Below are 72,089 nucleotides of genomic sequence, written 5' to 3'. Positions count from 1 at the left end.
GGGTGGGGGCCTGGTGGAGGGTGCCCCTGGATGCTGGGGGGTCGGGGTGCAGGGGGACATGAGTTGGACATGAGTGGGGGCTGGTGGAGGGTGTCCCTGGATGCTGGAGGGTGGGAGTGCAGGGGGACATGAGTTGGACATGAGTGGGGGCCTGCTGGCAGGTGCCCCACTGTGCTGTGGGGTGGGGGTTCTGGGAGACATGTGTGGGTGCATGGTGGAGGGTGCCATGCACTGCTGGGGGTTGGGGTGATGGGAGACATGTGTGGGGGCCTGGTGGAGGGTGCCCCTGGATGCTGGGGGGAGGGGGTGCTGGGAGACATGTGTGGGGGCATGGTGGAGGGTGCCCTGCACTGCTGGGGGGTGGGGGTGCTGGGAGACATGCGTGGGGGCCTGGTGGACGTACCCAGCACATTCGCGTGTGGAACTTCCCGCGCACCCCTGAAAGACACGTACCCTGCTGAATTTGCGTGTGAAACTTCGCGCGCACCCCAGTAATACACGTACCCCGCTCGCACAGGGCCAATCGCGTGTGAAACTTCCCGCGCACCTCAGTAATACACGTACCCCACTCGCACAAGGGCCAATCGCGTGTGAAACTTCCCGCGCACCCCAGTAATACACGTACCCCGCTCGCACAGGGCCAATCGCGTGTAAAACTTCCCGCGCACCACAGTAATACACGTACCCTGCTGAAATTGCGTGTGAAACTTCCCGCGCACCCCAGTAATACACGTACCCTGCTGAAATCGCGTGTGAAACTTCCCGCGCACCCCAGTAATACACATACCCTGCTGAAATCGCGTGTGAAACTTCCCGCGCTCCCCAGTTATACACGTACCCCGCTCGCACAGGGCCAATCGCGTGTGAAACTTCCCGCGCAGCCCAGTAATACACGGACCCCGCTTGGCGTTTGCTGTTTGGCAGCCCTGTAAACTGGCCCAGGGTTAGCACAGACATTTGCGATGAATTGGGGATTTTGATGGATTTTCCTTGCCCGAGGGCATTCTTGGGGGCGTAACTGGCGCTGCTGCAGGGTCGCTGCGCCACTCTGCGCCACGGCTGGTTTTGGGGGCTAAAATCCATGAATGCGCTGTGCGATGAAATGGATTTTATCGCACGCGGATGGCGCAGTGTATCGCACGGGGACACTGTGCGCCAGCCGCGTGCGCCACTTTTGTGCGAAATTCTATGAATTACCCTGACAGTGCCACCCTTTAGTTAAGAAAACACCAGTTGCAGCAGTGAGGATTTTCGGAAATGGGAAGCCAGCATGTTTATCTATTTATTTATTTTCCTCGATGCAGGATGCTAAAAAAATAAAGGCTCTAAAAATGGGATTGCGTTGGGGGGTGACTTCATATTAGGGTGGAGATTGGGAATGGGAAAGAATACATATTTGGTGGGAAATTTTGTGGTAGGGCGTAGAGGCCGTTTTGTGACAGAACGTTTGTGGATTGCGGCAGCAATCGCACAGAATTCCTGCAGGATTGTTGGGGAAAGCTAGCAAGATGTGCTTGAAAAAGAAATTCCTAAAAGGAACCGGTGAGTGAAAGGTGATAGTACAATAGGTTTACGGAGGATTTACACATTGTAGGGCAGATGGGAGGCCCAAGAAAGGAGTGATGGCACCTGGATAGTGGCATTGGGGATGGGGAAGACTTTTAAATTGTTGAGCATGTTCCCATTGTCGCGGCTATTGGGAAACAAACATTCCATTGCTGCAGGAATGATTAGCACATTATCAGAAGGAGACATCAATGCAATAGTGGGTTATTAATGCAAGAATGTTCTAGGTAAACTACTGTGGAAATTAAGGACGGGGAAATAGATGGGTATGGTTAGTTACTAGAACAGGGGGTTGTGGCCCAAGACACTGGTCACAGCCACTGGGTTTCAGTCTTCCATAAAATGATGTGCTAGCTGGGCAGTGTCAATGGATCCACTGGTCACAGCTGAAGGTTATGGCCGATGGGGCCTTGCAACGATAAAGAATAAAAAAATCCTGTGAAAAAAACTTGAACTATAACAGGCTTTCTCACTTATATGTTCAATGGAAAACTTTAGTTAAGACAGAGTTAAGGTGATCCAATTCATCACAAAAACATGAAATTCATCGGAGGAAGGCAGTGACAATAATCCTAACTCAGAGTCGTCGTCCCCCATTGCTCACCCCGTGAGCACATAGACGGGATCCCAGCAGTGGTCAACAATGAGATCCAATTACACTAGGGGAAACTTCTAAAATTGCGTCAAGCAAATGCAAGATGTTCACAAAAACAATCAGAAGTGCTACCAATGCGCAGTAGGTGTTGAGGAATAAATTAAAGTAAAGTTGTACCCCTTTACTGTAACACAACAGACAAGACATTCTGTATGGACTTGCCGTGGTGTTGCCATGGTGAGTAAAATCAACTCTGTCTCCAAGGAAAGCTGCAACAGCTGACATTGCTAATATGCAACATTCCACAATCAGTCTTAAAGGCCCAGATGCGTTGGTTCATACTCAGAGAGCTGGATCCACCTTGCAATGTACCACTGTGCCAATGACCCATGATTTACGGGGAGCAATACACGAAAAATCGATGTGGCCCAATGGAAACTGCGCAAATACTCCAGGGCGGCCCTCATTTACTACAGAAGGTCCATAACCATTAGTGTAAGCAAAGTCACTACCACGTGCGTGGATGGAAGAGGAGCACACCAGGAACATTATCACACTTGGGAGACCGAGATGTCAAATCGGCCTTTATACCAGCTGATTCCTTCCCCAATGTGGATGTCAGTGGATGATGCAGCCGAGCTTCCCTGCTAATCTGACTCCTAAATTCAGCAAAAAGCAATGGAGACACTAGAACCAAGCGTCCCCAACCATCCACAAGTTAGGGGACATGTCAACAACCTAACAATCTCACCTAACAATGCGCCACTTTCATTAATACGGGGGCATCCTGGAAAACCACAAATGAGGGCAAACACCTGCAAAAGGAACTGATTACATTCTGCATGTCAAAATAAATGACCTCACACACAACTGAATGCACATTCAGGGGTCTCCTTAGTTGAATGTAAATTAATATACACGCCATTGCGATAGCAACCTAAAACACAATACACATCATGTGGCACATGAACACACAATGTCAACAACCAAACCTGCATTCAGACACACACCACTACTTATGTATGAACATTTGATACCCCAAATACATAAACGACGATCTAATTTTAACATATATGGAACACATGCAGCCGCCATGTAACACACGATAATGTAACACATGCAGCTGACTGCCAGGAACCCTGAGCTCTGAAGTGACTTCACTATCCAACAGTATATTATCAAATGATTACCCCCTTTTTCTGAGTGCCGGGCTTTTAACATGCCCTAAGATGTGTCCACTGGTCCATAGCAGGCTGTCCTACCTTTTGTTCTCCAACTGCATCCAGCGTTCGCACCTTGCACACAGTCTGCCCTAGATTCAGCCATATCTGAACTTACTGTTCAGAAATGTGTCCCGTGGAAGAATTTAGAAGGTAACCCGGAGTCAAAAAGTCTTCAAAATTGAACTGGGGGCTGGAGAACAATTAAAGCCCATCACACCACCAAACACTGCTATTGGTTTCCCCTCTAAACTGCTGCAGACAGAAAATCCTTTGGATGACGTATTTGGTTAGAACACACTTTTAGTTCTGTAATCTAGATCTATGGTCCACCTGAATGGATCATGACGCAATCAAGTCAGCATGAAACATTCCTTTTTCCCTTCTACATCACTATGTGCCTACGGTTGTTGCATTTTACCGCTGTCCCATTGTCTTATCTTCTCCCTACTCCTTTACCTCCACAGAGTATCACCAACTTCCAGACAGGCAGTGGGTCTGAAACCACAGCGGTGGTGATTTGGTGCAGTACAAAAGACTTGTAAAGGAACATAACATCACATAAAATATGATCGTTACATAAATTGTTGCAATATTCAGAGGAGCAACTAACAAACACTTAGGGGCTCATTTTCTAAGTGCCCGTAGCGTAAAAGGAGGTACTAAAGACAGGTGTAATTGTGTTATGCCTGTCTATACTCCTCCATTCACACTTCGGGATATTTTCATTGTTTGTGAAAGCAAAGGGTAGCTTTCATTCCCTGCAAGGAGGGCAGACTTGACCTTTAATTAGCCGCCAGCCAGAACTAAGGCAGTCCTGAGTGAAGCGAGGGCCTCAGCTCGGCCTAGTGGACGTTAAAGGTCATGCCCGCCCGCCTGGCAGGGCATGAAACCTATTCTCACCACAGGGTTCATCCGGGGTGCGAATGGCTTTCACAATTTTTCATAGGGAGATCCTCACTGCTTGCTCAGCTGATCTTCCAATGAAAAATGAAGAAAAAAAATAAACGATGGCCGCTGCCATATGCAAAAGGGAATAAGTCCCTTCCCCATGTCTATGGCGGCAAAAGGGAGGAACGCCGGGACCGGAGCGCACTGCCCTATTTCACACAACTGGGAAAACTCCTGGGGGAACTCAGATTAATACAACGCCAATATACAGTCCATGCCCTGGGAGTCTTTAATAGAATCAAGACTCCCTGCACTACTAGCAATCTTCATTCTATGTCAAGACCGGAGGCAAGCATTATGCTTTTTCAAAGCTCTGCACTACTGCCTCTCCTAGTGTTGGAATTGATTTAAAATAAAAAAGACTTGAACACACTGTCACTCGACTAGTCTGCTGCATGAGAATGTCTGCAAGGGGAATGCCTGCGGCAAATGCCCTGGATGCCATGGCCCCCCTCACAGAGTGAGCACCGAGCTGGTCCAAGTTGTTTCCTGCTAGCAGCATGCGGTGGCCAGTGTTACTGCTGTAAACGGCCTTCTGCATGCAATAAGCAACTGGGAAGTCCCTGCCGGATGGTGCTCTGCTGTCCTGCTCTCATATTCCCTGATGCAAGCTGGGACGCATAACTTTGGGTGCCCTAGCAGGTATGGGTATGAGAAAGAAGTGGAATAAGTCTCATTTCTTTTTGCTAACATGAAGTTAACCCCCTCCGGGCCAAACAATTTCTGATACACTTTCAGCGCTCTGACATCAGATACTCTTCTACACGATAACAGACACAGCAGCATTGCTAACTTCCCTGACAATTGTGAGAGGCACCTGTTCGCCGACAAGTTGCTTAAATACTTCAGCACCACTGTCACATCGCAAAGGCGTGTGTATATTCGCACCAGTGGAGTGCGGAACCAAGCCCCATTCATGAGTCTCACTACCACTGGGTATTCTCCCACCGGAGAGCCGTCCACAGGCCTGTGTCCGGCTGATGTAGCTGACTTGTAAACTTCTACTGTCCAGAATGCCTTGCCCTCATCCAGGAGGGCAGCCAGAAAATTGAGGACCAATACTACAGGGGCAGAAACTGGAGGAATACCTCTCCTTGTGCACCAGCTCTCCCACTTGCGCCACGTGGTGTCGTAGCTTCTGCGAGTGGATGGGGCCCAGGAGTCCGAGATGAGCTGGAGGCCATCAACGGCAGCTCGTCCCAGGCTCTCAGAGGATGAAATTGCCCAGCTGGGTCCATGATCAGCTGCAAGTTCAACAGGAGAATCAGCAGGAAATCCGAGGAAAGTTCCATCAGAGCTGAAAAACAGACATGCGACTTCCGAACAGGTGCTAAGATCACTATCAACGCCTTCTCCATGCGCACTTTCGCTAATACTCTGCTCAATAGCATGAAGGGCTGAAATGCACAATGCACACCCCCACTCCAGTCCTATAGGAACACATCTGTCCCCTGGACGCTAAAGCGAAAGTAGGGCTTTCAGGAAACTCTGTGGGGTTCAGATGAAGCCTCCCACTATGTGATACATACCCAGGGTGGAAAACTGGGTATCCCCTAGAGCCTTTCTCGCCTCTCTGGGCAGATATCATGCCCAGGCCCTGACAACTCGGGACTGTGTGAGGGTGAATAGGATACTCCATCTCCCCCTGGCAGTCCGCAAGTCACAACTACAGAGAAAGATAATGGCTTTTCATGAGCGGTCTGCAAACCTGCCTGCAGGACCATTCACCCACGCACCAGAGTGGACACTCTGTATGTAACACACAGAGTTGGTGAGCTGTCTGGTAAGCTGCAAATCAAATACCTGGGGTGCTTAGACAAATAGTGTAAACGTTCTTATAGCCCACAAGATGGCGGCCCGAGCCTTTTGAAAGCACCAAATGTGGACCCTCAGTGAAAATGAAAAAAAGAAACACTTTACATGTGTAGGGGAATGCCAGGCACATATGGCGACTGCCTCAAGTTTAAAGTGGAGAGGCGCAAGAATAATGCTGGGTCCACGACTTCTCACCAGCTACCATGATCAGGGTGCGCCTATGGGTACAAGTAGTTAACTGCTCCCTTGAGAGACAGCACCTAAACATGGTACAGAGTTTCACACATACCAGGAAAGCCCATCTGAAATGGCCCAAAGACTGGGTACTAAACCATTTTGAACTGTCAGCAGGAGTGTAAACACCCGCTCTTTATTTATGGAGACCTGTGTCTAATGCACTGTAGCAATGTGATTGGCAGTAATTAGCAAACATGAAGTATTGGTGAGATACAGAGCAGCCTTACATCTTTAACAGATTCCGCTTCATTCCCTACAAATCATGGAACTGCATATACAAAATACCAATGCCCAAACATATCGGTAGTGTAATTAAACAAGAAAGAGAGCATGGCCAGTGCTGTGAAAATACTCATTTTAAAGTTATAAAAGTCAAGTGAATTATTATTTAATGCAGAGGATGAAAATGTGCCATCACTGTATATAAAGTTCTCTTGGGATGTAATAATGTATTTTATGTAAAGCAGATGAAACAGGCCAAATAAAAACGTTTATTTTTGCAACAGTTGTCAGACTATTGTACAAAGGTTATAGCAATGTGTTACACTTTAATTCAGAGATACCTCACAGTTACGATAAATCAATGTTTATCAATGTAGCAGTGGCAAAGTTATATTGTAGAGGAGCAGCTGCATGCCTCTGCAGAAAACTCCGCCCCCTTCCTCCCATATGTTGGAGACCTCAGATCGTGCTGTGTTTGACACCAGCAGTTGTGCCAATACTGCAGAATGTGTTCGAGAGAAGATAGCAGTTGAGACAACCCTACCAAATGTATCCCCAAGGGGGTGACAACCTAAGGGAGGAATATGAGAGAAAGCAAAGAAAAGGAGGCAATAGGATCTTAAATAGTATGTACGACGTCCCAAGATACTGACTGAAGAGGATGCATAGATCCTAAGGAAACTAATGATGAAGTAAAGAATCAAGTGAACTTTTAAATATGTAAAAGAAGATCACACGTGCAACAAGTGCTGCAGAAAATCAACCATTCAATAAATATACAGATGCTGAAACGCACGGTAGACTAAGTCATCATAGAAGCTGGCTATACATAGTGAATAGAACGCAGGCAAATCCACCATTGTATAGAAGCTGGACATCAGTACCATGAATTTAGTAAGCCAGGACCCATGTAGCGCGAAGGGAAAGCTGTGTCGCAGCAAGAATCAGTAGAATCATGTAGCTGCAAGACGTGGTTGTCTGGCCTTGAGTCAAGACTGAAATAGTCACAGTCATCTATCTATTCTGGAAATAGGCCAACGTGTGAAGGATGAATAATCCCTTGTTATCGTGCAAAGAAGAAACACTAAGAATGGCAAGTTTCATTCATTTAAAGCATTAAAACCTGCAAAATGGACCGAATTGTGGTCTCCTGTCACATAAGCCAAGGATGAAAATAGAGTTGGACCTTGGAGTCCCAGAACACGATAGTGAGCGTCCCTCAGTCCCATACATTCTGAAAGACAAGGATACTTTGCAAGACCAAGTTCAAAGACAATCTTCATGGCAGGAGGCATGGGTGATGAGAGATGCTGGGCTAATTGTGTGGGGGGTAGTGTCATGCCCCATCTCCTTGCACCTGGGTCTGGGCTTACATGCTGCTAAGTGAACCGAATGTTCCAGACCTGGCACAAGCGTGCCAACCAATTGTAGTAGTCCATATAACAAAGGACCTTATAGTTTGAAAACCAATGCGAAACTGTGTATCTAATGCTTCTAAAGATGACATGTTTTAGAGGTAGGCATATGTTGTCCACCTGATAGTGGGCAGCCAATCACAATCCTAGTTCCTATAGAAAGTATACTTAGATGTTTTCCTTAAGTCAATCCCAACCCTTAGTAGTTTCTTTTTCATTATTGCCATGTAGAATGATGTCACCTCTGACGTATTTCTGGTATAAAAGCTATTGTTTGTGTAAGGAACACTGAGAGAACATGAGTGTATGTCTGCTGATGTTCGTTGTAAACTCCCTGTTTTAGATGCTTGTTAATAAAACAGTACTTTGCCATCTTCCTGACTTGGAGTTATTCTGTGTGATCCCATCCATTTCATATGCGCGTTCCTAAAGGGCCCTAAACTCAATATCGTCTTATGTGACATTCTTGCCATGTGGGGGAAAGTGCATTTATCATATCAGAAAAAAACATATCATCATCACAACAAAAGGCTCTGTGTACAAGCCCTCTGAGTTAGACTTATAAATACGAGCTAAAATACCAAAAGAAAATAAGGTATGCTGCCTGAGAACAATTAGGTCTGTTTCTTGGTATCGGGCTTCAGACATATATTCTTGCACTTAGCAGATCACCTGTGACATCAGTTAAGGCATAAAACACAACCAGATGGCCAGCCTTATGCAAACTAGAGGCCTGTGCCAGCAGTCACAGGTTAATTATAGACTGAAAGACTGGCTGGCCTCAAAGATTTCATTATCCACAGAAACATACTAAGGTTGGAACTCTCCTTAGGAAACCATGTTTAATTGGGCAAATAAGCCTATGTAAAATATATATATGACATATTGTTGTGGCTTCCACTGTATAAGGGGACCACCCTCAATTTATTTTATTTAAATACATTTTGGGTTTTAATCAAACAGCGTGTATTTAGTACCAGAATTGTGGGGTGGCACTGTATCCCCGGGAGTGTTAAATTAGCGATGGTAGCTTAATGAAAGATCAACATATATCAAAGCTATATTTACACAAACACACATGGAAACAAGGAGGAAGCAAAGGCAGGAAACTGATCACTTGAGCCCAAACCATCATGGTGAGACCCTTATCCCAACCCACAGTTGAAACATCAGTGAGTGGTGCAAAAAGAGAGAAAAGGGTGAAAGGATGGAGAGGAGAAGTAAGGCAATAGAAAGGTTGAAGTTGGGGAAGGGAAATAACTAGAAGAAGGAGAACAAAGGTGCAGTAAAGAGGCTGGTTTTTGGCGAGGGACAGATCAAGAAGGAGAACAAGAAGACACTAGCAAGGGTTGGGTTAGAGTTGGAGGAAGAGTTTAAAGGGAGAGGAACAGCAAAAGAAGGAGGGAAAGGAAGAGAAGCAATAAAAGGCTGAAACAATTTATGAGGACGAGGGAAAAGGAAGAATTAGCCAATATCAGAGATGCTGGAGGAGGATAGGAGAGTGGGATGAAAAAGGGGGCTGAAGAGGAGTGGTATAACCAGTTATCCAGATACGATTTTTAAATGGGAGTATTTTACTCCCTATTTTTTTATAGTTGGAAGTAAAATTATTTTTTAGGGTGTAAAAGAGTAAGACCCACTCTCAAAGGGAGAATTTTATAAACAATTAAAATATGTCTTACCTGCAAAACAGAAATGTTTTGCAATAAATATTACTTTATACCTAGTTATTCTTAAAATGTACCTTTACCTCCTCGGATCAGGCAGTAATTATGATAGAGTTTCTTCCGTTGGCCCTACATATACCACTGGTCCAATCATATCCATGGAGCTGTGTGGATGAAATCAGGGTGACATACGGCTATGTGCCTGTTTCCTATTTTGTGTTGGGAGAATTGGTATGCCCCATTTTTATGTTTTGGGAGTATTCATTCATTTTTATGGAGTAAAAGTGGCTGATTCATGCCTTATCTGAAGGGCTAGTTTAGACCCCTCTAGAGAGTGAAATAGGGGGCAGAGAAAAAAAAGGAGGGGGTAGGAAGAAAACATAAAAGAGAAAGAGTGACACAGTGGAGACAAAGTAAACAAATACATTTGGACCATTTCAATTGAAATTACACCTGCAACTTAACCCGAGGTAGACATACTTTCCTGAATAAGGGAGAAAGGGACCAGAGGAGACCTTCTCGCTGGGAATTCCCTTGGAACACTTTAGGGTCTTTGCTGGTTCCACACCTTAAATAATTATTCAGAGTGAGTATTAAAAAATCCCCCAAAAATGTAATTAGATAAGTCCCCTAGAATGTTTGCCCTGATCAGTCCCTGTTGAAAGAGGGAATTGGATGGTGGCCCCTGGAGGGCCTTCATTCAAAACCAAATATCTTGCGACTTTGTGTGAAATGCATAGTGCCATCTCACTGTATTTATAGCTAAGTGAGATTTGACTGCTTGTAGAAAACAAAGCACTTTCTGTGCACAGTGCGCAGGGACTTATAAAATATGATAAATCTAATTAGGATAGGGTGTTAAAGTTTGCTGGTGTTCCTAGGTGCTGTATTGCTTGCCAAGAGTGCACGGACAATTATTTATCACCAGTACATTTGCAGAGCAAAGAAAATATTTTGAACGCAGGTAGACGGAGCAATAACTCACAACCAGATACTCAGTTAGAAATAATGAGCACTTATACCGCTATTTATTCATAGCTAAGAAGCAACAAGTGATAAAACAGAAATAAATCACAGAGAAGATAGAGAATTCAAAAGAAGATACATCACTGTGGGTGTAACTGAATCCCTCATCTCACCAGAAGTGGCCGGAAGACCCCGGTAACAGCCAGGCAGAGAGCACAAAAGCCCACAGGAAGGTCGGAACAAGGCGTCCCCCCTCCGACTGAGGTGTTTGTGTTTTTTCCCACCAGACCTCTCCAGTGCCTCCCAATATATGCCATCCTCAAAAGGGGTGGCAATTTCTCGAACCTTCTGGCATTAGCACTTGCATATTGTTGAGTGACCGTTGGTTGCCGGTCGGATCAACCGACAGTAACCCCCAAGGAGCAAAGCTTCCCTCTCCTAAACACAACGGAAAAACAATTCCATAACTCATAGCAAGACATAACAAAACCAGCTTTCCCAGCACAATGTCCTTGACTAAAGTCTGCATACCAGGCTCAGCAATGGATAACATTGAAAGCAGGTCTTTTAGCAAAGCAAGTGCAGTTTTCACTGAGTCATGGAATAAATATCCATTATAGCTCTGAGTGCCCCAAGAATGCACTGCGCATCAGCACCATGTTTTAGCTCAAGCATAACAATTCCACCCTTGGATATTTATCTTCCATAGCCCAGTGGCAGAGGAGCCGGTCTCTGAAACCGACGAAACATTAGAACCAAGTTAGGAATCCATTGAATACAACAACAACCAATTATTATTATAATTATTATTAATTATTATAATAGCTAAAATAATGCAAATGCAGGCAAAGGCGTAACACAGTGTACCCCAAATGTCAGGAATCCATGAAAATAACCAATCCCACCAATTCCGAGTATGATCTTGAGACACTTGGGAAATGAGCTCCCTCAAACCTCTTATATGACTTTCAATGGATCGTGAATGCTCACTTAGAACACATACCTTCAACTGCGTTACAGCCCAAATTATGTTTCAGCAAGAGATAATCAATGGCAGCCCTGTTTTGCAAAGTTGCTTTTCTAATAATTTTGCTATCAAGGAGCAACTCTTCTAACGCTTGAGAAGTATGATTCAGTCCTTTTACCACTAAACATGCTAGTTTAATCAGAGATTTGTAACCCCCAGCAGCTAAACACCAGACTCCCACTAATGAAAAGGATAATGCTAGAACCTCAGCCTCTGATAACAAATGCACATGTGAATCACAATCTGGGGATAAACCCACAAATTCAAAAGTTGGCCTTTTGCTTCGAGACATTGCTGGGTGTAAAGGGAACATCATTAGCCCTAATCGAGTTAAGGCACATGGACCTCTAGAAATGTTAGCTGGAATGTAAGTGTATGCGATGTTGCCACATGAGAAGAGCCACCCTGTTGGAAGTTTAATGTGACTCAAATGGCTGGCAGCTATCACTGTATGATTACAAGACATAGTATTATTCACACTGGTAAATGTGCTTGGAACTCGTGAACACAACCTTCTCTCAAACACAGTTTGATTTTTCTGTTTGGTAAAATTCAGCTATTGGCATTTGCCAATTTCTTCTACATTGCAGGTCATAAAGTAACACACATCGCCTTGAGTTATATTGTGTGTTATATTACGTGTCAAGTTTCTCCATTTGCGATCTGTTTCCTGGCAAAGCCTGCAGTACTCATAGACTGAAAAGGATTGTCTAATATCGGAATCCTGAGCCAAAGAATCATTGTGCGTGACACCAAAAATGTGCTTTAGAACCCGAACTGATGTCGGTACCGCTACTAAACATGTAGTCAGCAAAGCTTCTGCATGTTGCACGTCAGTAAGGCAAAAGTGCATAACGTTAAGTACTTGCTGTGCCAAATATGTCCACATATTCTCTGCTTGTGTAATAATCGGGGAATATTTTCGTTGTCCAAAAGACATCTGTTGTATAGCTGGCATCAACGTTGTTTACGTCTGCACCTGACGTGATTTTCGCATTCCACAAATCCATTTCTTTGGTCTGGCTGGCTTTTCGGCATCGGCATAGAGCTGCTTTTGGACATCATTGCTCATCGTCCTCGGTCTCTGTAATGTAGTAAGCTAGAGACACGGTGTAAGTATACCAACACAGACTTTATTCAACAGCTCACCGGTAGGTACATTGTACCTGCAGATACAATCGGACAGGCAAAACAAATAAGGATTGTCCTCTTTCAGCAGTTGCAGCTAGTACTTAAATCAAAAATAAACCCCAAGAGTTCCGGGTTTGCTGAAAATAAAAATAATAAAATAATAGGTTCGTAACAGTTTAACACAGGACTCCGGTTCTTGCCTCAAATAAATGAAATTCAGAAAAGTCTGAGCGATTCCTTCCCCAACCGCTTGTTCCAATAATCAAGGTCATGAGTCTCTGTTGCGGGCCCCTCCGGAATGCAGCCCACTAGCCTGGCTGAGCCCGGTCTGTAGCACATAGATAAATCAACTCTTTCGTTGTCAGTTTCCACACATGCGGTAGGCACTTTTTCCTTCAGGTGCTTTCCTCCACTCTGAAACCTCTGTTGTTTGCTGGACAGATACGGTGTGCTCCGTCGTTCCCTCCTCTTCTCCTTAATAGGCCCACCGGTAGGAGCTACTGGCTTTGTTCCACTCGGGAGCCTTCCCGGCAGCCTCCTTCCATTCCTGAAAAATGAGAGACAGCTGGATGGGTTTGGTCGTAGTTTTAACCCTTGAGCCCCTCCTGCCTGATCATTAACGCTGTGTGTTCCCAACCACTTTTCATTCACACCTGTGGCCAATTCCACTCCTCCCTGCTCCCTCCTCGCTAGGCTGGCTTGAGATTTAACCCCTGATGGTGAGGGTCGGTTCAAATAGGGAAACGTAGTCTTTCGCCTCCCTTCTTTACTTTCATTTCCCATTCTCTGGCTTTTAAATGAATTCGGTAAGTGTAGGAGCCTTCTGGTATATGTAGTCAGTTTCTTTTGTGGATTTCTCCCTCTCTGGTTTTCAAATGTATTCGGTAAGTGGAGGAGCATTCTGGGATATGCAGTCCGTGTATTTTGTGGTTCGTTTGGTTCACTCATATTGATCATTATATTGTCCTGCTGTATGGTTGCATTATATCCTTCCCTGTGGCTCTGTCCTATATTGTCCTTACTTATATCGGCAGCTACTAGTTCTTCATCACATACTCCCCCACCAGACCTATGCCGCTCGGGCAGGTCTATAGCTCGGGGGATAAATAGTCAGCCACCAACTGATACTTTCCCGGCTTGTGAACTGTTATGAAGTGGTATGGTTGTAGAGTCAAAAACCACCGTAGGACTCTATGGTTGGAGTCCTTCTGGGTCGCTTACCATTTTAGTGGGGCATGATCAGTAAAGAGGGTAAATCGTCTTCCCAGCAGGTCATATCTTAGAGACTCAATTGCCCACTTGATTGCTAGGCATTCCTTTTCTAGGGTTGAGTATGGGGTCTCGTGTGGGAGAAGCTTCCTACTGATGAAAGCAATAGGACACAAGTTTTGTTAGGTACCCTGTGACAATACGGCTCCCAACCCACATCCCGAGGCATCTGTTTGTAAATAGAACTCTTTGTCAAAGTTAGGACAATGGAGAACGGCTGAGAAGAAATCAATTGTATCAATGTATGAAAGGCTTGCTTAGCTTCAGGGGTTATTAATAGGGGACGGTTTGTCTTCAGTGTGTCCGTAAGAGGGGCTGCAATGGTCGAGAAATGGGGCAGGAATCTCCTGTAGTACCCCACGAACCCCAGAAATGCCCGAATTTCTTTTCTCGTTTCAGGCATTCGTAACTTTTGTAGGGCTTGAATCCTGTCAAGTAATGGGGTTATGATACCACCCCCAACCTCATATCCCAGATATTTAGTGGTTTGGGTCGCTAGTTTGGATTTATTTGGATTTATGTGCAAACCGGCCTCTTTTAATGCCTGTATCACTTGGGTTAAATGTGACATATGTTCTTTCCAGGATTTGCTGAATATTACAATGTCGTCCAGGTATGCAGCTGCATATTGTTCATGGGGTCTCAATATTTTATCCATTAGTGCTTGGAAGGTGGCTGGGGCCCCATGCAGCCCAAAGGGCAAAACTGTGAATTGAAACAAGCCCTGGGGAGTGGAAAATGCTGTTTTCTCTTGGTCAGCCGGTTCCAAGGGGATCTGCCAATAGCCTTTGGTTAAATCCAGGGTGCTCAAAAACACAGCAGAACCCAATCTTTCTATGAGCTCATCTATTCTTGGCATTGGGTACGCTTCGTACCGAGAAATAGCATTCAATTGCCTAAAGTCCATACAGAACCTGGTGGTAATGTCCGGCTTTGGCACTAACACCACTGGAGAACACCAGGTGCTTTTTGAAGGAACAATGGTTCCCAGTGCCAGCATGTTTTCTATTTCCTTGGCGATCTCCCCACGTTTTGACTCCGGAATTCGGTATGGCCTGAGGCGTACAATCTTTCCCTCTTCTGTGGGAATGGAATGAGTAGCCATATTAGTTCGTCCTGGAATGCCTGAAAACACTCCGGCTACCGGATTCAACGTAGAAAATAACTCAGTTTTTTGGGTCTCAGATAATTGATTCCCTAGTTGCACATCCTGTTGGCTACTAGGGTGGTTTGGAACTGATTGTTCTGGAACTGACATATTCGATAGGGCTGAACATAGCACACTCGGAGTTCCTTCATTCCACAGCTTGAGTAGGATGACATGATAATTCTGGTACTTGTTTTTTCGCTCTGGTTGTTCCACTTCATAGTTCACTGGTCCTAAGATTTTGGTTATCTGGTACGGCCCATGCCATTGAGCCAGCATTTTGTTAGAGTGGGTAGGAAGCAGCACCAGTACTTTATCCCCTGTTTTAAAGGTTCTTAGTCTGCTCCCCTGATCATAGTATGTTCCCTGTTTTTCCTGGGCCCTACCCAGGTTTTCTTGAGCATAGTTTTTCAGTTTTCCCAGTTGCTCCCTCAGATCGTGAACATAGTCTGTGAGGGATGTTTCTTCTTGCTGTTCCCAATTGTCTTTTAGTAATCCCAATACCGACTTAGGTTGTCTACCAAACAACAATTCAAAAGGGGAGAATCCTGTTGAGGATTGGGGTGTATCCCTTAAAACCATTAACACCCATGGCAGCACCGGTCCCACCCTAATCCTGTAGGGCTGGTGGCTCTCTTTATCATCTGTTTAATCGTCTTATTGTATCTTTCCACCAACCCATCTGTTTGTGGGTGGTACACTGAGGTTTTTAAGTGATGTATTCCTAAGGTTTTACACACCTCCTTCATCACCAGTGACATGAAGTTACTCCCTTGGTCTGTTACTATTTCCATGGTTATCCCTACTCGAGCAAAGAAGGGTAATAGGACATCGCATACCTGCCTAGCCGAGGTTCCTTTTAAAGGGAAGGCCTCGGGATATCTGGTGGCGTAGTCCACTATTACTAGTAGGAACCGGAATCCACGACTGGAGGGTTCTAATGGTCCCGCTATATCCATCCCTATCCTCTGAAAGGGCTCTTTAATCAAGGGCATTCATTGTAGGGGCGCTCGAGGCGGTATGTGGTGGCTCGTTTTCTGACAGGTGGCACACTCCTGGCAGTATCGGGCTAAGTCCGCATATATGCCAGGCCAATAAAAGTTCTGCAACACCCTTTTCCCAGTCATGTTTTCGGCTAGGTGTCCCCCTGTGGAATGATCATGTGCCAGTTGAATCAGGGTCTTCCGATATGACTGGGGTACTAACAATTGCTCTTTCTCTTGGTTATCTGGACCACGGGTTACCCTATAGTACAAGCCCTGTTTTTCCTTGAAATAAGGAGTGGAAACTGGACTTTCTTTTATGGGTAAGGCTTGCTCGCGTGCCCTTTTTAATGTTTCATCTAGCCCCGATTCGGTCTGGAAAGATGGCAGATGATCTCCCACCCGCCAGTCTATGAGGGCAATTTCCACTTCTCTTTTCCCATTCCGTTTTTTCTCCCTTCTTTGTCAACTTGCGGGTTTTTCTTTTATGTCATTTCCCGTGATCTCAGTCTGTGCAAATGGAGCTTCCTTTAACCACTTATCAAACTCTGGAATGTCCGTCCCTATTAACACAGGAGCGGGTATGATGGGGATAATGGCCACTTTAACTGGTATCTCCTTTCCATGCATCCCTAACACAACTTCTCTCCTAGGGTACCCTTTAATGTCCCCATGCACACACTTAATGTCAATAGTTCTAACCTGCCCTGGGCCTGGCTCGCTTATATGGGGTTTTATGGCCGTCTGCCGGCTTCCGCTATCCATTATTGCTTGCTGAGGATGCCCATTCACTGTTACCTCTATCACATAGGGCAGTCTTTTGCGATTCCCTTGCGGTTGTAAAGTACCAATCTCCATGGGTTCTGTCTTGTTCTTCTTTGTACAGAACCGGGCGATGTGGCCCCATTCTCCACACTCAAAACATTGGGATGACTGCCTTTTCATTATGCTGGTTTCATTATTGGCCTTAGGTTCTGGTCTGGACTGCTGTTCCTGCATACCACCCCGCTTGTTAACACACACAGCGTGCAGGTCATTGTTATGCCTCGCTGGTAGGGTCATAGGACTGTGCATGGTTCCAGCTTTTGGTAGGCTGTGGCCACATCTATGGCTTCCGTCAGTGTCAGGTGGTGATATTGCCTAACCCACCTTTGTATGGGCCCCGGTAAGGCTATGTATTGCTCCAGCATTATCTTCTCTTTGATTTGTCCAATCGTGGCAGTATTGGTTTGTAACCATTTATCAGCTAAGTCTTGTACCCGATAAAACAGTTTCCTTGGGCTTTCGCCAGGCTTTAGTCGGGGTTTCACGGAACTGTATTCTATATGATTCTTCGTCCATCCCTAGCTGTTCTAGGACTGACTTCTTGATCTCGGCATATGAGGTGTCTCCATTTGGATTGGCTGCCTGAAATGCTCCTTGCATCACTCCCGTGAGCAGTGGCGCCAAAAAGAAAGACCATCGGTCCTGTGGCCATTGTGCCGCTCGTGCTATATGTTAAAAGTTCACAAAGAAAAAACTGGGATCATCCCCCGCCTGGTATTTTTGGAGCACTGTGGGGGGAATGGCCGGTTGCGCCCTGTGTGCCGCTACTGATTCCCCCAGAATTCGCAGGGCTTCCCTACCCTGCTCCTGGGCTGCGGTTTGCACTTGTAAAGCCTGTTGCAATGCTTGTCGGTCAGCTTGGGCCTGATGGCCTTGCACCTGCACCAGTTGTTGGAGTTGTTGTTGTCCTTCTGCCAGTGCCTTTATGACTGCCTCCATTCTTTAGGTCAGACGTGTCTCTATACGATCCCACCGCTGCCACCACTGTAATGTAGTGAGCTAGAGAAACTGTGTAAGTATACCAACACAGACTTTATTGAACAGCTCACCGGTAGGTACGTTGTACCTGCAGATACAATCGGACAGGCAAAACAAATAAGGATTGTCCTCTTTCAGCAGTTGCAGCTAGTACTTAAATCGAAAATAAACCCCAAGAGTTCCGGGTTTGCTGAAAATAAAAATAATAAAATAAAAGGTTCGTAACAGTTTAACACAGGACTCCGGTTCTTTCCTCAAATAAATGAAATTCAGAAAAGTCTGAGCGATTCCTTCCCCAACTGCTTGTTCCAATAATCAAGGTCCTGAGTCTCTGTTGCGGGCCCCTCCGGAATGCAGCCCACTAGCCTGGCGGAGCCCGGTCTGTAGCACATAGATAAATCAACTCTTTCGGTGTCAGTTTCCACATATGCGGTAGGCACCTTTTCCTTCAGGCACTTTCCTCCACTCTGAAACCTCTGTTGTTTGCTGGACAGATACGGTGTGCTCCGTTGTTCCCTCCTCTTCTCCCTAATAGGCCCACCGGTAGGAGCTACTGGCTTTGTTCCACTCCGGAGCCTCTCCGGCAGCCTCCTTCCATTCCTGAAAAATGAGAGACAGCTGGATGGGTTTGGTCGTAGTTTTAACCCTTGAGCCCCTCCTCCCTGATCATTAATGCTGTGTGTTCCTGACCACTTTTCATTCACACCTGCGGCCAATTCCACTCCTCCCTGCTCCCTCCTTGCTAGGCTGGCTTGAGATTTAACCCCTGATGGTGAGGGTCGGTTCAAATAGGGAAACATAGTCTTTCGCCTCGCTTCTTTACTTTCATTTCCCATTCTCTGGCTTTTAAATGAATTTGGTAAGTGTAGGAGCCTTCTGGTATGTGTAGTCCGTTTCTTTTGTGGATTTCCCCCTCTCTGGTTTTCAAATGTATTCGGTAAGTGGAGGAGCATTCTGGGATATGCAGTCCGTGTATTTTGTGGTTCGTTTGGTTCACCCATATTGATCATTATATTGTCCTGCTGTATGGTTGCATTATATCCTTCCCTGTGGCTCTGTCCTATATTGTCCTTACTTATATCGGTAGCTTCTAGTTCTTCATCACAGTCTCCCCTGGATCTCTGGCGCAGATGCGACATGTTTCATGGGAAGCAGCATGCCGTTTGACTCTCCCAAACGGAGTCCATTTAGTCCCACAATTACACCAGCCAGACTCAGGATCTACAAGGGAAACCCAGAAAAGAGATATTGGTGTTGAAAATCACTCTCTTAGGTAACATTTGTCTGTGGGCACATACTGCCATTTCTTTCTGCCGGGGTCCATCACTAAAACTACCTGGTCTTTGCCTGATGCAATAACATCTGCGGGCACTGGTGGGCCACTTGGTCTTTCAACCCACACCTTCGCACCCAGTACCATACTGTCCGAAGAGCCAAAACCACGATCCCCACGGGTAGTTAACACTGTGGTAGGCTCCCCCTTTTTAATCATGGGCAACTTAACAGGAACAATAATCAACTGGGCCATCGGGTCGCCCTTATGGATCGGTAACAATTGGTCCCCACTATTCATCAAGATAAGTTTAATCTCGCCTGGATAATCAGCATCAGTGACCCCTCCCAGCACTTGAACTCCCTTCAATGCTAGACCAGATCTAGGGGCAATCCATCCCATATGCTCTGGAGGAATTTGTACCCAATCCCTGTTCCAATCCCAACAATCCCTCTTGGGTCTAATCTGATTTCCTCATGAGAATGCAAGTCTACCCCTGCTGACTCTGTAGTCGCCCGATAGGGAGCTAAAGAACACGGGGTAATTTCCCAATACAAGAGGGTTTCTCTAACTGAGTTGGGTTGTAAAGCAGGAGTCATTAGCCGCATCAAAGGAGTTTCATGATTATTCACAGGCCTATTGTTTAACACTTGCACTGCATCAAACACATGATCACGCCACCCTGCTAAACTGCCATCTCCAGATTTGCGCAGCTGTTCTTTCAACAAGCCATTCATCCGTTCAATTAATCCTGAAGCTGCAGGGTAATAGGGCACGTGGTAGAGCCATTCGATATTCTTTTCCTGACAGTAGTCCTGGATTAATTTGCCTTTGAAGTGTGACCCATTGTCACTTTGAATCTGCAAAGGCACCCCGTAATGCAACGTGATCTGATCCAACAACTTAATGGTGTTCAGTTGTGTGGCACGTTTGCACGGTAAAACCATCATGTATCCAGAATATGTATCCACAATAGTACATGCATACTGACAGCCTTTACTGATTGGCAGGGGACCGATGTAATCAATCAGCCAAATTTGACCTGGTAATTTTCCTCTTCGCAACGTATTCTAGACAATCTGAGGGATAGGCCTATGCTGTTGGTGTTGGCATACTGGATATTGCAAAATGATTTTTTTCACTACTTCCAAAGGAATACTGATTCCTTGAGCTTGTGCTCACCTGGTAGTAGCCTTTTCTCCAAAGTGCCCACATTTCTGGTGAGCCCACTTGGCCAAACCCTCCAAATCATCTTCCTGAGCCTCCGCATCCACAGATGAAATCTTGATGGGTTCATCTGCAACAGAATTAAACCAACGTTCTAATGAATCTGCAGCACAGTGCGCATCCACATGATACACAGTGACTTCACTTGCCACAGTTCTTTTCCCCACAACTCTTTTGAATGAATCATCCGCCCATTCTTTTGCCAGGTTGGCAGCCACACCGCCAATCCATTCGCCACTGACCATGAATCCTATCCACTTCTGTTTGTACTGCGGGGGTCTCCTTCCCCCCTAGCCCACTAATGGTAAAGTGTCTGCCTTTAAATCGTGTTGGATTTCCATGAATCAGAGAGGCCTCCGCCCCGGAGTCTATCAATGCTCGCACCACTTGTGTATTTCCCGGCCCCCAAAAAATCTTAACATTAACGTGGGGATGCCTATCAACTTTTGTGCGAGCGGACGTGGCCGGGGCTTGGCCATAACCCTAGTCAAATTTTGAATGAGTGTAACCTGACTCTGCCTCTAACATTGTACTCACCACCTTCCTCAAATCAGCGTATGTTGGGTGGTACGGGGAAGGTGTCCCCATAGGCCCTTCTTCCTGTTCTTTCTCAGGAGGGGGGAAGGTGAGGTGTCCCTCTGTGGCTTAGTCACCACCTGTTTCTTAACCTGTTTATAGCGCTCTTTGGCTGCAAGCCCTCTCTTTTTGTTTAGTTCATACATTACCCTGATTTGAATGACATCAATTTCTTCACGTGGCTCACCATCTTTTAACAAAGCCAAAAACATGTCCTTTCTGGACACTCAGGAGTCTCTACTATCTTGCCTTCTGCCTTCAGTTCTTCTCTCACTACACCCCTCTCTCTCTCGGGGCTTGTCATCACTATTCTCCCACTCCCTTAAGTCTGCCAATTGCCGGATGGCATCCACTACTTCATCAGTGGGTTTGCCCGTCATACCTACGAGCAAAGTCATAATGACATTTTGTAAGCAGGCGGTGCAGTTCTGATCACCATATTCTTGGTTGAAACTGAAAGCGGCACGGCCCCCATGTGTCCTGGAGCATCTACATGAATTGCCTCCTTCATAGCATGCTCTCTGACCTTTTGAATCACCTCTTTCAAAGTGTACCACTGCTTTTCCTCGCTAGGCCAATCTGTGGTAATGGGGTACTTACGGTTACATGCATGGGCTGCTAGGTGCAACAAAGACACCTGTGAATCTTGCCCATTGTAATCAGGGGGCAGCCCTGCCCTTAAGACCTCCTGTACATTGGTGTCAGTTGACAAAGGCAAAAAGTGCTGTGAGTTTGTGGAATCTACCAACAACCCTGCGGCGCCCCCATCTAGCAATCTCACCATCCATGTCAGTAAAGGTTCCCCTGACTTTTGCCTCAAATGAGTAATGATTTCCCCAACCTCCTGCTGGGTGTAATCTTCCAGTGTGGTTAAATCCCCAACCCTGCCCGCAGGATTCTGTGGGTGGGGTCCAGCACGCCGTCTCCTAACCGGCTTCACTGCCACTGTCTTTTTCTTCAATTCTGCCTTAGAATCAGACTTATTTGCCAAGCTACTCTCTGGGCTTGTTGAGTCAAAAATCTCACCATCCCACTTATCAGGGTCCCAATCCACACCTGCAGTAGCGATTACAGTTGCCACTTTCCTTTGGTTGACCCCCCCTCGCCTTTTTTATACATATAGCGAGCTACCCTAACCACGGAACGCTCTGCCACAGCTTGATACTTATCAGCTTTGTCTTTAAAAAGTTTCATCTGAATTTCCTGCATCAAAGATATTTGTTGCTTGGCAGCTAACTCTTTTTCCAATTGTAAAATATGCTTTGTCATTTCCACAGTTTTCTGATGCATTTTCCTATAGGCATGCAGGAGGACCCACCCCCGCCTGCCCAATGCAATGCATTCACGTCCCTTTTCTACTGAAATCTGCTGTAAACAAAGCATTACTTCTGACGGAGCAGCTTCTCCCATAATTTATCATATGGGCTTTTAGCCCAACCTGGAATCATAACCTCGGGGCATTCACCGCCAGCGGTAACACCCTTTTTTCTGAGCAAACTATTCATCATTACAGTAATTTGCAAAACATCTTTTTTTTTCTTTCCACACTGCAATCACTCGCGCAAGCACACACACACTCAAAGAAAAAAAAAAAAACAGATTAACACAGTCCAATGCTCACTGCCAAATGAAAACAAACTTTCGCTTGCAATGAAAGCAAAGCCTATCTGCGTACAAACAGATTATTTTATATTTGGAAACAATTCATCACAAATACCCTGCTCAGAGCGCCAAAATCTATTGCTTGCCAAGAGTGCACGGACAATTACTTATCACCAGTACATTTGCAGAGCAAAGAAAATATTTTGAACGCAGGTAGATGGAGCAATAACTCACAACCAGATACTCAGTTAGAAATAATGAGCACTGATACAGCTATTTATTCATAGCCAAGAATCAACAAGTGATAAAACAGAAATAAATCACACAGAAGATAGATAATTCAAAAGAAGATACATCACTGTGGGCGTAACTGAATCCCTCATCTCGCCAGAAGCGGCTCGAAGACCCCGGTAACAGCAAGGCAGAGAGCACAACAGCTCACAGGAAGGTCGGAACAAGGCGCCCCCCCCTCCGACTGAGGTCTTTGTGTTTTTTCCCACCCGACCTCTCCAGAGCCTCCCAATATATGCCCTCATCAAAAGGGGTGGCAATTTCTCGAACCTTCTGGCATTAGCACTTGCACATTGCTGAGTGACCATTGGTTGCCGGCCGGATCAACCAACACTAACCCCCAAGGAGCAAAGCTTCCCTCTTCTAAACACCACGGAAAAACAATTCCATAACTCATAGCAAGACATAACAAAACCATCTTTCCCAGCACAATGTCCTTGACTAAAGTCTGCATACCAGGCTCAGCAACGGATAACATTGAAAGCAGGTCTTTTAGCAAAGCAAGTGCAGTTTTCACTGAGGCATTGAATAAATATCCATTATAGCTCTGAGTGGCCTCAGAATGCACTGCGCATCAGCGCCATGTTTTAGCTCAAGCATAACAGGTGCTTTTCTCTAGTACTTTGAAGTGGCGAGCAGAAGCGGCGGAAAGCAGGGTTGCGGCTGCTACACTGTGTGACCAGAAGGTCCCAGGGCAGGGGAGTCTGAGAGCCTGGAACCCGGAGAAGCTGGTAGTTTGGAGGCGATCAAGCTCAGCCCTGATAGTGGCCAAGTAACGACAATGGCCAATGCATCATTCTATCCTCCTACCTCCCCTTTTCTCCTCCTCACTCTAACCCTTAAGCCTTTACTGACTTGACCTGGCCACATCCCGTGATATCCCGTGAAGTGCCGTGAGAGCATAACCGCATCCTGCAGTAGATAACGGGACACCTGCATTAAGGTCTAGCCATGCGGTGTTGACAGGGTCTGTCAGGATCCATGCCTGTATGTGTGGAAGTTGGTGAAGGGCGCATCACTACTATTGCAGAGCAGAGCTGTTGTGTTGTGCTGTACCTGTGCCTGTGCCTCTAACATAACTTAAAAGAGCATTGGAGGTGTGGGAGTCCGGCAGGCGAGTTTGATCACCTGCCAGCAGGAAGTCACCCAGGCTGCTGAGAAACTCGGGAGCCTAGTCGAGGAGCAGTCTGGCTGGCGGTTTTGTTGGTGACATTATGTTGATCCTTGTGTTCTGTCCCACTATTATTGCCTGACTGCCTGCTCCTATCCTGAAATGAAATCAATTGGATTTCCACTACTCACGTCTGGGAGCAGTTTTGCATTTCTGCTGGCTGCTAACTGAATTGCACAGCGGCAAAATTGTCACACAATGTTAAATCTGGTGTGACTAATTTGTAGTCACAGGACCCTGTGGGGGAAAAATGATGTACCTCAGTCAAAGCCACCCGAGCCTAACACAATTACAGGCTATTTTGGTCCCATTCTAGTGACAAGCAGTCAGTCACTAAAAACATGGTAATACTTCCACAAATACACAGGGAAGCCACATTGGAGTTGCCCTATGAGATTCCCGAGCATGGATCCACTAACATTATTAATCAGAACCTATCTTTGACCTTACCGGATCATCACATGGAATCAGTAACTTTGGCAGGGGATAACTTACTCGCAGTTTCAACTGACCAAATTGATTTACTATCGACATCCATCGATAACAACCATTATCTGATAAATCTTTGTAAGAATCTTCATCTAAACTCATTGGGGCCAACAGTGAGGAACAACGTCTTAAACTCTTCATTTACTTTGAATAAAATCTTTGGAACACAATTGTCAGCAACACCGTATCTGCAGAGATTGCTGTCATCATCCAGCTCATCAAGTAACTATGATAGTGAAACTGAGAGTTTGGATGGGGAAGATGAGAATAACAGATTACGGGTAGAAACTGGTTTGATGTCTGTTAGAGTGCTGGGGGATAGAGTAAAGCCTTCATTGAATGCGATCGTAGTCTCTATAGACTCTTTATTAGTGCTATGTACTAATATGGCCAAAGAACAGCAGGGAATGAAAACGATGTTGACGAAGATGGTAGATCTGGTCCTGAATTCATGTAAACATAATGTGGGACTGAAGCCTTATCAAAGGACATTTGCTCCCAGCCTAAACATACTAAAGGACAGAAAAAACGTAAAGGAACTGTTTTGCCTTAGGCATCAAAGAAGATACATCTTGACCGACAACAAAGTGGAAACCAAAATAATGGAGCCTCTCAGTAATATGCTTAGTAATGGTCTGTCAATTGAACCAACAATGACGATTCATAATAGTCAAGGACAAACCAATACAACGGTTACTAATGTCCTTTCTGATGGTACAATGCGTCAAGTGGACCTTCGATATCCTATGGAAAGAATGGTATGAGCGGGTTGTAGTGGCACAAAGGTAGAAAATAAATCACTGTCTTCTACTATCATTCCTCACATATATACTGAAATTAGTGATGAATGTCTAGTATCAGAAATTGGGGATAGGATGTGTGATTTCAAAGGAGATACCAATACACAAAATACGTATGTCAATGTGCCAACTGTGTCCCAAAAGATAGGAAATAGGCCTACTCAAATTTGTAATGTGGAGGAATATAGTTTTATTATGGATCTTCTACATCGAATACCAGCACTTAGGAACAGACGTAGAACAGATATAATGAGGATTGTTCTGCCATCTTGGCATAGCCCCAGGAATTGGGCCCTGGTTGAATTTATTTCTCTGGCCATTTCAGCCCTTCTCAGTCTTTCCTATTACAAACTAAGAAATATGTGTTTCCAACTTACTGTCTGTCAGAAACAAGCTGGGAATTTCACTGATTCTGAATGATCCCCTAATGTACAGCAACAGATGAATAATTCTTGATGTCACATGGGGTGTAATAACTCAACTGTCCTAGTGAACAGAATTGGGCCCAATAGAGATGCATCTGGGATGTAAAACTTCCTCATGTAGGCAAGACTAATTTTAAATCATGCCCTACATGTGGCCGCAAAATGGGTGGCCTGGCTATAGGGCCAACATCTTTCCTACATTTAAAACCTTTTCCGGTAGGCAAACTTTGTTCTTATATCTCTTCTAAAGTTCTTTATGACGGGAGCCAGTTGGAAATGATGGCTCTAATCATACATTTATAGACGCCACCAGGGGAAAAACAATTGTACGATACAAGGAAAGTTTAATTAATTGTTAACCCATTGGTATATACATCATCGTTGGGGAGGGTCATTATTGCAGCTGATTTTAATTAACATATGTTTCCAAATGAGGAGCATGATTAGATTTTAGTTACTAATGATGGTCCTAGTTTAAGAGCAGTTTCCATTGTAAATATTTACAAAACAAACAGATGGAGGCAATATCTAGAAACAAATAATGTAGTTTGACTCAATCTTAAGGCAACATCCTATTCATTCGAAGACAATACATGGACCAATGGAACCTCTTCTTCATATATTGATTGTGTGTTTATTAGCCAAGAGGTATGGTCATATTTTAGTCCTATTACACTGGTACAGTCTAACCTCGGTGATCATTTGGTACTGACATGGGTATGTTCATTGTGAAATACACAGCCTTGGGCAGGCAGGGAAAGTGGCTTAAAGGTCTCGATCAATCATCAGGGTAAGCGAATTTACTGGTCAGATGTAAATGTGGGAAAGCTTAACTATCTCATAAATAATGGTACTAAATTGATCTTGAGTGAGTTATCCTGTCATGACTGGCACCTGAACACCCCACTGCTGCAATCTGTTTATCATTTTAAGTTGTGTAGAATTAACAAGGTGAAGAAGCGGAGTGGATATAGTCTGTTTGATGTAAACATCCATCAAAGGAATAAGTAGTAGCAGAAAGAAAGGGCTATGGTTATGAAATGAATTGATCTCTCTACGTCAGTATGTGATGCATATTTAGGATCTTTCGCAACTAAATATAAAAACTGGATTCAACAACATTGAAGCTCGTGCGCAGTGCTAATTGGAGATGCATGTTCAAATTGCTCCATACAAAAACAGAAAGTTTAGGTCCTTTTTAGGTCATATCTGGCAGGAATATCTGTGTAAGAATTGAACCCTATTTCTGAGAGATCTTGGTTATTGTATATGGGGCATTTATTCCATGATCCATCGCTAACTGAATTGTCTGTTCCTGTTTGCTTTAGGGATTGGAGAATCTTAAAGCGATTCGAAGTAGATGATTCTTGAATCAGTAATTAAGAACCTCAAAAGCTCTAGGGCACCCGGCCCTAACAGCATTCCTAATGTTGTATTTAAAACTAATTCATCTAAATGGGTGGAGATCTTGGGTGTCTGGTTCGGTAAAATACTGTCAACTGGCAGGATTCCTGCTGGTTGGAGGGAGTTGATAATGATCTCTGTATATAAAAAAGGTGGTGTGGTAGATCCCTCCAACTAGCGGCTATTAGCTATGACTGATTCAAGTCCCAAGATGTTTGCAACATTGCTGTTAAAAAAACTTAATAGATGGGCAGAGGCTAGGGGACTCTTCAATAAATAAACTGGTTTTCATAGAGGTTATAGTACACCTCATAACAACTGTGCTTTACATCATTTATTTACCGATATAATTCATTGCAAGCGTAAGCACTACTTATGTTTTGTTGACTTTTCTAGAGACTATGACACTGTATCCCATACAAAGTTTTGGCATAAGTTATTGCAATGGGGTATTGACCCTGTAGTTCTACATTTTGTCAAGGCTTTTCATAGTGATACAGTGGTGTCAATATGGTTGTCAAAAGATGGAACTCTATCTCGTCAACTGAAAACTAACATTGGTCTAAAACAGGGATGCATGTTTGCTCCCCTGTTGTACAATCTATATACTTCCGACTTGGATGAGTATTTGGAGGTTACAAGAAATGTTGCTCCCCGTATTGGTAGCCATTTAATACCTTGGCTGATGTATGCTGATGACACTATTTTCATGGATCTTACTCCGATCAGCTTGCACTGTTCTATCAATGCCCTGGGTACATATGCAAAAATCAATAACCTGTATATTAATTATTAATATCTCAAAAAGTAAAGTTATGGTGGTAGGCAGTAGATTGACCTACTTGGGCTTTTCTATTAGCATATAACCGACTTTCTCATATTATGGTGATTTTATATCAGCTCGTATATTGAAAAGATGGTCATTATCAAGTGATTTGTGGCAAATTCAGGAGGGAATAATATTGAAGGCCTGCTAAAGATATATCAAGCCAGTATTGTCCCGGCACTGACATTTGGTCTGAAACTGCTGCCAGAGGTATATGTGGTTTGGCTAGATAGATTTGAGAGTAAGATACTCAGATTTATCATACAGGTACCAAAAGCCACCCCAGTCAAAGCATTATGTTATGAAGTAAGCTTACATTCACTTCGGGCCCAATGGTTACTGAGGAGATGTAAACTATATTGTGCCTTATTTATTCGACTACCAGATGACAACACCAGACCAGATTAACAGGTCTTGTGGTGGATAAATTACATATGGACCCACTAAACACCTTCTTGAGAGCATTGAAAAAAACTACATAATAAAAGGCGCTATTATGAATATACACAACAGGAGTTTACTACAAAGGGCCCACGGTCTTACCTGTTGAAGCCATGAAATCCCAAAATGAGGGAATATATTATCTACCTACGATTTAATATTTTGCCAACTTATGAGTATGTGGGAGGATGGTATGGTATTTTATATGTGGATCATATATGCAGATTATGTCATGCCCCTGTGGAAACAAATCGTCATATCTTAATTCAGTGTTCTGCATTAAGAGTACAATATCAGAAGGTTTATTCATCAGTGATTACTAAGCTTGAAAATATACAGACAGATCAATGTTGGAGTACCTTATATTGAGCTACCTCATTGGTAATTACTGGGGCAGGTTGGTATGTTTGGAATTAAGCTGTGAAAGTATTGTTGGGACAGTAATTGATGGTCGTGGGGAAAATGTGTTTATGTTATTTTGGTGAATGATGAATTTTGTAAGGTATATTATGTATTATAAGGATGAAATGATAGTAATGTTTATATTTTAATGAATTTGATATAGCTGATGATTGTATTTATTCAATGTACTTCATTCTGATAAATTCCACTGATTGTAATGTATTATTTAGTATTATTTGTGTATAAGGTTTTTTTCTTTTAACCAATGCACAATAAAAAAAATTAAAAAGAAGAAGTTTGCTGGTGTGAATTGCATCCTGCTTTCATCGTACTTAAAGCTGATGGAAATAAAATTAAAATAACTATAACTATTCTATCTATGTGTTTTGTGAATCAAGTAAAACAATAAAAACTTCCCAGCACTGACAGTGTAGCATTTTGTAAGTGAAAGTTAAAAAGTACCCAAATCTTGTTTACGATATAGTCAACATTGGGCAGTGGTTCAAATGCTCCCCACACTATAGCCTAATGATTACTTGCCGGATAATGTGTGATCTGTGAAAGCCTAAGATTATTAAAATGAATTTGGGAATGTGAGGTAGCTAAGTAGTGTCACTTCCATTTCTTTAGAAAATGTCACTAATGTAATTATCGTTCACCCTTTGGTCTTGAATGTATGCAATGTGGCATGAGTCTCAAAATGAAATAGAAGGGGTGCTTATCCTTGTATTAGAAAATCACAAAAGAATGTTCTTATCTTGGGTGGGGGATGGAGATCATGTGTGATCTAAATGGGTAAGTCTCTCGCAACCAGGACTAATGTCTGGCAGAGGGACTCCCAGGACCCCCCTTGTTAATTTGCATATTTGAGTAAGTTTTGGTCTCACCCTAGCTTACTAGGGGAATCCAGACGTGGACCCCTTGCTCACTATTCTTAGAGAGGCAGAGCTCCTCCCTACTGATGAGGTCCAACCAGACCGAAACATGTGTCTGGGGATGCTGTTGGTACTCTTGTTCAGAGTAGAATTGCCTAGCATTTCGGTGCTGGACTGCCCCAGGGCAGGACAAAGACTGATATGTTTGGGATATTTCTTCTCTGTGAAAGATAGTGAGCTAAAGACTCTGGGTAAGTCTCTTGCAACCAGGACTAATGTCTGGCAGAGGGACTCCCAGGACCCCCCTTGTTAATTTGCATATTTGAGTACGTTTTGGTCTCACCCTAGCTTACTAGGGGAATCCAGACGTGGACCCCTTGCTCACTATTCTTAGAGAGGCAGAGCTCCTCCCTACTGATGAGGTCCAACCAGACCGAAACACGTGTCTGGGGATGCTGTTGGTACTCTTGTTCAGAGTAGAATTGCCTAGCATTTCGGTGCTGGACTGCCCCAGGGCAGGACAAAGACTGATATGTTTGGGATATTTCTTCTCTGTGAAAGATAGTGAGCTAAAGACTCTGGGTAAGTCTCTCGCAACCAGGACTAATGTCTGGCAGAGGGACTCCCAGGACCCCCCTTGTTAATTTGCATATTTGAGTACGTTTTGGTCTCACCCTAGCTTACTAGGGGAATCCAGACGTGGACCCCTTGCTCACTATTCTTAGAGAGGCAGAGCTCCTCCCTACTGATGAGGTCCAACCAGACCGAAACAAGTGTCTGGGGATGCTGTTGGTACTCTTGTTCAGAGTAGAATTGCCTAGCATTTCGGTGCTGGACTGCCCCAGGGCAGGACAAAGACTGATATGTTTGGGATATTTCTTCTCTGTGAAAGATAGTGAGCTAAAGACTCTGGGTAAGTCTCTCGCAACCAGGACTAATGTCTGGCAGAGGGACTCCCAGGACCCCCCCTTGTTAATTTGCATATTTGAGTAAGTTTTGGTCTCACCCTAGCTTACTAGGGGAATCCAGATGTGGACCCCTTGCTCACTATTCTTAGAGAGGCAGAGCTCCTCCCTACTGATGAGGTCCAACCAGACCGAAACACGTGTCTGGGGATGCTGTTGGTACTCTTGTTCAGAGTAGAATTGCCTAGCATTTCGGTGCTGGACTGCCCCAGGGCAGGACAAAGACTGATATGTTTGGGATATTTCTTCTCTGTGAAAGATAGTGAGCTAAAGACTCTGGGTAAGTCTCTCGCAACCAGGACTAATGTCTGGCAGAGGGACTCCCAGGACCCCCCTTGTTAATTTGCATATTTGAGTAAGTTTTGGTCTCACCCTAGCTTACTAGGGGAATCCAGACGTGGACCCCTTGCTCACTATTCTTAGAGAGGCAGAGCTCCTCCCTACTGATGAGGTCCAACCAGACCGAAACATGTGTCTGGGGATGCTGTTGGTACTCTTGTTCAGAGTAGAATTGCCTAGCATTTCGGTGCTGGACTGCCCCAGGGCAGGACAAAGACTGATATGTTTGGGATATTTCTTCTCTGTGAAAGATAGTGAGCTAAAGACTCTGGGTAAGTCTCTCGCAACCAGGACTAATGTCTGGCAGAGGGACTCCCAGGACCCCCCTTGTTAATTTGCATATTTGAGTAAGTTTTAGTCTCACCCTAGCTTACTAGGGGAATCCAGACGTGGACCCCTTGCTCACTATTCTTAGAGAGGCAGAGCTCCTCCCTACTGATGAGGTCCAACCAGACCGAAACACGTGTCTGGGGATGCTGTTGGTACTCTTTTTCAGAGTAGAATTGCCTAGCATTTCGGTGCTGGACTGCCCCAGGGCAGGACAAAGACTGATATGTTTGGGATATTTCTTCTCTGTGAAAGATAGTGAGCTAAAGACTCTGGGTAAGTCTCTTGCAACCAGGACTAATGTCTGGCAGAGGGACTCCCAGGACCCCCCTTGTTAATTTGCATATTTGAGTAAGTTTTGGTCTCACCCTAGCTTACTAGGGGAATCCAGACGTGGACCCCTTGCTCACTATTCTTAGAGAGGCAGAGCTCCTTCCTACTGATGAGGTCCAACCAGACCGAAACACGTGTCTGGGGATGCTGTTGGTACTCTTGTTCAGAGTAGAATTGCCTAGCATTTCGGTGCTGGACTGCCCCAGGGCAGGACAAAGACTGATATGTTTGGGATATTTCTTCTCTGTGAAAGATAGTGAGCTAAAGACTCTGGGTAAGTCTCTCGCAACCAGGACTAATGTCTGGCAGAGGGACTCCCAGGACCCCCCTTGTTAATTTGCATATTTGAGTAAGTTTTGGTCTCACCCTAGCTTACTAGGGGAATCCAGACGTGGACCCCTTGCTCACTATTCTTAGAGAGGCAGAGCTCCTCCCTACTGATGAGGTCCAACCAGACCGAAACACGTGTCTGGGGATGCTGTTGGTACTCTTGTTCAGAGTAGAATTGCCTAGCATTTCGGTGTTGGACTGCCCCAGGGCAGGACAAAGACTGAAATGTTTGGGATATTTCTTCTCTGTGAAAGATAGTGAGCTAAAGACCCTGGGTAAGTCTCTCACAACCAGGACTAATGTCTGGCAGAGGGACTCCCAGGACCCCCCTTGTTAATTTGCATATTTGAGTAAGTTTTGGTCTCACCCTAGCTTACTAGGGGAATCCAGACGTGGACCCCTTGCTCACTATTCTTAGAGAGGCAGAGCTCCTCCCTACTGATGAGGTCCAACCAGACCGAAACACGTGTCTGGGTATGCTGTTGGTACTCTTGTTCAGAGTAGAATTGCCTAGCATTTCGGTGCTGGACTGCCCCAGGGCAGGACAAAGACTGATATGTTTGGGATATTTCTTCTCTGTGAAAGATAGTGAGCTAAAGACTCTGGGTAAGTCTCTCGCAACCAGGACTAATGTCTGGCAGAGGGACTCCCAGGACCCCCCCTTGTTAATTTGCATATTTGAGTAAGTTTTGGTCTCACCCTAGCTTACTAGGGGAATCCAGACGTGGACCCCTTGCTCACTATTCTTAGAGAGGCAGAGCTCCTCCCTACTGATGAGGTCCAACCAGACCGAAACACGTGTCTGGGGATGCTGTTGGTACTCTTGTTCAGAGTATAATTGCCTAGCATTTTGGTGCTGGACTGCCCCAGGGCAGGACAAAGACTGATATGTTTGGGATATTTCTTCTCTGTGAAAGATAGTGAGCTAAAGACTCTGGGTAAGTCTCTCGCAACCAGGACTAATGTCTGGCAGAGGGACTCCCAGGACCCCCCTTGTTAATTTGCATATTTGAGTAAGTTTTGGTCTCACCCTAGCTTACTAGGGGAATCCAGACGTGGACCCCTTGCTCACTATTCTTAGAGAGGCAGAGCTCCTCCCTACTGATGAGGTCCAACCAGACCGAAACACGTGTCTGGGGATGCTGTTGGTACTCTTGTTCAGAGTAGAATTACCTAGCATTTCGGTGCTGGACTGCCCCAGGGCAGGACAAAGACTGATATGTTTGGGATATTTCTTCTCTGTGAAAGATAGTGAGCTAAAGACTCTGGGTAAGTCTCTCGCAACCAGGACTAATGTCTGGCAGAGGGACTCCCAGGACCCCCCTTGTTAATTTGCATATTTGAGTAAGTTTTGGTCTCACCCTAGCTTACTAGGGGAATCCAGACGTGGACCCCTTGCTCACTATTCTTAGAGAGGCAGAGCTCCTCCCTACTGATGAGGTCCAACCAGACCGAAACACGTGTCTGGGGATGCTGTTGGTACTCTTGTTCAGAGTAGAATTGCCTAGCATTTCGGTGCTGGACTGCCCCAGGGCAGGACAAAGACTGATATGTTTGGGATATTTCTTCTCTGTGAAAGATAGTGAGCTAAAGACTCTGGGTAAGTCTCTCGCAACCAGGACTAATGTCTAGCAGAGGGACTCCCAGGAACCCCCTTGTTAATTTGCATATTTGAGTAAGTTTTGGTCTCACCCTAGCTTACTAGGGGAATCCAGACGTGGACCCCTTGCTCACTATTCTTAGAGAGGCAGAGCTCCTCCCTACTGATGAGGTCCAACCAGACCGAAACACGTGTCTGGGGATGCTGTTGGTACTCTTGTTCAGAGTAGAATTGCCTAGCATTTCGGTGCTGGACTGCCCCAGGGCGGGACAAAGACTGATATGTTTGGGATATTTCTTCTCTGTGAAAGATAGTGAGCTAAAGACTCTGGGTAAGTCTCTCGCAACCAGGACTAATGTCTGGCAGAGGGACTCCCAGGACCCCCCTTGTTAATTTGCATATTTGAGTAAGTTTTGGTCTCACCCTAGCTTACTAGGGGAATCCAGACGTGGACCCCTGGCTCACTATTCTTAGAGAGGCAGAGCTCCTCCCTACTGATGAGGTCCAACCAGACCGAAACACGTGTCTGGGGATGCTGTTGGTACTCTTGTTCAGAGTAGAATTGCCTAGCATTTCGGTGCTGGACTGCCCCAGGGCGGGACAAAGACTGATATGTTTGGGATATTTCTTCTCTGTGAAAGATAGTGAGCTAAAGACTCTGGGTAAGTCTCTCGCAACCAGGACTAATGTCTGGCAGAGGGACTCCCAGGACCCCCCTTGTTAATTTGCATATTTGAGTAAGTTTTGGTCTCACCCTAGCTTACGAGGGGAATCCAGACGTGGACCCCTGGCTCACTATTCTTAGAGAGGCAGAGCTCCTCCCTACTGATGAGGTCCAACCAGACTGAAACACGTGTCTGGGGATGCTGTTGGTACTCTTGTTCAGAGTAGAATTGCCTAGCATTTCGGTGCTGGACTGCCCCAGGGCAGGACAAAGACTGATATGTTTGGGATATTTCTTCTCTGTGAAAGATAGTGAGCTAAAGACTCTGGGTAAGTCTCTCGCAACCAGGACTAATGTCTGGCAGAGGGACTCCCAGGACCCCCCTTGTTAATTTGCATATTTGAGTAAGTTTTGGTCTCACCCTAGCTTACTAGGGGAATCCAGACGTGGACCCCTTGCTCACTATTCTTAGAGAGGCAGAGCTCCTCCCTACTGATGAGGTCCAGCAGACCGAAACACGTGTCTGGGGATGCTGTTGGTACTCTTGTTCAGAGTAGAATTGCCTAGCATTTCGGTGCTGGACTGCCCCAGGGCAGGACAAAGACTGATATGTTTGGGATATTTCTTCTCTGTGAAAGATAGTGAGCTAAAGACTCTGGGTAAGTCTCTCGCAACCAGGACTAATGTCTGGCAGAGGGGCTCCCAGGACCCCCCTTGTTAATTTGCATATTTGAGTAAGTTTTGGTCTCACCCTAGCTTACTAGGGGAATCCAGACATGGACCCCTTGCTCACTATTCTTAGAGAGGCAGAGCTCCTCCCTACTGATGAGGTCCAACCAGACCGAAACACGTGTCTGGGGATGCTGTTGGTACTCTTGTTCAGAGTAGAATTGCCTAGCATTTCGGTGCTGGACTGCCCCAGGGCAGGACAAAGACTGATATGTTTGGGATATTTCTTCTCTGTGAAAGATAGTGAGCTAAAGACTCTGGGTAAGTCTCTCGCAACCAGGACTAATGTCTGGCAGAGGGACTCCCAGGACCCCCCTTGTTAATTTGCATATTTGAGTAAGTTTTGGTCTCACCCTAGCTTACTAGGGGAATCCAGACGTGGACCCCTTGCTCACTATTCTTAGAGAGGCAGAGCTTCTCCCTACTGATGAGGTCCAACCAGACCGAAACACGTGTCTGGGGATGCTGTTGGTACTCTTGTTCAGAGTAGAATTGCCTAGCATTTCGGTGCTGGACTGCCCCAGGGCAGGACAAAGACTGATATGTTTGGGATATTTCTTCTCTGTGAAAGATAGTGAGCTAAAGACTCTGGGTAAGTCTCTCGCAACCAGGACTAATGTCTGGCAGAGGGACTCCCAGGACCCCCCTTGTTAATTTGCATATTTGAGTAAGTTTTGGTCTCACCCTAGCTTACTAGGGGAATCCAGACGTGGACCCCTTGCTCACTATTCTTAGAGAGACAGAGCTCCTCCCTACTGATGAGGTCCAACCAGACCGAAACACGTGTCTGGGGATGCTGTTGGTACTCTTGTTCAGAGTAGAATTGCCTAGCATTTCGGTGCTGGACTGCCCCAGGGCAGGACAAAGACTGATATGTTTGGGATATTTCTTCTCTGTGAAAGATAGTGAGCTAAAGACTCTGGGTAAGTCTCTCGCAACCAGGACTAATGTCTGGCAGAGGGACTCCCAGGACCCCCCTTGTTAATTTGCATATTTGAGTAAGTTTTGGTCTCACCCTAGCTTACTAGGGGAATCCAGACGTGGACCCCTTGCTCACTATTCTTAGAGAGGCAGAGCTCCTCCCTACTGATGAGGTCCAACCAGACCGAAACACGTGTCTGGGGATGCTGTTGGTACTCTTGTTCAGAGTAGAATTGCCTAGCATTTTGGTGCTGGACTGCCCCAGGGCAGGACAAAGACTGATATGTTTGGGATATTTCTTCTCTGTGAAAGATAGTGAGCTAAAGACTCTGGGTAAGTCTCTCGCAACCAGGACTAATGTCTGGCAGAGGGACTCCCAGGACCCCCCTTGTTAATTTGCATATTTGAGTAAGTTTTGGTCTCACCCTAGCTTACTAGGGGAATCCAGACGTGGACCCCTTGCTCACTATTCTTAGAGAGGCAGAGCTCCTCCCTACTGATGAGGTCCAACCAGACCGAAACATGTGTCTGGGGATGCTGTTGGTACTCTTGTTCAGAGTAGAATTGCCTAGCATTTCGGTGCTGGACTGCCCCAGGGCAGGACAAAGACTGATATGTTTGGGATATTTCTTCTCTGTGAAAGATAGTGAGCTAAAGACTCTGGGTAAGTCTCTCGCAACCAGGACTAATGTCTGGCAGAGGGACTCCCAGGACCCCCCTTGTTAATTTGCATATTTGAGTAAGTTTTGGTCTCACCCTAGCTTACTAGGGGAATCCAGACGTGGACCCCTTGCTCACTATTCTTAGAGAGGCAGAGCTCCTCCCTACTGATGAGGTCCAACCAGACCGAAACACGTGTCTGGGGATGCTGTTGGTACTCTTGTTCAGAGTAGAATTACCTAGCATTTCGGTGCTGGACTGCCCCAGGGCAGGACAAAGACTGATATGTTTGGGATATTTCTTCTCTGTGAAAGATAGTGAGCTAAAGACTCTGGGTAAGTCTCTCGCAACCAGGACTAATGTCTGGCAGAGGGATTCCCAGGACCCCCCTTGTTAATTTGCATATTTGAGTAAGTTTTGGTCTCACCCTAGCTTACTAGGGGAATCCAGACGTGGACCCCTTGCTCACTATTCTCAGAGAGGCAGAGCTCCTCCCTACTGATGAGGTCCAACCAGACCGAAACACGTGTCTGGGGATGCTGTTGGTACTCTTGTTCAGAGTAGAATTGCCTAGCATTTCGGTGCTGGACTGCCCCAGGGCAGGACAAAGACTGATATGTTTGGGATATTTCTTCTCTGTGAAAGATAGTGAGCTAAAGACTCTGGGTAAGTCTCTCGCAACCAGGACTAATGTCTAGCAGAGGGACTCCCAGGACCCCCCTTGTTAATTTGCATATTTGAGTAAGTTTTGGTCTCACCCTAGCTTACTAGGGGAATCCAGACGTGGACCCCTTGCTCACTATTCTTAGAGAGGCAGAGCTCCTCCCTACTGATGAGGTCCAACCAGACCGAAACACGTGTCTGGGGATGCTGTTGGTACTCTTGTTCAGAGTAGAATTGCCTAGCATTTCGGTGCTGGACTGCCCCAGGGCGGGACAAAGACTGATATGTTTGGGATATTTCTTCTCTGTGAAAGATAGTGAGCTAAAGACTCTGGGTAAGTCTCTCGCAACCAGGACTAATGTCTGGCAGAGGGACTCCCAGGACCCCCTTGTTAATTTGCATATTTGAGTAAGTTTTGGTCTCACCCTAGCTTACTAGGGGAATCCAGACGTGGACCCCTGGCTCACTATTCTTAGAGAGGCAGAGCTCCTCCCTACTGATGAGGTCCAACCAGACCGAAACACGTGTCTGGGGATGCTGTTGGTACTCTTGTTCAGAGTAGAATTGCCTAGCATTTCGGTGCTGGACTGCCCCAGGGCGGGACAAAGACTGATATGTTTGGGATATTTCTTCTCTGTGAAAGATAGTGAGCTAAAGACTCTGGGTAAGTCTCTCGCAACCAGGACTAATGTCTGGCAGAGGGACTCCCAGGACCCCCCTTGTTAATTTGCATATTTGAGTAAGTTTTGGTCTCACCCTAGCTTACTAGGGGAATCCAGACGTGGACCCCTGGCTCACTATTCTTAGAGAGGCAGAGCTCCTCCCTACTGATGAGGTCCAACCAGACCGAAACACGTGTCTGGGGATGCTGTTGGTACTCTTGTTCAGAGTAGAATTGCCTAGCATTTCGGTGCTGGACTGCCCCAGGGCAGGACAAAGACTGATATGTTTGGGATATTTCTTCTCTGTGAAAGATAGTGAGCTAAAGACTCTGGGTAAGTCTCTCGCAACCAGGACTAATGTCTGGCAGAGGGACTCCCAGGACCCCCCTTGTTAATTTGCATATTTGAGTAAGTTTTGGTCTCACCCTAGCTTACTAGGGGAATCCAGACGTGGACCCCTTGCTCACTATTCTTAGAGAGGCAGAGCTCCTCCCTACTGATGAGGTCCAACCAGACCGAAACACGTGTCTGGGGATGCTGTTGGTACTCTTGTTCAGAGTAGAATTGCCTAGCATTTCGGTGCTGGACTGCCCCAGGGCAGGACAAAGACTGATATGTTTGGGATATTTCTTCTCTGTGAAAGATAGTGAGCTAAAGACTCTGGGTAAGTCTCTCGCAACCAGGACTAATGTCTGGCAGAGGGACTCCCAGGACCCCCCTTGTTAATTTGCATATTTGAGTAAGTTTTGGTCTCACCCTAGCTTACTAGGGGAATCCAGACATGGACCCCTTGCTCACTATTCTTAGAGAGGCAGAGCTCCTCCCTACTGATGAGGTCCAACCAGACTGAAACACGTGTCTGGGGATGCTGTTGGTACTCTTGTTCAGAGTAGAATTGCCTAGCATTTCGGTGCTGGACTGCCCCAGGGCAGGACAAAGACTGATATGTTTGGGATATTTCTTCTCTGTGAAAGATAGTGAGCTAAAGACTCTGGGTAAGTCTCTCGCAACCAGGACTAATGTCTGGCAGAGGGACTCCCAGGACCCCCCTTGTTAATTTGCATATTTGAGTAAGTTTTGGTCTCACCCTAGCTTACTAGGGGAATCCAGACGTGGACCCCTTGCTCACTATTCTTAGAGAGGCAGAGCTCCTCCCTACTGATGAGGTCCAACCAGACCGAAACACGTGTCTGGGGATGCTGTTGGTACTCTTGTTCAGAGTAGAATTGCCTAGCATTTCGGTGCTGGACTGCCCCAGGGCAGGACAAAGACTGATATGTTTGGGATATTTCTTCTCTGTGAAAGATAGTGAGCTAAAGACTCTGGGTAAGTCTCTCGCAACCAGGACTAATGTCTGGCAGAGGGACTCCCGGGACCCCCCTTGTTAATTTGCATATTTGAGTAAGTTTTGGTCTCACCCTAGCTTAGTAGGGGAATCCAGACGTGGACCCCTTGCTCACTATTCTTAGAGAGGCAGAGCTCCTCCCTACTGATGAGGTCCAACCAGACCGAAACACGTGTCTGGGGATGCTGTTGGTACTCTTGTTCAGAGTAGAATTGCCTAGCATTTCGGTGCTGGACTGCCCCAGGGCAGGACAAAGACTGATATGTTTGGGATATTTCTTCTCTGTGAAAGATAGTGAGCTAAAGACTCTGGGTAAGTCTCTCGCAACCAGGACTAATGTCTGGCAGAGGGACTCCCAGGACCCCCCTTGTTAATTTGCATATTTGAGTAAGTTTTGGTCTCACCCTAGCTTACTAGGGGAATCCAGACGTGGACCCCTTGCTCACTATTCTTAGAGAGGCAGAGCTCCTCCCTACTGATGAGGTCCAACCAGACCGAAACACGTGTCTGGGGATGCTGTTGGTACTCTTGTTCAGAGTAGAATTGCCTAGCATTTCGGTGCTGGACTGCCCCAGGGCAGGACAAAGACTGATATGTTTGGGATATTTCTTCTCTGTGAAAGATAGTGAGCTAAAGACTCTGGGTAAGTCTCTCGCAACCAGGACTAATGTCTGGCAGAGGGACTCCCAGGACCCCCTTGTTAATTTGCATATTTGAGTAAGTTTTGGTCTCACCCTAGCTTACTAGGGGAATCCAGACGTGGACCCCTTGCTCACTATTCTTAGAGAGGCAGAGCTCCTCCCTACTGATGAGGTCCAACCAGACCGAAACACGTGTCTGGGGATGCTGTTGGTACTCTTGTTCAGAGTAGAATTGCCTAGCATTTTGGTGCTGGACTGCCCCAGGGCAGGACAAAGACTGATATGTTTGGGATATTTCTTCTCTGTGAAAGATAGTGAGCTAAAGACTCTGGGTAAGTCTCTCGCAACCAGGACTAATGTCTGGCAGAGGGACTCCCAGGACCCCCCTTGTTAATTTGCATATTTGAGTAAGTTTTGGTCTCACCCTAGCTTACTAGGGGAATCCAGACGTGGACCCCTTGCTCACTATTCTTAGAGAGGCAGAGCTCCTCCCTACTGATGAGGTCCAACCAGACCGAAACACGTGTCTGGGGATGCTGTTGGTACTCTTGTTCAGAGTAGAATTGCCTAGCATTTCGGTGCTGGACTGCCCCAGGGCAGGACAAAGACTGATATGTTTGGGATATTTCTTCTCTGTGAAAGATAGTGAGCTAAAGACTCTGGGTAAGTCTCTCGCAACCAGGACTAATATCTGGCAGAGGGACTCCCAGGACCCCCCTTGTTAATTTGCATATTTGAGTAAGTTTTGGTCTCACCCTAGCTTACTAGGGGAATCCAGACGTGGACCCCTTGCTCACTATTCTTAGAGAGGCAGAGCTCCTCCCTACTGATGAGGTCCAACCAGACCGAAACACGTGTCTGGGGATGCTGTTGGTACTCTTGTTCAGAGTAGAATTACCTAGCATTTCGGTGCTGGACTGCCCCAGGGCAGGACAAAGACTGATATGTTTGGGATATTTCTTCTCTGTGAAAGATAGTGAGCTAAAGACTCTGGGTAAGTCTCTCGCAACCAGGACTAATGTCTGGCAGAGGGATTCCCAGGACCCCCCTTGTTAATTTGCATATTTGAGTAAGTTTTGGTCTCACCCTAGCTTACTAGGGGAATCCAGACGTGGACCCCTTGCTCACTATTCTCAGAGAGGCAGAGCTCCTCCCTACTGATGAGGTCCAACCAGACCGAAACACGTGTCTGGGGATGCTGTTGGTACTCTTGTTCAGAGTAGAATTGCCTAGCATTTCGGTGCTGGACTGCCCCAGGGCAGGACAAAGACTGATATGTTTGGGATATTTCTTCTCTGTGAAAGATAGTGAGCTAAAGACTCTGGGTAAGTCTCTCGCAACCAGGACTAATGTCTAGCAGAGGGACTCCCAGGACCCCCCTTGTTAATTTGCATATTTGAGTAAGTTTTGGTCTCACCCTAGCTTACTAGGGGAATCCAGACGTGGACCCCTTGCTCACTATTCTTAGAGAGGCAGAGCTCCTCCCTACTGATGAGGTCCAACCAGACCGAAACACGTGTCTGGGGATGCTGTTGGTACTCTTGTTCAGAGTAGAATTGCCTAGCATTTCGGTGCTGGACTGCCCCAGGGCGGGACAAAGACTGATATGTTTGGGATATTTCTTCTCTGTGAAAGATAGTGAGCTAAAGACTCTGGGTAAGTCTCTTGCAACCAGGATTAATGTCTGGCAGAGGGACTCCCAGGACCCCCCTTGTTAATTTGCATATTTGAGTAAGTTTTGGTCTCACCCTAGCTTACTAGGGGAATCCAGACGTGGACCCCTGGCTCACTATTCTTAGAGAGGCAGAGCTCCTCCCTACTGATGAGGTCCAACCAGACCGAAACACGTGTCTGGGGATGCTGTTGGTACTCTTGTTCAGAGTAGAATTGCCTAGCATTTCGGTGCTGGACTGCCCCAGGGCGGGACAAAGACTGATATGTTTGGGATATTTCTTCTCTGTGAAAGATAGTGAGCTAAAGACTCTGGGTAAGTCTCTCGCAACCAGGACTAATGTCTGGCAGAGGGACTCCCAGGACCCCCCTTGTTAATTTGCATATTTGAGTAAGTTTTGGTCTCACCCTAGCTTACTAGGGGAATCCAGACGTGGACCCCTGGCTCACTATTCTTAGAGAGGCAGAGCTCCTCCCTACTGATGAGGTCCAACCAGACCGAAACACGTGTCTGGGGATGCTGTTGGTACTCTTGTTCAGAGTAGAATTGCCTAGCATTTCGGTGCTGGACTGCCCCAGGGCAGGACAAAGACTGATATGTTTGGGATATTTCTTCTCTGTGAAAGATAGTGAGCTAAAGACTCTGGGTAAGTCTCTCGCAACCAGGACTAATGTCTGGCAGAGGGACTCCCAGGACCCCCCTTGTTAATTTGCTTATTTGAGTAAGTTTTGGTCTCACCCTAGCTTACTAGGGGAATCCAGACGTGGACCCCTTGCTCACTATTCTTAGAGAGGCAGAGCTCCTCCCTACTGATGAGGTCCAACCAGACCGAAACACGTGTCTGGGGATGCTGTTGGTACTCTTGTTCAGAGTAGAATTGCCTAGCATTTCGGTGCTGGACTGCCCCAGGGCAGGACAAAGACTGATATGTTTGGGATATTTCTTCTCTGTGAAAGATAGTGAGCTAAAGACTCTGGGTAAGTCTCTCGCAACCAGGACTAATGTCTGGCAGAGGGACTCCCAGGACCCCCCTTGTTAATTTGCATATTTGAGTAAGTTTTGGTCTCACCCTAGCTTACTAGGGGAATCCAGACGTGGACCCCTTGCTCACTATTCTTAAAGAGGCAGAGCTCCTCCCTACTGATGAGGTCCAACCAGACCGAAACACGTGTCTGGGGATGCTGTTGGTACTCTTGTTCAGAGTAGAATTGCCTAGCATTTCGGTGCTGGACTGCCCCAGGACAGGACAAAGACTGATATGTTTGGGATATTTCTTCTCTGTGAAAGATAGTGAGCTAAAGACTCTGGGTAAGTCTCTCGCAACCAGGACTAATGTCTGGCAGAGGGACTCCCAGGACCCCCCTTGTTAATTTGCATATTTGAGTAAGTTTTGGTCTCACCCTAGCTTACTAGGGGAATCCAGACGTGGACCCCTTGCTCACTATTTTTAGAGAGGCAGAGCTCCTCCCTACTGATGAGGTCCAACCAGACCGAAACACGTGTCTGGGGATGCTGTTGGTACTCTTGTTCAGAGTAGAATTGCCTAGCATTTCGGTGCTGGACTGCCCCAGGGCAGGACAAAGACTGATATGTTTGGGATATTTCTTCTCTGTGAAAGATAGTGAGCTAAAGACTCTGGGTAAGTCTCTCGCAACCAGGACTAATGTCTGGCAGAGGGACTCCCAGGACCCCCCTTGTTAATTTGCATATTTGAGTAAGTTTTGGTCTCACCCTAGCTTACTAGGGGAATCCAGACGTGGACCCCTTGCTCACTATTCTTAGAGAGGCAGAGCTCCTCCCTACTGATGAGGTCCAACCAGACCGAAACACGTGTCTGGGGATGCTGTTGGTACTCTTGTTCAGAGTAGAATTGCCTAGCATTTCGGTGCTGGACTGCCCCAGGGCAGGACAAAGACTGATATGTTTGGGATATTTCTTCTCTGTGAAAGATAGTGAGCTAAAGACTCTGGGTAAGTCTCTCGCAACCAGGACTAATGTCTGGCAGAGGGACTCCCAGGACCCCCCTTGTTAATTTGCATATTTGAGTAAGTTTTGGTCTCACCCTAGCTTACTAGGGGAATCCAGACGTGGACCCCTTGCTCACTATTCTTAGAGAGGCAGAGCTCCTCCCTACTGATGAGGTCCAACCAGACCGAAACACGTGTCTGGGGATGCTGTTGGTACTCTTGTTCAGAGTAGAATTGCCTAGCATTTCGGTGCTGGACTGCCCCAGGGCAGGACAAAGACTGATATGTTTGGGATATTTCTTCTCTGTGAAAGATAGTGAGCTAAAGACTCTGGGTAAGTCTCTCGCAACCAGGACTAATGTCTGGCAGAGGGACTCCCAGGACCCCCCTTGTTAATTTGCATATTTGAGTAAGTTTTGGTCTCACCCTAGCTTACTAGGGGAATCCAGACGTGGACCCCTTGCTCACTATTCTTAGAGAGGCAGAGCTCCTCCCTACTGATGAGGTCCAACCAGACCGAAACACGTGTCTGGGGATGCTGTTGGTACTCTTGTTCAGAGTAGAATTGCCTAGCATTTCGGTGCTGGACTGCCCCAGGGCAGGACAAAGACTGATATGTTTGGGATATTTCTTCTCTGTGAAAGATAGTGAGCTAAAGACTCTGGGTAAGTCTCTCGCAACCAGGACTAATGTCTGGCAGAGGGACTCCCAGGACCCCCCTTGTTAATTTGCATATTTGAGTAAGTTTTGGTCTCACCCTAGCTTACTAGGGGAATCCAGACATGGACCCCTTGCTCACTATTCTTAGAGAGGCAGAGCTCCTCCCTACTGATGAGGTCCAACCAGACCGAAACACGTGTCTGGGGATGCTGTTGGTACTCTTGTTCAGAGTAGAATTGCCTAGCATTTCGGTGCTGGACTGCCCCAGGGCAGGACAAAGACTGATATGTTTGGGATATTTCTTCTCTGTGAAAGATAGTGAGCTAAAGACTCTGGGTAAGTCTCTCGCAACCAGGACTAATGTCTGGCAGAGGGACTCCCAGGACCCCCCTTGTTAATTTGCATATTTGAGTAAGTTTTGGTCTCACCCTAGCTTACTAGGGGAATCCAGACGTGGACCCCTTGCTCACTATTCTTAGAGAGGCAGAGCTCCTCCCTACTGATGAGGTCCAACCAGACCGAAACACGTGTCTGGGGATGCTGTTGGTACTCTTGTTCAGATTAGAATTGCCTAGCATTTCGGTGCTGGACTGCCCCAGGGCAGGACAAAGACTGATATGTTTGGGATATTTCTTCTCTGTGAAAGATAGTGAGCTAAAGACTCTGGGTAAGTCTCTCGCAACCAGGACTAATGTCTGGCAGAGGGACTCCCAGGACCCCCCCTTGTTAATTTGCATATTTGAGTAAGTTTTGGTCTCACCCTAGCTTACTAGGGGAATCCAGACGTGGACCCCTTGCTCACTATTCTTAGAGAGGCAGAGCTCCTCCCTACTGATGAGGTCCAACCAGACCGAAACACGTGTCTGGGGATGCTGTTGGTACTCTTGTTCAGAGTAGAATTGCCTAGCATTTCGGTGCTGGACTGCCCCAGGACAGGACAAAGACTGATATGTTTGGGATATTTCTTCTCTGTGAAAGATAGTGAGCTAAAGACTCTGGGTAAGTCTCTCGCAACCAGGACTAATGTCTGGCAGAGGGACTCCCAGGACCCCCCTTGTTAATTTGCATATTTGAGTAAGTTTTGGTCTCACCCTAGCTTACTAGGGGAATCCAGACGTGGACCCCTTGCTCACTATTCTTAGAGAGGCAGAGCTCCTCCCTACTGATGAGGTCCAACCAGACCGAAACACGTGTCTGGGGATGCTGTTGGTACTCTTGTTCAGAGTAGAATTGCCTAGCATTTCGGTGCTGGACTGCCCCAGGGCAGGACAAAGACTGATATGTTTGGGATATTTCTTCTCTGTGAAAGATAGTGAGCTAAAGACTCTGGGTAAGTCTCTCGCAACCAGGACTAATGTCTGGCAGAGGGACTCCCAGGACCCCCCTTGTTAATTTGCATATTTGAGTAAGTTTTGGTCTCACCCTAGCTTACTAGGGGAATCCAGACGTGGACCCCTTGCTCACTATTCTTAGAGAGGCAGAGCTCCTCCCTACTGATGAGGTCCAACCAGACCGAAACACGTGTCTGGGGATGCTGTTGGTACTCTTGTTCAGAGTAGAATTGCCTAGCATTTCGGTGCTGGACTGCCCCAGGGCAGGACAAAGACTGATATGTTTGGGATATTTCTTCTCTGTGAAAGATAGTGAGCTAAAGACTCTGGGTAAGTCTCTCGCAACCAGGACTAATGTCTGGCAGAGGGACTCCCAGGACCCCCCTTGTTAATTTGCATATTTGAGTAAGTTTTGGTCTCACCCTAGCTTACTAGGGGAATCCAGACGTGGACCCCTTGCTCACTATTCTTAGAGAGGCAGAGCTCCTCCCTACTGATGAGGTCCAACCAGACCGAAACACGTGTCTGGGGATGCTGTTGGTACTCTTGTTCAGAGTAGAATTGCCTAGCATTTCGGTGCTGGACTGCCCCAGGGCAGGACAAAGACTGATATGTTTGGGATATTTCTTCTCTGTGAAAGATAGTGAGCTAAAGACTCTGGGTAAGTCTCTCGCAACCAGGACTAATGTCTGGCAGAGGGACTCCCAGGACCCCCCTTGTTAATTTGCATATTTGAGTAAGTTTTGGTCTCACCCTAGCTTACTAGGGGAATCCAGACGTGGACCCCTTGCTCACTATTCTTAGAGAGGCAGAGCTCCTCCCTACTGATGAGGTCCAACCAGACCGAAACACGTGTCTGGGGATGCTGTTGGTACTCTTGTTCAGAGTAGAATTGCCTAGCATTTCGGTGCTGGACTGCCCCAGGGCAGGACAAAGACTGATATGTTTGGGATATTTCTTCTCTGTGAAAGATAGTGAGCTAAAGACTCTGGGTAAGTCTCTCGCAACCAGGACTAATGTCTGGCAGAGGGACTCCCAGGACCCCCCTTGTTAATTTGCATATTTGAGTAAGTTTTGGTCTCACCCTAGCTTACTAGGGGAATCCAGACGTGGACCCCTTGCTCACTATTCTTAGAGAGGCAGAGCTACTCCCTACTGATGAGGTCCAACCAGACCGAAACACGTGTCTGGGGATGCTGTTGGTACTCTTGTTCAGAGTAGAATTGCCTAGCATTTCGGTGCTGGACTGTCCCAGGGCAGGACAAAGACTGATATGTTTGGGATATTTCTTCTCTGTGAAAGATAGTGAGCTAAAGACTCTGGGTAAGTCTCTCGCAACCAGGACTAATGTCTGGCAGAGGGACTCCCAGGACCCCCCTTGTTAATTTGCATATTTGAGTAAGTTTTGGTCTCACCCTAGCTTACTAGGGGAATCCAGACGTGGACCCCTTGCTCACTATTCTTAGAGAGGCAGAGCTCCTCCCTACTGATGAGGTCCAACCAGACCGAAACACGTGTCTGGGGATGCTGTTGGTACTCTTGTTCAGAGTAGAATTGCCTAGCATTTCGGTGCTGGACTGCCCCAGGGCAGGACAAAGACTGATATGTTTGGGATATTTCTTCTCTGTGAAAGATAGTGAGCTAAAGACTCTGGGTAAGTCTCTCGCAACCAGGACTAATGTCTGGCAGAGGGACTCCCAGGACCCCCCTTGTTAATTTGCATATTTGAGTAAGTTTTGGTCTCACCCTAGCTTACTAGGGGAATCCAGACGTGGACCCCTTGCTCACTATTCTTAGAGAGGCAGAGCTCCTTCCTACTGATGAGGTCCAACCAGACCGAAACACGTGTCTGGGGATGCTGTTGGTACTCTTGTTCAGAGTAGAATTGCCTAGCATTTCGGTGCTGGACTGCCCCAGGGCAGGACAAAGACTGATATGTTTGGGATATTTCTTCTCTGTGAAAGATAGTGAGCTAAAGACTCTGGGTAAGTCTCTCGCAACCAGGACTAATGTCTGGCAGAGGGACTCCCAGGACTCCCCTTGTTAATTTGCATATTTGAGTAAGTTTTGGTCTCACCCTAGCTTACTAGGGGAATCCAGACGTGGACCCCTTGCTCACTATTCTTAGGGAGGCAGAGCTCCTCCCTACTGATGAGGTCCAACCAGACCGAAACACGTGTCTGGGGATGCTGTTGGTACTCTTGTTCAGAGTAGAATTGCCTAGCATTTCGGTGCTGGACTGCCCCAGGGCAGGACAAAGACTGATATGTTTGGGATATTTCTTCTCTGTGAAAGATAGTGAGCTAAAGACTCTGGGTAAGTCTCTCGCAACCAGGACTAATGTCTGGCAGAGGGACTCCCAGGACCCCCCTTGTTAATTTGCATATTTGAGTAAGTTTTGGTCTCACCCTAGCTTACTAGGGGAATCCAGACGTGGACCCCTTGCTCACTATTCTTAGAGAGGCAGAGCTCCTCCCTACTGATGAGGTCCAACCAGACCGAAACACGTGTCTGGGGATGCTGTTGGTACTCTTGTTCAGAGTAGAATTGCCTAGCATTTCGGTGTTGGACTGCCCCAGGGCAGGACAAAGACTGATATGTTTGGGATATTTCTTCTCTGTGAAAGATAGTGAGCTAAAGACTCTGGGTAAGTCTCTCGCAACCAGGACTAATGTCTGGCAGAGGGACTCCCAGGACCCCCCTTGTTAATTTGCATATTTGAGTAAGTTTTGGTCTCACCCTAGCTTACTAGGGGAATCCAGACGTGGACCCCTTGCTCACTATTCTTAGAGAGGCAGAGCTCCTCCCTACTGATGAGGTCCAACCAGACCGAAACACGTGTCTGGGGATGCTGTTGGTACTCTTGTTCAGAGTAGAATTGCCTAGCATTTCGGTGCTGGACTGCCCCAGGGCAGGACAAAGACTGATATGTTTGGGATATTTCTTCTCTGTGAAAGATAGTGAGCTAAAGACTCTGGGTAAGTCTCTCGCAACCAGGACTAATGTCTGGCAGAGGGACTCCCAGGACCCCCCTTGTTAATTTGCATATTTGAGTAAGTTTTGGTCTCACCCTAGCTTACTAGGGGAATCCAGACGTGGACCCCTTGCTCACTATTCTTAGAGAGGCAGAGCTACTCCCTACTGATGAGGTCCAACCAGACCGAAACACGTGTCTGGGGATGCTGTTGGTACTCTTGTTCAGAGTAGAATTGCCTAGCATTTCGGTGCTGGACTGCCCCAGGGCAGGACAAAGACTGATATGTTTGGGATATTTCTTCTCTGTGAAAGATAGTGAGCTAAAGACTCTGGGTAAGTCTCTCGCAACCAGGACTAATGTCTGGCAGAGGGACTCCCAGGACCCCCCTTGTTAATTTGCATATTTGAGTAAGTTTTGGTCTCACCCTAGCTTACTAGGGGAATCCAGACGTGGACCCCTTGCTCACTATTCTTAGAGAGGCAGAGCTCCTCCCTACTGATGAGGTCCAACCAGACCGAAACACGTGTCTGGGGATGCTGTTGGTACTCTTGTTCAGAGTAGAATTGCCTAGCATTTCGGTGTTGGACTGCCCCAGGGCAGGACAAAGACTGATATGTTTGGGATATTTCTTCTCTGTGAAAGATAGTGAGCTAAAGACCCTGGGTAAGTCTCTCGCAACCAGGACTAATGTCTGGCAGAGGGACTCCCAGGACCCCCCTTGTTAATTTGCATATTTGAGTAAGTTTTGGTCTCACCCTAGCTTACTAGGGGAATCCAGACGTGGACCCCTTGCTCACTATTCTTAGAGAGGCAGAGCTCCTCCCTACTGATGAGGTCCAACCAGACCGAAACACGTGTCTGGGGATGCTGTTGGTACTCTTGTTCAGAGTAGAATTGCCTAGCATTTTGGTGCTGGACTGCCCCAGGGCAGGACAAAGACTGATATGTTTGGGATATTTCTTCTCTGTGAAAGATAGTGAGCTAAAGACTCTGGGTAAGTCTCTCGCAACCAGGACTAATGTCTGGCAGAGGGACTCCCAGGACCCCCCTTGTTAATTTGCATATTTGAGTAAGTTTTGGTCTCACCCTAGCTTACTAGGGGAATCCAGACGTGGACCCCTTGCTCACTATTCTTAGAGAGGCAGAGCTCCTCCCTACTGATGAGGTCCAACCAGACCGAAACACGTGTCTGGGGATGCTGTTGGTACTCTTGTTCAGAGTATAATTGCCTAGCATTTTGGTGCTGGACTGCCCCAGGGCAGGACAAAGACTGATATGTTTGGGATATTTCTTCTCTGTGAAAGATAGTGAGCTAAAGACTCTGGGTAAGTCTCTCGCAACCAGGACTAATGTCTGGCAGAGGGACTCCCAGGACCCCCCTTGTTAATTTGCATATTTGAGTAAGTTTTGGTCTCACCCTAGCTTACTAGGGGAATCCAGACGTGGACCCCTTGCTCACTATTCTTAGAGAGGCAGAGCTCCTCCCTACTGATGAGGTCCAACCAGACCGAAACACGTGTCTGGGGATGCTGTTGGTACTCTTGTTCAGAGTAGAATTACCTAGCATTTCGGTGCTGGACTGCCCCAGGGCAGGACAAAGACTGATATGTTTGGGATATTTCTTCTCTGTGAAAGATAGTGAGCTAAAGACTCTGGGTAAGTCTCTCGCAACCAGGACTAATGTCTGGCAGAGGGACTCCCAGGACCCCCCTTGTTAATTTGCATATTTGAGTAAGTTTTGGTCTCACCCTAGCTTACTAGGGGAATCCAGACGTGGACCCCTTGCTCACTATTCTTAGAGAGGCAGAGCTCCTCCCTACTGATGAGGTCCAACCAGACCGAAACACGTGTCTGGGGATGCTGTTGGTACTCTTGTTCAGAGTAGAATTGCCTAGCATTTCGGTGCTGGACTGCCCCAGGGCAGGACAAAGACTGATATGTTTGGGATATTTCTTCTCTGTGAAAGATAGTGAGCTAAAGACTCTGGGTAAGTCTCTCGCAACCAGGACTAATGTCTAGCAGAGGGACTCCCAGGACCCCCCTTGTTAATTTGCATATTTGAGTAAGTTTTGGTCTCACCCTAGCTTACTAGGGGAATCCAGACGTGGACCCCTTGCTCACTATTCTTAGAGAGGCAGAGCTCCTCCCTACTGATGAGGTCCAACCAGACCGAAACACGTGTCTGGGGATGCTGTTGGTACTCTTGTTCAGAGTAGAATTGCCTAGCATTTCGGTGCTGGACTGCCCCAGGGCGGGACAAAGACTGATATGTTTGGGATATTTCTTCTCTGTGAAAGATAGTGAGCTAAAGACTCTGGGTAAGTCTCTCGCAACCAGGACTAATGTCTGGCAGAGGGACTCCCAGGACCCCCCTTGTTAATTTGCATATTTGAGTAAGTTTTGGTCTCACCCTAGCTTACTAGGGGAATCCAGACGTGGACCCCTGGCTCACTATTCTTAGAGAGGCAGAGCTCCTCCCTACTGATGAGGTCCAACCAGACCGAAACATGTGTCTGGGGATGCTGTTGGTACTCTTGTTCAGAGTAGAATTGCCTAGCATTTCGGTGCTGGACTGCCCCAGGGCAGGACAAAGACTGATATGTTTGGGATATTTCTTCTCTGTGAAAGATAGTGAGCTAAAGACTCTGGGTAAGTCTCTCGCAACCAGGACTAATGTCTGGCAGAGGGACTCCCAGGACCCCCCCTTGTTAATTTGCATATTTGAGTAAGTTTTAGTCTCACCCTAGCTTACTAGGGGAATCCAGACGTGGACCCCTTGCTCACTATTCTTAGAGAGGCAGAGCTCCTCCCTACTGATGAGGTCCAACCAGACCGAAACACGTGTCTGGGGATGCTGTTGGTACTCTTGTTCAGAGTAGAATTGCCTAGCATTTCGGTGCTGGACTGCCCCAGGGCAGGACAAAGACTGATATGTTTGGGATATTTCTTCTCTGTGAAAGATAGTGAGCTAAAGACTCTGGGTAAGTCTCTTGCAACCAGGACTAATGTCTGGCAGAGGGACTCCCAGGACCCCCCTTGTTAATTTGCATATTTGAGTAAGTTTTGGTCTCACCCTAGCTTACTAGGGGAATCCAGACGTGGACCCCTTGCTCACTATTCTTAGAGAGGCAGAGCTCCTTCCTACTGATGAGGTCCAACCAGACCGAAACACGTGTCTGGGGATGCTGTTGGTACTCTTGTTCAGAGTAGAATTGCCTAGCATTTCGGTGCTGGACTGCCCCAGGGCAGGACAAAGACTGATATGTTTGGGATATTTCTTCTCTGTGAAAGATAGTGAGCTAAAGACTCTGGGTAAGTCTCTCGCAACCAGGACTAATGTCTGGCAGAGGGACTCCCAGGACCCCCCTTGTTAATTTGCATATTTGAGTAAGTTTTGGTCTCACCCTAGCTTACTAGGGGAATCCAGACGTGGACCCCTTGCTCACTATTCTTAGAGAGGCAGAGCTCCTCCCTACTGATGAGGTCCAACCAGACCGAAACACGTGTCTGGGGATGCTGTTGGTACTCTTGTTCAGAGTAGAATTGCCTAGCATTTCGGTGCTGGACTGCCCAGGGCAGGACAAAGACTGATATGTTTGGGATATTTCTTCTCTGTGAAAGATAGTGAGCTAAAGACTCTGGGTAAGTCTCTCGCAACCAGGACTAATGTCTAGCAGAGGGACTCCCAGGACCCCCCTTGTTAATTTGCATATTTGAGTAAGTTTTGGTCTCACCCTAGCTTACTAGGGGAATCCAGACGTGGACCCCTTGCTCACTATTCTTAGAGAGGCAGAGCTCCTCCCTACTGATGAGGTCCAACCAGACCGAAACACGTGTCTGGGGATGCTGTTGGTACTCTTGTTCAGAGTAGAATTGCCTAGCATTTCGGTGCTGGACTGCCCCAGGGCGGGACAAAGACTGATATGTTTGGGATATTTCTTCTCTGTGAAAGATAGTGAGCTAAAGACTCTGGGTAAGTCTCTCGCAACCAGGACTAATGTCTGGCAGAGGGACTCCCAGGACCCCCCTTGTTAATTTGCATATTTGAGTAAGTTTTGGTCTCACCCTAGCTTACTAGGGGAATCCAGACGTGGACCCCTGGCTCACTATTCTTAGAGAGGCAGAGCTCCTCCCTACTGATGAGGTCCAACCAGACCGAAACATGTGTCTGGGAATGCTGTTGGTACTCTTGTTCAGAGTAGAATTGCCTAGCATTTCGGTGCTGGACTGCCCCAGGGCAGGACAAAGACTGATATGTTTGGGATATTTCTTCTCTGTGAAAGATAGTGAGCTAAAGACTCTGGGTAAGTCTCTCGCAACCAGGACTAATGTCTGGCAGAGGGACTCCCAGGACCCCCCTTGTTAATTTGCATATTTGAGTAAGTTTTAGTCTCACCCTAGCTTACTAGGGGAATCCAGACGTGGACCCCTTGCTCACTATTCTTAGAGAGGCAGAGCTCCTCCCTACTGATGAGGTCCAACCAGACCGAAACACGTGTCTGGGGATGCTGTTGGTACTCTTGTTCAGAGTAGAATTGCCTAGCATTTCGGTGCTGGACTGCCCCAGGGCAGGACAAAGACTGATATGTTTGGGATATTTCTTCTCTGTGAAAGATAGTGAGCTAAAGACTCTGGGTAAGTCTCTTGCAACCAGGACTAATGTCTGGCAGAGGGACTCCCAGGACCCCCCTTGTTAATTTGCATATTTGAGTAAGTTTTGGTCTCACCCTAGCTTACTAGGGGAATCCAGACGTGGACCCCTTGCTCACTATTCTTAGAGAGGCAGAGCTCCTTCCTACTGATGAGGTCCAACCAGACCGAAACACGTGTCTGGGGATGCTGTTGGTACTCTTGTTCAGAGTAGAATTGCCTAGCATTTCGGTGCTGGACTGCCCCAGGGCAGGACAAAGACTGATATGTTTGGGATATTTCTTCTCTGTGAAAGATAGTGAGCTAAAGACTCTGGGTAAGTCTCTCGCAACCAGGACTAATGTCTGGCAGAGGGACTCCCAGGACCCCCCTTGTTAATTTGCATATTTGAGTAAGTTTTGGTCTCACCCTAGCTTACTAGGGGAATCCAGACGTGGACCCCTTGCTCACTATTCTTAGAGAGGCAGAGCTCCTCCCTACTGATGAGGTCCAACCAGACCGAAACACGTGTCTGGGGATGCTGTTGGTACTCTTGTTCAGAGTAGAATTGCCTAGCATTTCGGTGTTGGACTGCCCCAGGGCAGGACAAAGACTGATATGTTTGGGATATTTCTTCTCTGTGAAAGATAGTGAGCTAAAGACCCTGGGTAAGTCTCTCGCAACCAGGACTAATGTCTGGCAGAGGGACTCCCAGGACCCCCCTTGTTAATTTGCATATTTGAGTAAGTTTTGATCTCACCCTAGCTTACTAGGGGAATCCAGACGTGGACCCCTTGCTCACTATTCTTAGAGAGGCAGAGCTCCTCCCTACTGATGAGGTCCAACCAGACCGAAACACGTGTCTGGGTATGCTGTTGGTACTCTTGTTCAGAGTAGAATTGCCTAGCATTTCGGTGCTGGACTGCCCCAGGGCAGGACAAAGACTGATATGTTTGGGATATTTCTTCTCTGTGAAAGATAGTGAGCTAAAGACTCTGGGTAAGTCTCTCGCAACCAGGACTAATGTCTGGCAGAGGGACTCCCAGGACCCCCCCTTGTTAATTTGCATATTTGAGTAAGTTTTGGTCTCACCCTAGCTTACTAGGGGAATCCAGACGTGGACCCCTTGCTCACTATTCTTAGAGAGGCAGAGCTCCTCCCTACTGATGAGGTCCAACCAGACCGAAACACGTGTCTGGGGATGCTGTTGGTACTCTTGTTCAGAGTATAATTGCCTAGCATTTTGGTGCTGGACTGCCCCAGGGCAGGACAAAGACTGATATGTTTGGGATATTTCTTCTCTGTGAAAGATAGTGAGCTAAAGACTCTGGGTAAGTCTCTCGCAACCAGGACTAATGTCTGGCAGAGGGACTCCCAGGACCCCCCTTGTTAATTTGCATATTTGAGTAAGTTTTGGTCTCACCCTAGCTTACTAGGGGAATCCAGACGTGGACCCCTTGCTCACTATTCTTAGAGAGGCAGAGCTCCTCCCTACTGATGAGGTCCAACCAGACCGAAACACGTGTCTGGGGATGCTGTTGGTACTCTTGTTCAGAGTAGAATTACCTAGCATTTCGGTGCTGGACTGCCCCAGGGCAGGACAAAGACTGATATGTTTGGGATATTTCTTCTCTGTGAAAGATAGTGAGCTAAAGACTCTGGGTAAGTCTCTCGCAACCAGGACTAATGTCTGGCAGAGGGACTCCCAGGACCCCCCTTGTTAATTTGCATATTTGAGTAAGTTTTGGTCTCACCCTAGCTTACTAGGGGAATCCAGACGTGGACCCCTTGCTCACTATTCTTAGAGAGGCAGAGCTCCTCCCTACTGATGAGGTCCAACCAGACCGAAACACGTGTCTGGGGATGCTGTTGGTACTCTTGTTCAGAGTAGAATTGCCTAGCATTTCGGTGCTGGACTGCCCCAGGGCAGGACAAAGACTGATATGTTTGGGATATTTCTTCTCTGTGAAAGATAGTGAGCTAAAGACTCTGGGTAAGTCTCTCGCAACCAGGACTAATGTCTAGCAGAGGGACTCCCAGGACCCCCCTTGTTAATTTGCATATTTGAGTAAGTTTTGGTCTCACCCTAGCTTACTAGGGGAATCCAGACGTGGACCCCTTGCTCACTATTCTTAGAGAGGCAGAGCTCCTCCCTACTGATGAGGTCCAACCAGACCGAAACACGTGTCTGGGGATGCTGTTGGTACTCTTGTTCAGAGTAGAATTGCCTAGCATTTCGGTGCTGGACTGCCCCAGGGCGGGACAAAGACTGATATGTTTGGGATATTTCTTCTCTGTGAAAGATAGTGAGCTAAAGACTCTGGGTAAGTCTCTCGCAACCAGGACTAATGTCTGGCAGAGGGACTCCCAGGACCCCCCTTGTTAATTTGCATATTTGAGTAAGTTTTGGTCTCACCCTAGCTTACTAGGGGAATCCAGACGTGGACCCCTGGCTCACTATTCTTAGAGAGGCAGAGCTCCTCCCTACTGATGAGGTCCAACCAGACCGAAACACGTGTCTGGGGATGCTGTTGGTACTCTTGTTCAGAGTAGAATTGCCTAGCATTTCGGTGCTGGACTGCCCCAGGGCGGGACAAAGACTGATATGTTTGGGATATTTCTTCTCTGTGAAAGATAGTGAGCTAAAGACTCTGGGTAAGTCTCTCGCAACCAGGACTAATGTCTGGCAGAGGGACTCCCAGGACCCCCCTTGTTAATTTGCATATTTGAGTAAGTTTTGGTCTCACCCTAGCTTACGAGGGGAATCCAGACGTGGACCCCTGGCTCACTATTCTTAGAGAGGCAGAGCTCCTCCCTACTGATGAGGTCCAACCAGACTGAAACACGTGTCTGGGGATGCTGTTGGTACTCTTGTTCAGAGTAGAATTGCCTAGCATTTCGGTGCTGGACTGCCCCAGGGCAGGACAAAGACTGATATGTTTGGGATATTTCTTCTCTGTGAAAGATAGTGAGCTAAAGACTCTGGGTAAGTCTCTCGCAACCAGGACTAATGTCTGGCAGAGGGACTCCCAGGACCCCCCTTGTTAATTTGCATATTTGAGTAAGTTTTGGTCTCACCCTAGCTTACTAGGGGAATCCAGACGTGGACCCCTTGCTCACTATTCTTAGAGAGGCAGAGCTCCTCCCTACTGATGAGGTCCAACCAGACCGAAACACGTGTCTGGGGATGCTGTTGGTACTCTTGTTCAGAGTAGAATTGCCTAGCATTTCGGTGCTGGACTGCCCCAGGGCAGGACAAAGACTGATATGTTTGGGATATTTCTTCTCTGTGAAAGATAGTGAGCTAAAGACTCTGGGTAAGTCTCTCGCAACCAGGACTAATGTCTGGCAGAGGGACTCCCAGGACCCCCCTTGTTAATTTGCATATTTGAGTAAGTTTTGGTCTCACCCTAGCTTACTAGGGGAATCCAGACATGGACCCCTTGCTCACTATTCTTAGAGAGGCAGAGCTCCTCCCTACTGATGAGGTCCAACCAGACCGAAACACGTGTCTGGGGATGCTGTTGGTACTCTTGTTCAGAGTAGAATTGCCTAGCATTTCGGTGCTGGACTGCCCCAGGGCAGGACAAAGACTGATATGTTTGGGATATTTCTTCTCTGTGAAAGATAGTGAGCTAAAGACTCTGGGTAAGTCTCTCGCAACCAGGACTAATGTCTGGCAGAGGGACTCCCAGGACCCCCCTTGTTAATTTGCATATTTGAGTAAGTTTTGGTCTCACCCTAGCTTACTAGGGGAATCCAGACGTGGACCCCTTGCTCACTATTCTTAGAGAGGCAGAGCTTCTCCCTACTGATGAGGTCCAACCAGACCGAAACACGTGTCTGGGGATGCTGTTGGTACTCTTGTTCAGAGTAGAATTGCCTAGCATTTCGGTGCTGGACTGCCCCAGGGCAGGACAAAGACTGATATGTTTGGGATATTTCTTCTCTGTGAAAGATAGTGAGCTAAAGACTCTGGGTAAGTCTCTCGCAACCAGGACTAATGTCTGGCAGAGGGACTCCCAGGACCCCCCTTGTTAATTTGCATATTTGAGTAAGTTTTGGTCTCACCCTAGCTTACTAGGGGAATCCAGACGTGGACCCCTTGCTCACTATTCTTAGAGAGGCAGAGCTCCTCCCTACTGATGAGGTCCAACCAGACCGAAACACGTGTCTGGGGATGCTGTTGGTACTCTTGTTCAGAGTAGAATTGCCTAGCATTTCGGTGCTGGACTGCCCCAGGGCAGGACAAAGACTGATATGTTTGGGATATTTCTTCTCTGTGAAAGATAGTGAGCTAAAGACTCTGGGTAAGTCTCTCGCAACCAGGACTAATGTCTGGCAGAGGGACTCCCAGGACCCCCCTTGTTAATTTGCATATTTGAGTAAGTTTTGGTCTCACCCTAGCTTACTAGGGGAATCCAGACGTGGACCCCTTGCTCACTATTCTTAGAGAGGCAGAGCTCCTCCCTACTGATGAGGTCCAACCAGACCGAAACACGTGTCTGGGGATGCTGTTGGTACTCTTGTTCAGAGTAGAATTGCCTAGCATTTTGGTGCTGGACTGCCCCAGGGCAGGACAAAGACTGATATGTTTGGGATATTTCTTCTCTGTGAAAGATAGTGAGCTAAAGACTCTGGGTAAGTCTCTCGCAACCAGGACTAATGTCTGGCAGAGGGACTCCCAGGACCCCCCTTGTTAATTTGCATATTTGAGTAAGTTTTGGTCTCACCCTAGCTTACTAGGGGAATCCAGACGTGGACCCCTTGCTCACTATTCTTAGAGAGGCAGAGCTCCTCCCTACTGATGAGGTCCAACCAGACCGAAACACGTGTCTGGGGATGCTGTTGGTACTCTTGTTCAGAGTAGAATTGCCTAGCATTTCGGTGCTGGACTGCCCCAGGGCAGGACAAAGACTGATATGTTTGGGATATTTCTTCTCTGTGAAAGATAGTGAGCTAAAGACTCTGGGTAAGTCTCTCGCAACCAGGACTAATGTCTGGCAGAGGGACTCCCAGGACCCCCCTTGTTAATTTGCATATTTGAGTAAGTTTTGGTCTCACCCTAGCTTACTAGGGGAATCCAGACGTGGACCCCTTGCTCACTATTCTTAGAGAGGCAGAGCTCCTCCCTACTGATGAGGTCCAACCAGACCGAAACACGTGTCTGGGGATGCTGTTGGTACTCTTGTTCAGAGTAGAATTACCTAGCATTTCGGTGCTGGACTGCCCCAGGGCAGGACAAAGACTGATATGTTTGGGATATTTCTTCTCTGTGAAAGATAGTGAGCTAAAGACTCTGGGTAAGTCTCTCGCAACCAGGACTAATGTCTGGCAGAGGGATTCCCAGGACCCCCCTTGTTAATTTGCATATTTGAGTAAGTTTTGGTCTCACCCTAGCTTACTAGGGGAATCCAGACGTGGACCCCTTGCTCACTATTCTCAGAGAGGCAGAGCTCCTCCCTACTGATGAGGTCCAACCAGACCGAAACACGTGTCTGGGGATGCTGTTGGTACTCTTGTTCAGAGTAGAATTGCCTAGCATTTCGGTGCTGGACTGCCCCAGGGCAGGACAAAGACTGATATGTTTGGGATATTTCTTCTCTGTGAAAGATAGTGAGCTAAAGACTCTGGGTAAGTCTCTCGCAACCAGGACTAATGTCTAGCAGAGGGACTCCCAGGACCCCCCTTGTTAATTTGCATATTTGAGTAAGTTTTGGTCTCACCCTAGCTTACTAGGGGAATCCAGACGTGGACCCCTTGCTCACTATTCTTAGAGAGGCAGAGCTCCTCCCTACTGATGAGGTCCAACCAGACCGAAACACGTGTCTGGGGATGCTGTTGGTACTCTTGTTCAGAGTAGAATTGCCTAGCATTTCGGTGCTGGACTGCCCCAGGGCGGGACAAAGACTGATATGTTTGGGATATTTCTTCTCTGTGAAAGATAGTGAGCTAAAGACTCTGGGTAAGTCTCTCGCAACCAGGACTAATGTCTGGCAGAGGGACTCCCAGGACCCCCTTGTTAATTTGCATATTTGAGTAAGTTTTGGTCTCACCCTAGCTTACTAGGGGAATCCAGACGTGGACCCCTGGCTCACTATTCTTAGAGAGGCAGAGCTCCTCCCTACTGATGAGGTCCAACCAGACCGAAACACGTGTCTGGGGATGCTGTTGGTACTCTTGTTCAGAGTCGAATTGCCTAGCATTTCGGTGCTGGACTGCCCCAGGGCGGGACAAAGACTGATATGTTTGGGATATTTCTTCTCTGTGAAAGATAGTGAGCTAAAGACTCTGGGTAAGTCTCTCGCAACCAGGACTAATGTCTGGCAGAGGGACTCCCAGGACCCCCCTTGTTAATTTGCATATTTGAGTAAGTTTTGGTCTCACCCTAGCTTACTAGGGGAATCCAGACGTGGACCCCTGGCTCACTATTCTTAGAGAGGCAGAGCTCCTCCCTACTGATGAGGTCCAACCAGACCGAAACACGTGTCTGGGGATGCTGTTGGTACTCTTGTTCAGAGTAGAATTGCCTAGCATTTCGGTGCTGGACTGCCCCAGGGCAGGACAAAGACTGATATGTTTGGGATATTTCTTCTCTGTGAAAGATAGTGAGCTAAAGACTCTGGGTAAGTCTCTCGCAACCAGGACTAATGTCTGGCAGAGGGACTCCCAGGACCCCCCTTGTTAATTTGCATATTTGAGTAAGTTTTGGTCTCACCCTAGCTTAGTAGGGGAATCCAGACGTGGACCCCTTGCTCACTATTCTTAGAGAGGCAGAGCTCCTCCCTACTGATGAGGTCCAACCAGACCGAAACACGTGTCTGGGGATGCTGTTGGTACTCTTGTTCAGAGTAGAATTGCCTAGCATTTCGGTGCTGGACTGCCCCAGGGCAGGACAAAGACTGATATGTTTGGGATATTTCTTCTCTGTGAAAGATAGTGAGCTAAAGACTCTGGGTAAGTCTCTCGCAACCAGGACTAATGTCTGGCAGAGGGACTCCCAGGACCCCCCTTGTTAATTTGCATATTTGAGTAAGTTTTGGTCTCACCCTTGCTTACTAGGGGAATCCAGACGTGGACCCCTTGCTCACTATTCTTTGAGAGGCAGAGCTCCTCCCTACTGATGAGGTCCAACCAGACCGAAACACGTGTCTGGGGATGCTGTTGGTACTCTTGTTCAGAGTAGAATTGCCTAGCATTTCGGTGCTGGACTGCCCCAGGACAGGACAAAGACTGATATGTTTGGGATATTTCTTCTCTGTGAAAGATAGTGAGCTAAAGACTCTGGGTAAGTCTCTCGCAACCAGGACTAATGTCTGGCAGAGGGACTCCCAGGACCCCCCTTGTTAATTTGCATATTTGAGTAAGTTTTGGTCTCACCCTAGCTTACTAGGGGAATCCAGACGTGGACCCCTTGCTCACTATTCTTAGAGAGGCAGAGCTCCTCCCTACTGATGAGGTCCAACCAGACCGAAACACGTGTCTGGGGATGCTGTTGGTACTCTTGTTCAGAGTAGAATTGCCTAGCATTTCGGTGCTGGACTGCCCCAGGGCAGGACAAAGACTGATATGTTTGGGATATTTCTTCTCTGTGAAAGATAGTGAGCTAAAGACTCTGGGTAAGTCTCTTGCAACCAGGACTAATGTCTGGCAGAGGGACTCCCAGGACCCCCCTTGTTAATTTGCATATTTGAGTAAGTTTTGGTCTCACCCTAGCTTACTAGGGGAATCCAGACGTGGACCCCTTGCTCACTATTCTTAGAGAGGCAGAGCTCCTTCCTACTGATGAGGTCCAACCAGACCGAAACACGTGTCTGGGGATGCTGTTGGTACTCTTGTTCAGAGTAGAATTGCCTAGCATTTCGGTGCTGGACTGCCCCAGGGCAGGACAAAGACTGATATGTTTGGGATATTTCTTCTCTGTGAAAGATAGTGAGCTAAAGACTCTGGGTAAGTCTCTCGCAACCAGGACTAATGTCTGGCAGAGGGACTCCCAGGACCCCCCTTGTTAATTTGCATATTTGAGTAAGTTTTGGTCTCACCCTAGCTTACTAGGGGAATCCAGACGTGGACCCCTTGCTCACTATTCTTAGAGAGGCAGAGCTCCTCCCTACTGATGAGGTCCAACCAGACCGAAACACGTGTCTGGGGATGCTGTTGGTACTCTTGTTCAGAGTAGAATTGCCTAGCATTTCGGTGTTGGACTGCCCCAGGGCAGGACAAAGACTGATATGTTTGGGATATTTCTTCTCTGTGAAAGATAGTGAGCTAAAGACCCTGGGTAAGTCTCTCGCAACCAGGACTAATGTCTGGCAGAGGGACTCCCAGGACCCCCCTTGTTAATTTGCATATTTGAGTAAGTTTTGATCTCACCCTAGCTTACTAGGGGAATCCAGACGTGGACCCCTTGCTCACTATTCTTAGAGAGGCAGAGCTCCTCCCTACTGATGAGGTCCAACCAGACCGAAACACGTGTCTGGGTATGCTGTTGGTACTCTTGTTCAGAGTAGAATTGCCTAGCATTTCGGTGCTGGACTGCCCCAGGGCAGGACAAAGACTGATATGTTTGGGATATTTCTTCTCTGTGAAAGATAGTGAGCTAAAGACTCTGGGTAAGTCTCTCGCAACCAGGACTAATGTCTGGCAGAGGGACTCCCAGGACCCCCCCTTGTTAATTTGCATATTTGAGTAAGTTTTGGTCTCACCCTAGCTTACTAGGGGAATCCAGACGTGGACCCCTTGCTCACTATTCTTAGAGAGGCAGAGCTCCTCCCTACTGATGAGGTCCAACCAGACCGAAACACGTGTCTGGGGATGCTGTTGGTACTCTTGTTCAGAGTATAATTGCCTAGCATTTTGGTGCTGGACTGCCCCAGGGCAGGACAAAGACTGATATGTTTGGGATATTTCTTCTCTGTGAAAGATAGTGAGCTAAAGACTCTGGGTAAGTCTCTCGCAACCAGGACTAATGTCTGGCAGAGGGACTCCCAGGACCCCCCTTGTTAATTTGCATATTTGAGTAAGTTTTGGTCTCACCCTAGCTTACTAGGGGAATCCAGACGTGGACCCCTTGCTCACTATTCTTAGAGAGGCAGAGCTCCTCCCTACTGATGAGGTCCAACCAGACCGAAACACGTGTCTGGGGATGCTGTTGGTACTCTTGTTCAGAGTAGAATTACCTAGCATTTCGGTGCTGGACTGCCCCAGGGCAGGACAAAGACTGATATGTTTGGGATATTTCTTCTCTGTGAAAGATAGTGAGCTAAAGACTCTGGGTAAGTCTCTCGCAACCAGGACTAATGTCTGGCAGAGGGACTCCCAGGACCCCCCTTGTTAATTTGCATATTTGAGTAAGTTTTGGTCTCACCCTAGCTTACTAGGGGAATCCAGACGTGGACCCCTTGCTCACTATTCTTAGAGAGGCAGAGCTCCTCCCTACTGATGAGGTCCAACCAGACCGAAACACGTGTCTGGGGATGCTGTTGGTACTCTTGTTCAGAGTAGAATTGCCTAGCATTTCGGTGCTGGACTGCCCCAGGGCAGGACAAAGACTGATATGTTTGGGATATTTCTTCTCTGTGAAAGATAGTGAGCTAAAGACTCTGGGTAAGTCTCTCGCAACCAGGACTAATGTCTAGCAGAGGGACTCCCAGGACCCCCCTTGTTAATTTGCATATTTGAGTAAGTTTTGGTCTCACCCTAGCTTACTAGGGGAATCCAGACGTGGACCCCTTGCTCACTATTCTTAGAGAGGCAGAGCTCCTCCCTACTGATGAGGTCCAACCAGACCGAAACACGTGTCTGGGGATGCTGTTGGTACTCTTGTTCAGAGTAGAATTGCCTAGCATTTCGGTGCTGGACTGCCCCAGGGCGGGACAAAGACTGATATGTTTGGGATATTTCTTCTCTGTGAAAGATAGTGAGCTAAAGACTCTGGGTAAGTCTCTCGCAACCAGGACTAATGTCTGGCAGAGGGACTCCCAGGACCCCCCTTGTTAATTTGCATATTTGAGTAAGTTTTGGTCTCACCCTAGCTTACTAGGGGAATCCAGACGTGGACCCCTGGCTCACTATTCTTAGAGAGGCAGAGCTCCTCCCTACTGATGAGGTCCAACCAGACCGAAACACGTGTCTGGGGATGCTGTTGGTACTCTTGTTCAGAGTAGAATTGCCTAGCATTTCGGTGCTGGACTGCCCCAGGGCGGGACAAAGACTGATATGTTTGGGATATTTCTTCTCTGTGAAAGATAGTGAGCTAAAGACTCTGGGTAAGTCTCTCGCAACCAGGACTAATGTCTGGCAGAGGGACTCCCAGGACCCCCCTTGTTAATTTGCATATTTGAGTAAGTTTTGGTCTCACCCTAGCTTACGAGGGGAATCCAGACGTGGACCCCTGGCTCACTATTCTTAGAGAGGCAGAGCTCCTCCCTACTGATGAGGTCCAACCAGACTGAAACACGTGTCTGGGGATGCTGTTGGTACTCTTGTTCAGAGTAGAATTGCCTAGCATTTCGGTGCTGGACTGCCCCAGGGCAGGACAAAGACTGATATGTTTGGGATATTTCTTCTCTGTGAAAGATAGTGAGCTAAAGACTCTGGGTAAGTCTCTCGCAACCAGGACTAATGTCTGGCAGAGGGACTCCCAGGACCCCCCTTGTTAATTTGCATATTTGAGTAAGTTTTGGTCTCACCCTAGCTTACTAGGGGAATCCAGACGTGGACCCCTTGCTCACTATTCTTAGAGAGGCAGAGCTCCTCCCTACTGATGAGGTCCAACCAGACCGAAACACGTGTCTGGGGATGCTGTTGGTACTCTTGTTCAGAGTAGAATTGCCTAGCATTTCGGTGCTGGACTGCCCCAGGGCAGGACAAAGACTGATATGTTTGGGATATTTCTTCTCTGTGAAAGATAGTGAGCTAAAGACTCTGGGTAAGTCTCTCGCAACCAGGACTAATGTCTGGCAGAGGGACTCCCAGGACCCCCCTTGTTAATTTGCATATTTGAGTAAGTTTTGGTCTCACCCTAGCTTACTAGGGGAATCCAGACATGGACCCCTTGCTCACTATTCTTAGAGAGGCAGAGCTCCTCCCTACTGATGAGGTCCAACCAGACCGAAACACGTGTCTGGGGATGCTGTTGGTACTCTTGTTCAGAGTAGAATTGCCTAGCATTTCGGTGCTGGACTGCCCCAGGGCAGGACAAAGACTGATATGTTTGGGATATTTCTTCTCTGTGAAAGATAGTGAGCTAAAGACTCTGGGTAAGTCTCTCGCAACCAGGACTAATGTCTGGCAGAGGGACTCCCAGGACCCCCCTTGTTAATTTGCATATTTGAGTAAGTTTTGGTCTCACCCTAGCTTACTAGGGGAATCCAGACGTGGACCCCTTGCTCACTATTCTTAGAGAGGCAGAGCTTCTCCCTACTGATGAGGTCCAACCAGACCGAAACACGTGTCTGGGGATGCTGTTGGTACTCTTGTTCAGAGTAGAATTGCCTAGCATTTCGGTGCTGGACTGCCCCAGGGCAGGACAAAGACTGATATGTTTGGGATATTTCTTCTCTGTGAAAGATAGTGAGCTAAAGACTCTGGGTAAGTCTCTCGCAACCAGGACTAATGTCTGGCAGAGGGACTCCCAGGACCCCCCTTGTTAATTTGCATATTTGAGTAAGTTTTGGTCTCACCCTAGCTTACTAGGGGAATCCAGACGTGGACCCCTTGCTCACTATTCTTAGAGAGGCAGAGCTCCTCCCTACTGATGAGGTCCAACCAGACCGAAACACGTGTCTGGGGATGCTGTTGGTACTCTTGTTCAGAGTAGAATTGCCTAGCATTTCGGTGCTGGACTGCCCCAGGGCAGGACAAAGACTGATATGTTTGGGATATTTCTTCTCTGTGAAAGATAGTGAGCTAAAGACTCTGGGTAAGTCTCTCGCAACCAGGACTAATGTCTGGCAGAGGGACTCCCAGGACCCCCCTTGTTAATTTGCATATTTGAGTAAGTTTTGGTCTCACCCTAGCTTACTAGGGGAATCCAGACGTGGACCCCTTGCTCACTATTCTTAGAGAGGCAGAGCTCCTCCCTACTGATGAGGTCCAACCAGACCGAAACACGTGTCTGGGGATGCTGTTGGTACTCTTGTTCAGAGTAGAATTGCCTAGCATTTTGGTGCTGGACTGCCCCAGGGCAGGACAAAGACTGATATGTTTGGGATATTTCTTCTCTGTGAAAGATAGTGAGCTAAAGACTCTGGGTAAGTCTCTCGCAACCAGGACTAATGTCTGGCAGAGGGACTCCCAGGACCCCCCTTGTTAATTTGCATATTTGAGTAAGTTTTGGTCTCACCCTAGCTTACTAGGGGAATCCAGACGTGGACCCCTTGCTCACTATTCTTAGAGAGGCAGAGCTCCTCCCTACTGATGAGGTCCAACCAGACCGAAACACGTGTCTGGGGATGCTGTTGGTACTCTTGTTCAGAGTAGAATTGCCTAGCATTTCGGTGCTGGACTGCCCCAGGGCAGGACAAAGACTGATATGTTTGGGATATTTCTTCTCTGTGAAAGATAGTGAGCTAAAGACTCTGGGTAAGTCTCTCGCAACCAGGACTAATGTCTGGCAGAGGGACTCCCAGGACCCCCCTTGTTAATTTGCATATTTGAGTAAGTTTTGGTCTCACCCTAGCTTACTAGGGGAATCCAGACGTGGACCCCTTGCTCACTATTCTTAGAGAGGCAGAGCTCCTCCCTACTGATGAGGTCCAACCAGACCGAAACACGTGTCTGGGGATGCTGTTGGTACTCTTGTTCAGAGTAGAATTACCTAGCATTTCGGTGCTGGACTGCCCCAGGGCAGGACAAAGACTGATATGTTTGGGATATTTCTTCTCTGTGAAAGATAGTGAGCTAAAGACTCTGGGTAAGTCTCTCGCAACCAGGACTAATGTCTGGCAGAGGGATTCCCAGGACCCCCCTTGTTAATTTGCATATTTGAGTAAGTTTTGGTCTCACCCTAGCTTACTAGGGGAATCCAGACGTGGACCCCTTGCTCACTATTCTCAGAGAGGCAGAGCTCCTCCCTACTGATGAGGTCCAACCAGACCGAAACACGTGTCTGGGGATGCTGTTGGTACTCTTGTTCAGAGTAGAATTGCCTAGCATTTCGGTGCTGGACTGCCCCAGGGCAGGACAAAGACTGATATGTTTGGGATATTTCTTCTCTGTGAAAGATAGTGAGCTAAAGACTCTGGGTAAGTCTCTCGCAACCAGGACTAATGTCTAGCAGAGGGACTCCCAGGACCCCCCTTGTTAATTTGCATATTTGAGTAAGTTTTGGTCTCACCCTAGCTTACTAGGGGAATCCAGACGTGGACCCCTTGCTCACTATTCTTAGAGAGGCAGAGCTCCTCCCTACTGATGAGGTCCAACCAGACCGAAACACGTGTCTGGGGATGCTGTTGGTACTCTTGTTCAGAGTAGAATTGCCTAGCATTTCGGTGCTGGACTGCCCCAGGGCGGGACAAAGACTGATATGTTTGGGATATTTCTTCTCTGTGAAAGATAGTGAGCTAAAGACTCTGGGTAAGTCTCTCGCAACCAGGACTAATGTCTGGCAGAGGGACTCCCAGGACCCCCTTGTTAATTTGCATATTTGAGTAAGTTTTGGTCTCACCCTAGCTTACTAGGGGAATCCAGACGTGGACCCCTGGCTCACTATTCTTAGAGAGGCAGAGCTCCTCCCTACTGATGAGGTCCAACCAGACCGAAACACGTGTCTGGGGATGCTGTTGGTACTCTTGTTCAGAGTCGAATTGCCTAGCATTTCGGTGCTGGACTGCCCCAGGGCGGGACAAAGACTGATATGTTTGGGATATTTCTTCTCTGTGAAAGATAGTGAGCTAAAGACTCTGGGTAAGTCTCTCGCAACCAGGACTAATGTCTGGCAGAGGGACTCCCAGGACCCCCCTTGTTAATTTGCATATTTGAGTAAGTTTTGGTCTCACCCTAGCTTACTAGGGGAATCCAGACGTGGACCCCTGGCTCACTATTCTTAGAGAGGCAGAGCTCCTCCCTACTGATGAGGTTCAACCAGACCGAAACACGTGTCTGGGGATGCTGTTGGTACTCTTGTTCAGAGTAGAATTGCCTAGCATTTCGGTGCTGGACTGCCCCAGGGCAGGACAAAGACTGATATGTTTGGGATATTTCTTCTCTGTGAAAGATAGTGAGCTAAAGACTCTGGGTAAGTCTCTCGCAACCAGGACTAATGTCTGGCAGAGGGACTCCCAGGACCCCCCTTGTTAATTTGCATATTTGAGTAAGTTTTGGTCTCACCCTAGCTTACTAGGGGAATCCAGACATGGACCCCTTGCTCACATTCTTAGAGAGGCAGAGCTCCTCCCTACTGATGAGGTCCAACCAGACCGAAACACGTGTCTGGGGATGCTGTTGGTACTCTTGTTCAGAGTAGAATTGCCTAGCATTTCGGTGCTGGACTGCCCCAGGGCAGGACAAAGACTGATATGTTTGGGATATTTCTTCTCTGTGAAAGATAGTGAGCTAAAGACTCTGGGTAAGTCTCTCGCAACCAGGACTAATGTCTGGCAGAGGGACTCCCAGGACCCCCCTTGTTAATTTGCATATTTGAGTAAGTTTTGGTCTCACCCTAGCTTACTAGGGGAATCCAGACGTGGACCCCTTGCTCACTATTCTTAGAGAGGCAGAGCTCCTCCCTACTGATGAGGTCCAACCAGACCGAAACACGTGTCTGGGGATGCTGTTGGTACTCTTGTTCAGAGTAGAATTGCCTAGCATTTCGGTGCTGGACTGCCCCAGGGCAGGACAAAGACTGATATGTTTGGGATATTTCTTCTCTGTGAAAGATAGTGAGCTAAAGACTCTGGGTAAGTCTCTCGCAACCAGGACTAATGTCTGGCAGAGGGACTCCCAGGACCCCCCTTGTTAATTTGCATATTTGAGTAAGTTTTGGTCTCACCCTAGCTTAGTAGGGGAATCCAGACGTGGACCCCTTGCTCACTATTCTTAGAGAGGCAGAGCTCCTCCCTACTGATGAGGTCCAACCAGACCGAAACACGTGTCTGGGGATGCTGTTGGTACTCTTGTTCAGAGTAGAATTGCCTAGCATTTCGGTGCTGGACTGCCCCAGGGCAGGACAAAGACTGATATGTTTGGGATATTTCTTCTCTGTGAAAGATAGTGAGCTAAAGACTCTGGGTAAGTCTCTCGCAACCAGGACTAATGTCTGGCAGAGGGACTCCCAGGACCCCCCTTGTTAATTTGCATATTTGAGTAAGTTTTGGTCTCACCCTTGCTTACTAGGGGAATCCAGACGTGGACCCCTTGCTCACTATTCTTTGAGAGGCAGAGCTCCTCCCTACTGATGAGGTCCAACCAGACCGAAACACGTGTCTGGGGATGCTGTTGGTACTCTTGTTCAGAGTAGAATTGCCTAGCATTTCGGTGCTGGACTGCCCCAGGACAGGACAAAGACTGATATGTTTGGGATATTTCTTCTCTGTGAAAGATAGTGAGCTAAAGACTCTGGGTAAGTCTCTCGCAACCAGGACTAATGTCTGGCAGAGGGACTCCCAGGACCCCCCTTGTTAATTTGCATATTTGAGTAAGTTTTGGTCTCACCCTAGCTTACTAGGGGAATCCAGACGTGGACCCCTTGCTCACTATTCTTAGAGAGGCAGAGCTCCTCCCTACTGATGAGGTCCAACCAGACCGAAACACGTGTCTGGGGATGCTGTTGGTACTCTTGTTCAGAGTAGAATTGCCTAGCATTTTGGTGCTGGACTGCCCCAGGGCAGGACAAAGACTGATATGTTTGGGATATTTCTTCTCTGTGAAAGATAGTGAGCTAAAGACTCTGGGTAAGTCTCTCGCAACCAGGACTAATGTCTGGCAGAGGGACTCCCAGGACCCCCCTTGTTAATTTGCATATTTGAGTAAGTTTTGGTCTCACCCTAGCTTACTAGGGGAATCCAGACGTGGACCCCTTGCTCACTATTCTTAGAGAGGCAGAGCTCCTCCCTACTGATGAGGTCCAACCAGACCGAAACACGTGTCTGGGGATGCTGTTGGTACTCTTGTTCAGAGTAGAATTGCCTAGCATTTCGGTGCTGGACTGCCCCAGGGCAGGACAAAGACTGATATGTTTGGGATATTTCTTCTCTGTGAAAGATAGTGAGCTAAAGACTCTGGGTAAGTCTCTCGCAACCAGGACTAATGTCTGGCAGAGGGACTCCCAGGACCCCCCTTGTTAATTTGCATATTTGAGTAAGTTTTGGTCTCACCCTAGCTTACTAGGGGAATCCAGACGTGGACCCCTTGCTCACTATTCTTAGAGAGGCAGAGCTCCTCCCTACTGATGAGGTCCAACCAGACCGAAACACGTGTCTGGGGATGCTGTTGGTACTCTTGTTCAGAGTAGAATTGCCTAGCATTTCGGTGCTGGACTGCCCCAGGGCAGGACAAAGACTGATATGTTTGGGATATTTCTTCTCTGTGAAAGATAGTGAGCTAAAGACTCTGGGTAAGTCTCTCGCAACCAGGACTAATGTCTGGCAGAGGGACTCCCAGGACCCCCCTTGTTAATTTGCATATTTGAGTAAGTTTTGGTCTCACCCTAGCTTAGTAGGGGAATCCAGACGTGGACCCCTTGCTCACTATTCTTAGAGAGGCAGAGCTCCTCCCTACTGATGAGGTCCAACCAGACCGAAACACGTGTCTGGGGATGCTGTTGGTACTCTTGTTCAGAGTAGAATTGCCTAGCATTTCGGTGCTGGACTGCCCCAGGGCAGGACAAAGACTGATATGTTTGGGATATTTCTTCTCTGTGAAAGATAGTGAGCTAAAGACTCTGGGTAAGTCTCTCGCAACCAGGACTAATGTCTGGCAGAGGGACTCCCAGGACCCCCCTTGTTAATTTGCATATTTGAGTAAGTTTTGGTCTCACCCTTGCTTACTAGGGGAATCCAGACGTGGACCCCTTGCTCACTATTCTTTGAGAGGCAGAGCTCCTCCCTACTGATGAGGTCCAACCAGACCGAAACACGTGTCTGGGGATGCTGTTGGTACTCTTGTTCAGAGTAGAATTGCCTAGCATTTCGGTGCTGGACTGCCCCAGGGCAGGACAAAGACTGATATGTTTGGGATATTTCTTCTCTGTGAAAGATAGTGAGCTAAAGACTCTGGGTAAGTCTCTCGCAACCAGGACTAATGTCTGGCAGAGGGACTCCCAGGACCCCCCTTGTTAATTTGCATATTTGAGTAAGTTTTGGTCTCACCCTAGCTTACTAGGGGAATCCAGACGTGGACCCCTTGCTCACTATTCTTAGAGAGGCAGAGCTCCTCCCTACTGATGAGGTCCAACCAGACCGAAACACGTGTCTGGGGATGCTGTTGGTACTCTTGTTCAGAGTAGAATTGCCTAGCATTTTGGTGCTGGACTGCCCCAGGGCAGGACAAAGACTGATATGTTTGGGATATTTCTTCTCTGTGAAAGATAGTGAGCTAAAGACTCTGGGTAAGTCTCTCGCAACCAGGACTAATGTCTGGCAGAGGGACTCCCAGGACCCCCCTTGTTAATTTGCATATTTGAGTAAGTTTTGGTCTCACCCTAGCTTACTAGGGGAATCCAGACGTGGACCCCTTGCTCACTATTCTTAGAGAGGCAGAGCTCCTCCCTACTGATGAGGTCCAACCAGACCGAAACACGTGTCTGGGGATGCTGTTGGTACTCTTGTTCAGAGTAGAATTGCCTAGCATTTCGGTGCTGGACTGCCCCAGGGCAGGACAAAGACTGATATGTTTGGGATATTTCTTCTCTGTGAAAGATAGTGAGCTAAAGACTCTGGGTAAGTCTCTCGCAACCAGGACTAATGTCTGGCAGAGGGACTCCCAGGACCCCCCTTGTTAATTTGCATATTTGAGTAAGTTTTGGTCTCACCCTAGCTTACTAGGGGAATCCAGACGTGGACCCCTTGCTCACTATTCTTAGAGAGGCAGAGCTCCTCCCTACTGATGAGGTCCAACCAGACCGAAACACGTGTCTGGGGATGCTGTTGGTACTCTTGTTCAGAGTAGAATTACCTAGCATTTCGGTGCTGGACTGCCCCAGGGCAGGACAAAGACTGATATGTTTGGGATATTTCTTCTCTGTGAAAGATAGTGAGCTAAAGACTCTGGGTAAGTCTCTCGCAACCAGGACTAATGTCTGGCAGAGGGATTCCCAGGACCCCCCTTGTTAATTTGCATATTTGAGTAAGTTTTGGTCTCACCCTAGCTTACTAGGGGAATCCAGACGTGGACCCCTTGCTCACTATTCTCAGAGAGGCAGAGCTCCTCCCTACTGATGAGGTCCAACCAGACCGAAACACGTGTCTGGGGATGCTGTTGGTACTCTTGTTCAGAGTAGAATTGCCTAGCATTTCGGTGCTGGACTGCCCCAGGGCAGGACAAAGACTGATATGTTTGGGATATTTCTTCTCTGTGAAAGATAGTGAGCTAAAGACTCTGGGTAAGTCTCTCGCAACCAGGACTAATGTCTAGCAGAGGGACTCCCAGGACCCCCCTTGTTAATTTGCATATTTGAGTAAGTTTTGGTCTCACCCTAGCTTACTAGGGGAATCCAGACGTGGACCCCTTGCTCACTATTCTTAGAGAGGCAGAGCTCCTCCCTACTGATGAGGTCCAACCAGACCGAAACACGTGTCTGGGGATGCTGTTGGTACTCTTGTTCAGAGTAGAATTGCCTAGCATTTCGGTGCTGGACTGCCCCAGGGCGGGACAAAGACTGATATGTTTGGGATATTTCTTCTCTGTGAAAGATAGTGA

This window comes from Ambystoma mexicanum, chromosome 3p (assembly GCF_040938575.1).
Source record: "Ambystoma mexicanum isolate Mex_15411 chromosome 3p, UKY_AmexF1_1, whole genome shotgun sequence".
Classification (NCBI taxonomy): Eukaryota; Metazoa; Chordata; class Amphibia; order Caudata; family Ambystomatidae; genus Ambystoma; species Ambystoma mexicanum.
This window is presented reverse-complemented; position numbering follows the sequence as displayed.